A 60,948-nucleotide genomic window follows, 5' to 3' on the forward strand; every position below is an offset into this window, starting at 1 on the left:
TTTGTGGGTGGCAGGAAAGGGATTTTGTGACATATGTAACACCACTCAGGAAAAAGCCATTGGAGTCAGCTCACTGAGCTATTCATTGCTGAACATGAATTATTTGCAGGAAATTTTCCCCCCTCCCCTTAACTGATGCTGGCTGTAGTGGGGTTGGGAGGTTGGGGGTCGGAGGGGGGAGAGGTTGTGTCCACGCACTGAGGCCTCATCCAAGTAAACCATTCTTCACATGGCTTGACAGTGTGGTGTAGGGCTATTCAACCGTAGCAGGCGTCACAACTATAATGTACCTGTGAGGATGCGCAAAGGTTTGTAGAGCAGTTGCTCTGGAGTGTCCCCCAGATCGGGAGGCACTTGATCTAACGTTTATTTGTTCCCCCCAAAAAGGGTTGTAGAGCTGTTGCAATGTGAGTGGCTTAGCCAGTTACGGGTGTTCACAAGACTGAAGAAAACCCCAGTCAGTTGGGTCTGGATCATCCACGATGAGTTTACAAGGGACACAGGCAATCATACATTTAAAGATATATTTCCTAAAAATTGTCACATGGGACATATTTTTCCCTTCCCAGAAGTGAGTGAGACACAGTACAAGAATGATTTAGTTGAATAAAATTTTATATAAAACTTGTCATTTGTATGAAACTTTAACAATGTAATAAAATAACATAATTGTTGTGAATGAAATTTTTTTTACAAAAGAAAACGTTCTGAACAACAGCAACATCAACAATAGTATAAACAACACTCAAAACAGCCCCGCATCCTCCCACAATTCTACCTGTGGCCACCTTTCCCAACACCCCAATCCCCCCTGACCCTTGGCCCTGACCCCCTCCTCCTCCTCCCACTAACAGTACCTCTGGCCCTGCCCACGTTGGGATCAGTACGTCGTGCAGTAGAGCACCTCGAGCGTGACTGCTGAGGGGGGGCCGACAATGGCAGCGCTATGTGTGGGGGTTCTGGAGAAGATGGAGGTGCTGAGGATCCATCTTCAAAGTCGGAAGAAACTAGTTCCTCCCGACGGTCAGGTGCTGCCACCATTGCTGGTACTGCACCTTGGGGTGCAGTGCCATATCCCACGACCGTCGATTGCCGCTTTGCATTGGCGGTCTGGGTGTTTTCCGTCACCGCGGCAATCAGCTCCGGCATGTCCACCGATTGACGGGCTGCTAAAGCCGCGATGTTTTCAGACAACCTAGCAATGGCCTGGAGGAGTTCTCGAATCAAGTCGATACTCATCCTGGACAGTTCCACCATGTCCAGGCTCGCAACTGCCTGTCTCGCAGCGTTCCCACTTTGGTGGATCAGCCGCCGCGGATTCACCACGGGGGTCGGTGTCCGACGAGGAACAGGTGGCCGCTGGTAGAAAGGGCCCTTTAAGTCCTGCCACCCTTCCTTCCTCCTGCACTAGCACCTTTACAACGCTCTGAGGCGTGGTCCCCTCCAGCTCCTACAGCACCATCTCCTCCATCTCTTCCACCATCTCTTCATTTGTTCTTCCCTGTAATGACTCCTCTGTGGGAGGGGCAGGTGGCTCCACCTGTGCAACTGTAAAAACATAACTGCCCTGAAATTTCGGCCTCCCTGGGTCCGTACGGAGTTTCTACGGACCCGGGAAGACATCGCAAAAGCCGGTTTTCAGCGCACAATGCGCATGCGCTGAAAACCAGCTTTTCCTATCTGTCAAGCTGGAGCAAATGTCCTCAAAACTCTTGCGCCTGATAAAAACAGGCGCATAGCCTACATTTACAGGCATAAGAGTGTTAAAACACACAAAAATATTGTAAAATAAAATTTAAAAAACACATTTTATTGTTAAAAACCTTCCCCACTACAGTAAGTTTATTTTAAAACATAATAAAAAAAACTTTTTAAAAAATCAGAAAAAAAAATATTTTTTAAATACATAAATAACTTTAATTTAAATTAATAAAAATATGTTGTGCACTTTTTCTATCTTTTATTATTGGTTATGTGTGCTTTGGGAGCTGTTTCTCATTCATTATAATGGGAACTCCAACTTACGGAGTGCCCATTATTATGAATGAGAATATGCTTTACCTGATTGGTTGTCCAGAGCCATGTGACTCCAGCTCCAGGCCTGCACAAGTCCTGAGGTGCACGCGCTGCGACGCACGGTCAGGGGAGGCCTCAGGACCGGGAACTCGCGTGGACGCAGCAGCTTTAGGTAGGTGCGCTTCTTTTTTCTAGAATCCAGTCGAATGCCTGCAGGAAGGAGAAACCTGGATTTCTGGGCCAATATTAATGGTTGGTGACAGGGGAGGGGAGGGGTCAGAGGTAACATCAGAGCAATTCACTTTGCGCAGGCTTATGTGGCGAATCATTACAAGAAACTATCATAAGCAAAGTATAGAGAAAGTACATCACATAACAAAACTTAAGTCCCAAACAGTTTGCTTTCCAAGTGGCAGAGTGTGATCAATCAATAAATCATGTCACAACTAACAACATTTCTTGCTCCCAGCATTACATTTCATTCTACATTATATTACCATAACATTGAATTACATGACCGCAGTACAGTCCAGGTATTATGCAGACTTACCCTCCGGGAGAACTGGTTCGGCACCAACACATGTGGTGGTGCGATCATGTGCTCCCGTCAGGGCTGCAGAGCGTTCCTCGAGGTCAGTCAGAGGAACAGTCTTCGATGGACCACCTTCCGTTTTGCATAGCTCCACCCTATTACCGGTTAATTTTTTCTGCAAAGGTGACTAAAAATATGTGTGAACTAATTTGACAGCTATTAATACAGAACACTCACATACATACACATCCCCAATTAACTGTCCCCAGTCTTTTTGTCAACGAGTGCACCATGTAAGTTCTGTTAGCACGCAAGTGTTGCATGATGAACACGTGAAACTAGAGAGGACTAACACAATATCAGATCAATGATGGGTAATAACAAATGTCACCAAGCTTTACAACATAATAAAATGTGGCACTTAAGAGTAATTCGTCAAAGCATAATAAAAGTTAGTACTTACTCTCGCAGACCCAACGATGTCATTCCACCATTTGCGGCACTGGTTCGGCCCCTGCATCATGGGCACGACGGAGGACACCGCCTCAGCGATCTCTCGCCATAACCGCTGATACACGAACGGTGACGGTTTCCCTCGCCCACCCCGGGTTAACTGATTCCAACGGGCCTCCACTTTGCCCAATGACTCCTGAGCTTCTTCTGAGAAATGAGTGGCCCTCTTCCTCCCACCTACCTCCCTCTCCACTTCCATGGTTTGATGTTCCATGTTCTTGATATTTATTTATATATATATATTTGAATTTAAATAATTATTTATTATTTAAAAACAATATGTATTATTGTTATAATTATTATTAGTTATATTATATTATCAATTATATTATATTATCAAATAATAGTAACTGTACTCAATATACTGAATGTACTCCTCAAAATCCTCTCACAGCCGCTCTCTCACTGACATCCACCCATCTCTGCAGTTTGAAGCTGTCCAGTGCTGTCTCAGTCTTCTCTGCGCATGTGCAGGGTCAGCCTTGACCCCGAAATCGCAGAAGAATGGCCGCTCATGTGCAGAAAAGCTTTTTGTACAGTGGTTCTGCTTGCCTTTAGTAAGTTCGATCGCCGAGTTTTGGGCCGTCGCCCATTCCCACCCGCTATCGCAACGCTCCGCCACCGCCGAGATTGAAGAGCAGAAAACCGCGGGAGCATGCAGCAGTGGTATTCCGGCAGTTCAACATCGAAATATAGAAATATAGAAAATAGGTGCAGGAGTAGGCCATTTGGCCCTTCGAGCCTGCACCACCATTCAATAAGATCATGGCTGATCATTCCCTCAGTACCCCTTTCCTGCTTTCTCTCCATACCCCTTGATCCCTTTAGCCGTAAGAGCCATATCTAACTCCCTCTTGAATATATCCAATGAACTGGCATCAACAACTCTCTGCAGCAGGGAATTCCACAGGTTAACAACTCTCTGCATGAAGAAGTTTCTCCTCATCTCAGTCCTAAATGGCCTACCCCTTATCCTAAGACTGTGTCCCCTGGTTCAGGACTTCTCCAACATCGGGAACATTCTTCCCGCATCTAACCTGTCCCGTCCCGTTTCTATGAGATCCTCTCTCATCCTTCTAAACTCCAGTGTATAAAGGCCCAGTTGATCCAGTCTCTCCTCATATGTCAGTCCAGCCATCCCTGGAATCAGTCTGGTGAACCTTCGTTGCACTCCCTCTATAGCAAGAACGTCCTTCCTCAGATTAGGAGACCAAAACTGAACACAATATTCCAGGTGAGGCCTCACCAAGGCCCTGTACAATTGCAGTAAGACCTCCCTGCTCCTATACTCAAATCTCCTAGCTATGAAGGCCAACATGCCATTTGCCTTCTTCACCGCCTGCTGTACCTGCATGCCAACTTTCAATGACTGATGTACCATGACACCCAGGTCTCGTTGCACCTCCCCTTTTCTTAATCTGTCGCCATTCAGATAATATTCTGCCTTCGTGTTTTTGCCACCAAAGTGGATAACCTCACATTTATCCACCTTATACTGCATCTGCCATGCATTTGCCCACTCACCTAACCTGTCTAAATCACCCTGCAGCCTCCTAGCATCCTCCTCGCAGCTCACACCGCCACCCAGTTTAGTGTCATCTGCAAACTTGGAGATATTGCACTCAATTCCTTCATCCAAATCATTAATATATATTGTAAAGAGCTGGGGTCCCAGCACTGATCCCTGCAGCACTCCACTAGTCACTGCCTCCCATTCCAAAAAAGACCCGTTTATCCCGACTCTCTGCTTCCTGTCTGCTAACCAATTCTCTATCCACGCCAGTACATTACCCCTAATACCATGTGCTTTGATTTTGCACATCAATCTCTTATGTGGGACCTTGTCAAAGGCCTTTTGAAAGTCCAAATACAGCACATCCACTGGTTCTCCCTTGTCCACTCTACTAGTTACATCCTCAAAAAATTCCAGAAGATTTGTCAAGCATGATTTCCATTTTATAAATCCATGCTGACTTGGACCAATCCTGTCACTGCTCTGCAAATGCGCTGCTATTTCATTCTTAATAATTGATTCCAACATTTTCCCCACTACTAATGTCAGGCTAACCGGTCTATAGTTACCTGTTTTCTCTCTCCCTCCTTTTTTAAAAAGCGGTGTTACATTAGCTACTCTCCAGTCCATAGGAACTGCTCCAGAGTCGATAGTCTGTTGGAAAATGATCACCAATGATCACCAATGCATCCACTATTTCTAGGGCCACTTCCCTAAGTACTCTGGGATGCAGACAATCAGGCCTTGGGGATTTATCAGCCTTCAATCCCATCAATTTCCTCAACACAGTTTCCCGCCTAATAAGGATATCCTTCAGTTTCTCCTTCTCACTAGACCCTCGGTCCCCTAGTACCTCCGGAAAGTTATTTGTGTCTTCCTTCGTGAAGACAGAACCAAAGTATTTGTTCAATTGGTCTGCTATTTCTTTGTTCCCCATTATAATTTCACCTGAGTCTGACTGCAAGGGACCTACGTTTGTCTTCGCTAATCTTTTTCTCTTCACATATCTATAGAAGCTTTTGCAGTCAGTTTTTATGTTCCCGGCAAGCTTCCTCTCGTACTCTATTTTCCCCCTCCTAATTAAACCCCTTGTCCTCCTCTGCTGAATTCTAAATTACTCCCAGTCCTCAGGTTTGCTGCTGTTTCTGGCCAATTTATATGCCTCTTCCTTGGATCTAACACTATCCTTAATTTCCCTTGTTAGCCATGGTTGAGCCACCTTCCCCATTTTGTTTTTACTCCAGACAGTGATGTACACTTGTTGAAGTTCATCCATGTGATTTATAAATGTTTGCCATTGCCTATCCATCAACCCTTAAACATCCTTTGCCAGTCTATTTTAGCCAATTCACGCCTCATGCCGTCAAAGTTACCTTTCCTTAAGTTCAGGACCTTAGTTTCTGAATTAACTGTGTCACTCCCCATCTTAATAAAGAATTCTACCATATTATGGTCACTCTTCCCTAAGGGGCCTCGCACAACAAGATTGCTAATTAGTCCCTTCTCATTACACATCACCCAGTCTAGGATGGCCAGATCTCTGGTTGGTTCTTCGACATATTGATCAAGAAAACCATCCCTAATACACTCCAGGAAATCCTCCTCCACCGCATTGCTACCAGTTTGGTTAACCCAATCTATATATAAATTAAAGTCGCCCATGATAACTGCTGTACCTTTATTGCACACATCCCTTATTTCTTGTTTGATGCTGTCCCCAACCTCACTACTACTGTTTGGTGGTCTGTACACAACTCCCACCAGCATTTTCTGCCCTTTGCTATTCCGTAGCTCCACCCATCCTGATTCCACATCATCCAAGCCAATGTCCTTCCTTACTAATGCATTAATTTCTGCTTTAACCAGCATCGCCACCCCGCCTCCTTTTCCTTTCTGTCTATCTTTCCTAAATGTTGAATACCCCTGGATGTTGAGTTCCCAGCCTTGGTCACCCTGGAGCCATGTCTCTGTGATGCCAATTACATCATATCCATTAACTGCTATCTGCGCAGTTAATTCGTCCACTTTATTCCAAATACTCCTCGCATTGAGGCACAGAGCCTTCGAGCTTGTCTTTTAAACACACTTTGCCCCTTTAGAATTTATTGCAATGTGGCCCTTTTTGTTTTTGCCTTGGGTTTCTCTGCCCTCCACTTTTACTCTTCTCCTTTCTATCTTTTGCCTCTGTCTCCCTTTTATTTCCCTCTGCCTCCCTGCATAGGTTCCCATCCCCCTGCCATATTAGTTTAACTCCTTCCCAACAGCACTAGCAAACACTCCCCCTTGGACATTGGTTCCGGTCCTGCCCAGGTGCAGACCGTCCGGTTTGTACTGGTCCCATCTTCCCCAGAATCGGTTCCAATGCCCCAGGAATTTGAATCCCTCCCTTCTACACCACTCCTCAAGCTGAGCTATCCTGCGATTCCTTCTCTGACTAGCACATGGCACTGGTAGCAATCCCGAGATTACTACTTTTGAGGTCCTACTTTTTAATTTACCTCCTAGCTCCCTAAATTCGTCTTGTAGGACCTCATCCCGTTTTTTAACCTATATCGTTGGTACCTAGATGCACTACGACAACTGGCTATTCACCCTCCCTTTGCAGAATGTCCTGCACCCGCTCCGAGACATTCTTGACCCTTGCACCAGGGAGGCAACATACCATCCTGGAGTCTCGGTTGCGGCCGCAGAAACACCTATCTATTTCCCTTACAATTGAATCCCCTATCACTATCGCTCTCCCACTCTTTTTCCTGCCCTCCTGCCCGCCTGAATGCAGCTAAGGATCCGGTGCCAGTGACCTGAGGTAAATTTCTAGCCCGGTGTCTTCCATACTACCATCGTTTTGTCAAGAAATTCTCAACATCCACACAGTGACTGTACTCTTGAACGCCCCTATAACGGCCAGCAGCAACCCTTTAAGAGCTGCTGGCGTACCCAATTTTCCAACTGGCCTGCAGGCCTTCCTCACTGCGCATATTTTCCACATGCAAGAAGCCTATTCGTAAGAAAGAGCAGAACATATCCTGAGGCCAGTCCCCTTCCTCCCCAGTGTGGGTGTCCCAGCACCACAGAGGCATACAGTCCCAATTTTACTGGATTTGTAAAACGAAGGAAAATAATGTGTAAATAAAGGGAGTTGAAGTGATAAGAGCAGTGAAGTATTGGTTCATGAGAAAGGTCTTATAATCCACCAATCCAGAATATCTTTAGTGCAACAATTTTCATAACCTTGAAATTACTGCTGGTGATATTGTTGGATAAACATTGAGTATAGTTGTATTATCTTCCTTTATCCACTCTATATGTGGAGACACTAACCCATTTAAAATAAATAGGTTGAAGCGTGGGTTAAAATTATGGACAGAGGAATGACATTCTAAGGTATATATCCCACTGCCTCGATTTTAACTCCAGGTGGGGTATGGGCAGGTGAGTTGGAAATGAGACTTGGGCTATTTTAACTCCCGGGTCTCCCAGTAATGTGCCTCCGGTTCACTTCCCACCAGAGCAGGCAGGAACGCGCTGGAAAGGAGTGGAGAATTGTGCGGCCCGGGAAACTGCCCTCCATCACCAGGAATGCAATGGGGTCTGGCTCGGGGGGGGCCTCTGAAGGCTTGCATTCGGAAAGGGGGAGGGAGGAGACTGGGGCATAGGAGGCCTGAGCCTTGCTTGTGGGACAGGGAGAAGAACTCCTCCTCCTGGCCCCAAAAAGGAAAAAAAAACAGACCCTTTTCAGCCTCTTCGGGGGCCGATTCTCTTCTGTCCTGGTTTCAGCCGCAGTGGCAACCCCGCTTAGGCCTGAGTTAAAATTGCAGTTAGGATCCGATAGCGTCATCGGGACTCGACATGCAAAATGTAAAGAAGGGCCTTGGCGGCCTTGGCGTGTGATCTTGCCGCCCGCTCAGGAGAGCAGGTTAAAATCGCGGATGTCAGAATCCTAGCAGCCCCAGGGCAGGTAAGTAACCCGGGCGATTTTAACTTCCCACCTGCCTGTTTACTGCCCGGCGGGTAAGTTAAAATCGCCCTCTAGTGTCAGCTTGGCTCAGTTAGTAGCACTCTCTCACCTCTGAGTCAGATGGTTGTTGGAGCCCATTAAAGGTGAACAGGATAATAGAGTCAAAACAGAAATCACGAGAAAGGAACAGAACGTCTTCAAGGTGGGCAGTCCTTATCCTTCTTGTGTTTGATCATGTATTTGCCTTGGTCGCCGTTTTGGAGCGTGGGCAGGAACATCGGCAGGGCCCAGGTACAGAGGAGTGGGAAGGTCGGGGCGAGTGTTTGTGGCGAGGTGCGGTGAATGTTTATGGCGGAGGAGCGGCAAGAGATCGTGGTGGAGGTGCGACAGATGAGGGTACGGGGCCCAGAAGAGCCGAGGGCCCAGGGGCAGCCCACACTGCAATATATGTGCGCGCTAGGTCCTTGCAGCAGAGCAGGTCTCCAGCCATTCTGGTTAACCCTTGCCACTGGATAAAGGCCTAGCTCTGTCAAGCCCGTGTGGTGGCTGGTGTGCAACGGTCACCACACGTTAAAAAAATTCACGCACAGGCATCTTCCACTACCTCAATTGGAGTTCAGGACTGGAACATCGGGTCCTTCATTGAAACACCTGTGAACTTGTGGAAGCAAGTCATCCTTGTTCGAGGGACCACCTATGATGATGCTAAGACCAGCTGTCACAGCCACATCTCTTCTCTCAATGCCTGTCTCCAGCTCTGACTCATTGCGCATGGATCTCAGCTTAAATTGCACCCATCCTGTAGTAGATCCACCCATGATCACTATTATATCTGGGTCATTTAATGTTCCGCAGACCACTGCTTCTGCCTCTTCAAGAGATCCACCCTCTCTTCTATGTGCTGCCTTATACACGCTCTCAGCTATTTCACAGAGAGTGTACTGACAGCAAAAGCTGTTGGGGGCACCAGCATGTGGCAGCACTACTCCAACGGGGCAATTTAGCGTAAGGGGCAATTTCACAAGGGGGTCCCCGCCAGACGGTGAGGGGTCGGCACGTGCATGCTGCAGTGGGAAAACGGGAACCGCTCCGCTCCTGAGGAAGGGCAATTTCTAAAATGGCGGCCCCTTCACGGAGAGTCGGCGGCCATTCTGCACTGCCCCGTGGCCGCCGCTTTCCGGCAGTCGGAGGCCTTATCGAACGGGACAATTTCAGCCCCATGGAGTTCAGATCTAAAGTCAGAACTATAGACATGAGCACCTTGTGCTGTTATTCATACTATGGGTGTCAGCTGTGGCTCAGTGAGTATCACATTCACCTCTGGGTCAGAAAGTTGTGAGTTCAAATCCCACTCCAGGGACATGAGCCTGAAAAATCTAGGCTGACACTCCAGTGCAGTACTGAGGGAGCAGTGCATTGTTTTGGATGAGATGTTAAACCTAGGTCCCGTCTGCTCTCTCAAGAGGACATAAAAGATCCCGTGGCACTATTTCAAAGAAGAGCAGGGGAGTTATCCTCGGTGTCCTGGCCAATATTTATCCCTCAATCAACATAACAAAAAAAAAGATTATCTGGTCATTATCACATTGCTGTTTGTGGGAGCTTGCTTGTGCTCAAATTGACTGTTGCGATTCCTACATTACAATAGCGACTACACTTCAAAAGTACTTCATTAGCTGCAAAATGCTTTGAGACATCCGGTGGTTGTGAAAGGCGCTATATAAATCCAAGTCTTTCTTTCTTTAATATTAAAGCCAGTTCTTTGACGTCAACAAATACAACTAGGAATATGGGTCTGACATCTTGAGCGATGGAGTGTTACTCTCTTCGTCCAAGCATTTTCCTCAATGGTACACAATTAGAGAAACAGCATTTGTTTATTCCATTGTCTCTCAATCCATATATGCTAATACTTCAAATAATCCATTTATTTTTGATACTTAATAGTAATTGAAGGCAAACCTTTATCTGATAAATTACCCAATGCCCTGCAAATGACAAAAAATTTGAATAGCTTAGATCGAAGAGCTGTGGCCAGGAGACTTCACCTGCGCTGCTCAGTGTTGCATATCGGTAAGGGAAAGAAATTTCTATTTTAACTCTAGCAAGAATATCAGAAGTGCTTGGGTATATCTGGGAGTGTTGCAGTGAGGGGTGCGGAGTCTACCATAGTTTATCAGGGAGTGTTACAGTGAGGAGTTTATCAGATAGTATATCAGCTAGTATGGTGACAATTGCAGCTCATTGTAACAGCTGATTCAGGAATTTAAGGCTCTTGCTTTTGTAGAGCTCAACTTAGAGATCTGTAGTGCTTCTCATGTACAATGAGTTGTCTGAGAGCACTGTACAGGAGGGAGCAAGGAAAGAGCAATATTAGGAGTGGGTGAAACATGGTCAAAGAGAAGGGCATTTGAAAGCTTTTGAAAACAGGGAGGAGATGGCAAAGCAGAGGGGCTAAGGAAAGGAGTGGCAGAGGATGGGGCCTAGCAGCTGAAGGAGTTAACCAGTGTTAGGCGTGTGGAAGATGCATGAAGGAACATATAGCTGGAGGAGATTACAAGGGTGGGTGGAGTGGGGGGGCAAGCCTGTGCGGAATTTTGAAAGTGAGGATAAGAATCTTAAAGCCAAGTTCCTGGGCAGGGAGCTAGTGGAAGTCGGCAAGGACATGAGTGATGAGGGACCATAGTGCGGATAGGATCAGGGCAAGGTGATCGGGATGATTTATAGCTGATGTAGGATGAAAACCTGTGAGGAAAACATTGGAGGAATCCATCTTGAAGTTAATAACGGCATGGATTCGGGTCTATTCAGCAAAGGGAGAGTGGAGGTGGGTGATTTTTCAGAGATGTAAAATCTGGCCTTAGCAGTGAATCAAATGTGGGAATGCATTTTACATAGGATATATGGCACAGAAACAGGCCATTCGGCCCAACCAGTCCATGTCGCCATTTATGCTCCACTCGAGCCTCCTCCTGTCTTTCCCCATCTAAATATATCAGCATTACCCTTTATTCCTTTCTCCCTCATATGCTTGTCTGGCCTCCCCTTAAATGTATCTATACTATTCGCTTCAACCACTCCCTGTGGTAATGAGTTCCACATTCTAACCACTCTTTGGGTAAAGAAATTTCTTCTGAATTCTCTATATGGATTTCTTGGTGACGATCTTAATTGATGGCCTCTTGTTATGCTCTTCCCCACAAGTGGAAACATTCTCTTTGTATCCACCCCATCAAAACCTTTCATGATTTTAAAGACCTCTATTAAGTCACCCTTCAGCCTTCAAGAGAAAAAAGACCCAGCCTGTTCATCCTTTCCTGATATGGATACCCTCGCATTTCTAGTATCAGCCTTGTAAATCTTCTCTCCAGTCACTCTACATCTTTTTTTATAATATAGCAACCAGAACTGTACGCAGTATTCCAAGTGTGATCTAACCAAGGTTTGATACAAGTTTAGCATAACTTCCCTACTTTTCAATTCTATCCCTCTAGAAATAAACCTTGGTTTGCTTTTTTTTATAGCTTTGTTAACCTGTGTCGCAACTTTGAGTGATTTGTGTATTTGTACTCCGAGATCCCTATGTTCCTCTACCCCACCTAGACTCGCACACTCCAATAAGTGACCTCCCTATTCTTCCTACCAAAATGTAGTATCTCAGTTATTTGTGTTGAACTTCATTTGCCAATTATATGCCCATTCTGCAAGTTTATTAATGCCCTCCTGTAAGTTGGTGCAGTCCTCCTCAGTATTGACCATCACCCCCCCCCCCCCCCAATTTGGTATAATCCGTTGTGTCAAGCACAGTTTTTTTCTTTTGTGTCAATTCCTTTTCCTTAACAACTCTCAGCCCTCTATAAAGTCTATCCAAGATTTGAATACTACTCCCATATTTGGGGAACTCTTGACCCTTCAAGGCCTCAAATAAATGTTCTTCATCCTCATTTTGTTGAAATCAAAAATCAATCTTACACACAGAAGGAGGCCATTAGGCCCATCGTGTCTGTGCCGGCTGTATGAAAGAGCTATCCAATTAGTACCACTCCTTTGCTCTTTCCCCATAGTTCTACAATTTTTTCTTTTTCAATATTTATCTAATTTCCTTTGGCAATTATCTTAAATCTGTGTCCTTTGGTTATCGACCTCCTACCAGTGGTAACAGTTTCTTCCTATCTCCTCTATCAGAATTCTTCATAATTTTGAACACCTCTATTAGATGTCCTCTTAACCTTCTCTGCTCTAAGAACAATCCCAGCTTCTCTACTCTCCTCCACAGGATGGCAGTGCCTCATCCCTGGTACAATTCTAGTAAATCTCCACTGCACCCTTTCAAAGGCCTTGACATCCTTTCTAAAGTGTGGTGCCCAGAATTAGACAGACTACTCCAGCTGGGGCCTAACCAGTGATTTATAAAGATTTAGCATATCTTCTTTACTTTTGTACTCATTGTTTCTTAATCGGACTCACTTATCAACTCCCTTAACATTTCCCTTCTTCTACAATCTACAGGCTTTTAGAACCCAAGCTCGTGTTTTGTCTAATCACTACTCAGTAATCTTTTCTTTTCTCTTATTCTTTTCAACCTTAGTGATGTCCTGCACTATGGGCTTTGTCCTTTACCTGGGGTTCTCATTAAAATAACACCAGAATTGAGCAGGCCTGCACATAGGAACTGTATTATGGAAGGATTTCATCCATATTCATTGTAAGCAAGCAAAGAAGTGTGTTGTGACAACAGGCTGATCAGTGATCACTGTACCTTAGACAGATGTTGTAATGTCACACATTGGGATTTGATTTCATTCCATACGGCCTTTCTCGGAGAAAGGTTGACCATTATTGTTCCAGAAATAATAATTAATGTCCTGATAATTTGCATAAGATAACAACAATATTTTTGGCAGCTCTGAAAGAAGTCAGAATGAGTGAAGAGGGTGTTGTGTTAAAAACAAACGGTCGCTGGCTACTGGTGTGGGAATGTGCCTATTCATGCTGACTCTGCAGACATGTCTAGACTTGCTGAGCTGGCGTTGGGTGTCCATTGTCTGCACACATGTTGCTGCTGTTCAATCCTGAGGGTAAAACTTTGTCATAATGTTTATATTTCCACTGTAACCTGTTCAGTGACACACTAGAATAAAGAAGGAGAAACAAAGTAAAGTCCAACGACGTATCATTGTATTGCACTGCAGAGTGAGAAACTGATCATTCAATCTTAACCCTCGAGGTGGTGAGCAAGAATACCGAGAAAGGGCTCCTCAAAGAAATGTAAAGGCATGCACCTAGGTCCGCTGCACACCTCCAGGTAGTCAACTGCTAGTAGCATTTGTAGATGGTGAAGAGAAGGTTGCATTGTGAGTCCTCTCAGCTGGGGAATACTGTGCGACAGGGGTCGGGATACGGGGGTAGGGAGGCCAGTAATGTAGATATAAAAAACAGAATTCAAAAATTCTGCGACTAAGAAATTTGGTGCCCACTGCGATAGAAAAAGAGCTCCAACATGCCTCAAACAGCACAATTTCTGTATTATATGTATTTTAATTGGGTTCAGATAGAGGAAAGTTGGTTTAAAGCACAAACCACAGTCTGTTATGAATGTAGATTCAATCTGCCCTCAGAAGGTGACGAGGTCTCAGGACCGAACCCCACATACTCTAGCAAGGTGTAATACGGTGGCAAGGGTTCTCCATTCAACCCTTGGGTTGCACTAAACTTACGTAGATATTGGAACAGTAAAGACATACTCAGGTTCTTAGTTCCACTTACAGGAATGGCCATTGACGCTGAAGCCAAGTGAATATACAGTGTAAAAAGAGGCAGCTCGTGCAGAGCACGGAGTGCAGCAGCATAGAGTGGCATTTGTGAGTTTGGTAAGTGGGTGAGTTTGGGCAAGTGGGGGTGGCAGGTGCTGTTTTGTCCTGTTTTTCCTACCAGTGCTGACACTAGAGCAGCTGATAAGGAGTGCGAGAGTAGGAGACAGAGGCCCAGAGACCAGCGCAACCAGTTGCAGACAAAGATAGAGGGGTGCGAAATCAAGAGGTGATGTCACAGCCAAGCTGGTAAGTGGTTGGCTGTTCGACTGGTAAGTATAACTCTCTGTTAGACTGACTTTTAGATTGGTTTAATTGGCAGCGAACTACTAAGTAGCTGTTTGGTGTTAAATTAATTTACTTACTAAAATTTACTTAAAGGGTTAAGTCATGGCAGGAGAGCTCGGACCCATGTCATGCTCCTCCTGTGCTATGTGGGAAGTCAGGGACGCTTCCAGTGTCCCTGACTACTATGTGTGCGGGAAGTGTGTCCAGCTGCAGCTCCTGACAGACCGCATGACGGCACTGGAGCTGCGGATGGACTCACTCTGGAGCATGCGCGATGCTGAGAATGTTGTGGATAGCACATTTAGTGAGTTGGTCACACCGTAGGTAAGGGTTAGGACAGATAGTGAATGGGTGACCAAGAGACAAGGCAAGAGCAGGAAGGTAGTGCAGGAGTCCTCTGCGATCATCTCCCTCCAAAACAGATATACCATTTTGGATACTGTTGGGGGAGATGACTTACCAGGGGAAGGCACCAGCAGCCAGATTCATGGCACCGTGGGTGGCTCTGCTGCACAGAAGGGTGGGAAAAAGAGTGGGAGAGCTATAGTGATAGGGGACTCCATTGTAAGGGGAATAGATAGGAGTTTCTGCGGCCGCAACAGAGACTCCAGGATGGTATGTTGCCTCCCTGGTGCAAGAGTCAAGGATGTCTCGGAGCGACTGCAGAGCATTCTGGAGAGGGAGGGTGAACAGCCAGTTGTCGTGGTACATGTAGGTACCAACGATATAGGTAAGAAGCGGGAAGAGATCCTACAAGCTGAATTTAGGGAGCTAGGAGTTAAATTAAAAAGTAGGACCTCAAAAGGTAGTAATCTCTGGATTGCTACCAGTGCCATGTGCTAATCAGAGTAGAGGGAGCAGGATAGTTAGAATAAATACGTGGCTTGAGCAGTGGTGCAAGAGGGAGGGATTCAAATTCCTGGGACATTGGAACCAGTTCTGGGAGAAGTGGGACCTGTACAAAAGGGACGGTCTGCACTTGGGCAGGACTGGAACTGATGTCCTCGGGGTAACATTTGCTAATGTAGTTCGGGAGTGTTTAAACTAATATGGCAGGGGGATGGGAATCTAGGCAGCGAGATAGGGCGAAGTAATATGGAGTCAGAAACAGATGGTAGAAAGGTAAAAAGCAATAGTGGAAGGCCGAGTAAACAAAGGCAAGAAACAAAAAGGGCCACACTACATTATAATTCTAAAAGGACAAAGAGTGTTAAAAAAACAAGCCTGAAGGCTTTGTGTCTTAATGCAAGGAGTATCCGTAATAAGGTGGATGAATTAACTGTGCAAATAGATGTCAACAGATATGATGTGATTGGGATTACAGAGACGTGGCTCCAGGATGATCAGGGCTGGGAACTCAACATCCAAGGGTATTCAACATTCAGGAAGAATAGAATAAAAGAAAAAGGAGGTGGGGTAGCATTGCTGGTTAAATAGGAGATTAATGCAATAGTTAGGAAGGACATTAGCTTGGATGATGTGAAATCTACATGGGTAGATGCTGCAGAACACCAAAGGGCAAAAAATGTTAGTGGAAGTTGTGTACAGACCTCCAAACAGTAGTAGTGATGTTGGGGAGGGCATCAAACTGGAAATTAGGAGTGCATGCAATAAAGGTGCAGCAGTTATCATGGGTGACTTTAATATGCATATAGATTGGGCTAACCAAACTGGAAGCAATACGGTGGAGGAGGATTTCCTGGAGTGCATAAGGGATGGTTTTCTAGACCAATATGTCGAGGAACCAACTAGGGGGGAGGCCATCTTAGACTGGGTGCTGTGTAATGAGAGAGGATTAATTAGAAATCTCGTTGTGCGAGGCCCCTTGGGGAAGAGTGACCATAATATGGTGGAATTCTACATTAGGATGGAGAATGAAACAGTTAATTCAGAGACCATGGTCCAGAACTTAAAGAAGGGTAACTTTAAAGGTATGAGGCGTGAATTGGCTAGAATAGATTGGCGAATGATACTTAAGGGGTTGATTGTGGATGGGCAATGGCAGACATTTAGAGACCGCATGGATGAACTACAACAATTGTACATCCCTGTCTGGCATAAAAATAAAAAAGGGAAGGTGGCTCAACCGTGGCTATCAAGGGGAATCAGGAATAGTATTAAAGCCAAGGAAGTGGCATACAAATTGGCCAGAAATAGCAACGAACCCGGGGACTGGGAGAAATTTAGAACTCAGCAGAAGAGGACAAAGGATATGATTAGGGCAGGGAAAATAGAGTACGAGAGGAAGCTTGCAGGGAACATTAAGACGGACTGCAAACGTTTCTATAGATATGTAAAGAGAAAAAGGTTAGTAAAGACAAACGTAGGTCCCCTGCAGTCAGAATCAGGGGAAGTCATAACGGAGAACAAAGAAATGGCAGACCAATTGAACAAGTACTTTGGTTTGGTATTCACTAAGGAGGACACAAACAACCTTCCGGATATAAAAGGGGTCAGAGGGTCTAGTAAGAAGGAGGAACTGAGGGAAATCCTTATTAGTAGGGAAATTGTGTTGGGGAAATTGATGGGATTGAAGGCTGATAAATCCCTAGGGCCCGATGGACTGCATCCCAGAGTACTTAAGGAGGTGGCCTTGGAAATAGCAGATGCATTGACAGTCATTTTCCAACATTCCATAGACTCTGAATCAGTTCCTATGGAGTAGAGGGTAACCAATGTAACCCCACTTTTGAAAAAAGGAGAGAGAAAACAGGGAATTATAGACCGGTCAGCCTGACATCGGTAGTGGATAAAATGATGGAATCAATTATTAAGGGTGTCATAGCAGCGCATTTGGAAAGAGGTGACATGATAGGTCCAAGTCAGCATGGATTTGTGAAAGGGAAATCATGCTTGACAAATCTTCTGGAATTTTTTGAGGATGTTTCCAGTAGAGTGGACAAGGGGGAACCAGTTGATGTGGTGTATTTGGATTTTCAGAAGGCTTTCGACAAGGTCCCACACAAGAGATTAATGTGCAAAGTTAAAGCACATGGGATTGGGGGTAGTGTGCTGACATGGATTGAGAACTGGCTGGCAGGCAGAAAGCAAAGAGTAGGAGTAAATGGGTACTTTTCAGAATGGCAGGCAGTGACTAGTGGAGTACCGCAAGGTTCTGTACTGGGGCCCCAGCTGTTTACATTTTACATTAATGATTTAGACGAAGGGATTAAATGTAGTATCTCCAAATTTGCGGATGACACTAAGTTGGGTGGCAGTGTGAGCTGCGAGGAGAAGGCTGCAGAGTGACTTGGATAGGTTAGGTGAGTGGGCAAATGCATGGCAGATGAAGTATAATGTGGATAAATGTGAGGTTATCCACTTTGGTGGTAAAAACAGAGAGACAGACTATTATCTGAATGGTGACAGATTAGGAAAAGGGGAGGTGCAACGAGACCTGGGTGTCATGGTACATCAGTCATTGAAGGTTGGCATGCAGGTACAGCAGGCATTTAAGAAAGCAAATGGCATGTTGGCCTTCATAGCAAGAGGATTTGAGTACAGGGGCAGAGAAGTGTTACTACAGTTGTACAGGGCCTTGGTGAGGCCACACCTGGAGTATTGTGTACAGTTTTGGTCTCCTAACTTGAGGAAGGACATTCTTGCTCTTGAGGGAGTGCAGCGAAGGTTCACCAGACTGATTCCCGGGATGGCGGGACTGACATATCAAGAAAGACTGGATCAACTGGGCTTGTATTCACTGGACTTCAGAAGAATGAGAGGAGATCTCATAGAAACGTTTAAAATTCTGACGGGTTTAGACAGGTTAGATGCAGGAAGAATGTTCCCAATGTTGGGGAAGTCCAGAACCAGGGGCCACAGTCTAAGGATAAGGGGTAAGCCATTTAGGACCGAGATGAGGAGAATCTTCTTCACCCAGAGATTTGTGAACCTGTGGAATTCTCTACCACAGAAAGTTGTTGAGGCCAATTCATTAAATATATTCAAAAAGGAGTTAAATGTAGTCCTTACTACCAGGGGGATCAAGGTGTATGGCGAGAAAGCAGGAATGGGGTACTGAAGTTGCATGTTCGGCCATGAACACATTGAATGGTGGTGCAGGCCTGAAGGGCCGAATGGCCTACTCCTGCACCTATTTTCTATGTTTCTAAAAAACAGTACAGACATAGTCTGATTTTCAAACTGGACAAACAATGTTTTTATCTTTTTAATTGGAAATCAGATCCAGGGGGAAAAATTCTTACAACATCTATGATCAACATTCACCAAACCCTGTCACAGTACTATTAAACCGACAGGCCCCTACCCACCCTGTCCTCATGCGACTAAACAGATAGGCCCTACCCACCCTGTCTCTGTGCTATTAAACCGATAGGCCCCTACTCATCGTCTATCTGATATTAAATCGATAGATCCCTACTCACCCTGTCTATCTGCTATTAAACCATCAAATTTATTTGTTTTGTCTTAAAACTCCTGTGAAGCACCTTGAGACATTTTACTATGTTTAAGGTGCTATATAAATACAAGTAGTAGTTGTTGTTACTCACCCTGTCCCAGTGCTATTAAACCGATAGGCCTCTACACATCCTGTCCCCATCCTAAGATGGACTTACATTTATATAGCGCCTTTCACGACAGACTTCTCAAAGTGCTTTACAGCCAATGAAATACTTTTACAACATTGTCAATGTTGGGAAATGCGGCAGACAATTTGCGCACAGCAAACTCCCACACAGAGCATTGTGATAATGACCAGATAATCTCTTTTTGTTATGTTGATTGAGGGATAAATATTGGCTAGGACAGCAGGGAGAACTCCCCTGCTCTTCTTCAAAATAGTGCCATGGAATCTTTTACGTCTCCCTATGAGAGCAGACGCGATTTAACGTCTCATCCAAAAGATGGCACCTCCAACAGTGCAGCACTCCCTCAGAACTGTACTGGAGTGTCAGTTATAGATTTATGTATTTAATTAAACTGATAGGCCCCATCTCACCCTGTTCCTGTGCTATTAAACTGCGCACATTCTGAGGTTGAACTCCAGGATATAGTCGATGTATTCACTGAGGCATATGAAAGCATGGACCTTACACTTAACATCTGTAAGACAAAGGTCCTCCACCAGCCTGTCCTCGCCGCACAGCGCTGTCCCCCAGCCATCAAGATTCACAGCGCGGCCCTCGACAACACGAACCATTTCCCACACTTCGGGAGCCTCTTATCAACAAGAGCAGACATTGATGCAGAGATTCAACACCGTCTCCAGTGTGCCAGTGCTGCCTTCGGCTGCCTGAGGAAAAGAGTGTTCGAAGACTAGGCCCTCAAATCCCTATGCTATTAAACAGATAGGCTCCTTGTCACCCTGTCCCTGTGCTATTAAACTGATAGACCCCTACGCACCCTGTCCCTTTGCAATTAAACCGATAGGCCCTTAGTCACTCTGTCCCTGTGCCATTAAACCGATCGACCCCTACTCACTGTCAATCTGCCATTAAACCGATAGGACCCCTACTCACCCTAACTGTATGCACGGGTGTGTGTATGTGCAAAAGATCAACATTAGTTAGCAAACTTTAAGTAAAACCGACAGGGACTATAGTATGAATGCAATAATTTAGCAGAATTAAGAGAATTACAACATTTGTCATTTGCTGCACTGAGCAGTTTGTCGAGGCATTACTGCTTCAGCATCGATTTCTCAATGGAAATATTATTTAAAAACACAGGGATGCTGTCCCAACTCTGTTATCAAGAGATAGGTCAACATGCACATGAGCACTCAAACTGTCTATACAGAGTTAGTGCTCAGGCCTGTTGTGTCACTTTCAGAAAAAATATAACGCTGATATTTATCTGTTTTCAACTTAAGAATCAAACTTCATATTAGTTGAGTACAATCATGAGAGTTAAGGAAAGAATGTGGTATATTTTTTGTCTTTAAATCTCTCCATGGCCTTTCCCTGTCCTGTCTCTGCAAACTCCTCCAGTTTATGTCACCTCCAGACATTCTTTCTCTGACTCCAACACCTTTTGTCCACCCCCTCCTCCACCCTCTCCATTCACATCATCATTCCACTCTCTGGAACTCCATACGCAATTCTCTCCACCTCTTCTTTAAAAACCATCTGAAGACCCATCTCTTCAAGATTATGGGCTCAATTTCTGGGTCAATGCCAGCGTTTGTGAAGAGTACATTTTCGTTATATTAAAGGCTCTACATAAATGGAAGATGTCATTGGAGACATTGGTTATCAGAATTGATACAAATGAAAAAGACAATCAAGCTCATCTATGTTCATGGTGGAACCTCGTGCATCAGCATTCCCAGATTTTAGCAATGGTAACTCCTAGAGAAGCAAAAGAAGAAAGGAAAAGCCCCATGGCCAATTTCAGGAAGGACTCTCGGAAATTTCCCGACTCTGCAATCAGGCATTGTCCAGGACACTGGTTACCCGTTACGCTCCACTAGACATAACCTCGAATAGCCCATCATCTTTTTAAAATTTATATCTTCCATTTCGCTGCCTCTCTGGGTAGGAATTCTGTTTACCACCACCCTCTTTGTGAAGAAGTTATACCTTAACTGAGCGTTTGCCTTTTCTCATCTAAGTTTGAATCCATGTCCCTTTGCTCTAGAGCTCGTTTTTAAAAATTCATTCTCAGAATGTGGGCATCGCTGGCATCCCTAGTTGCCCCGAGAAGGTGGTGGTGGGCCCTCTTCAAGGTGGCTTGATACAACTGAGCAGCTTGCTAGGCCACTTAAAGAGTCAACCACGTTGGCGTCATGTACAAGGATAGCAGGTTTCTTTCCTGAAGGGCATTAGTGAACTCACTGGGTTTCCAACAGCTTCACAGATACCAGCTTTCTATTTCCAGATTTTAAAACTGAATTCAATTTATCAAACTGCCCTGTTGGGATTTGTACTCATGTTCTCTGGATTAATAATGCAAGCCTCTCCCATTCCTTTGTTAATATTCAACATCACTCCAGGTTCCAGTTTGACTGGTCTCCTGAATATCTTAAATACCTCAGTAAGCTCACCTCTAAGCCACCTTTTTCCAATGTAAGCTTTCTTCTTTCCTCATAGCACAGTTGCCCAATCCCATTTAGCAACTTAGATGCCCTTCATTGTCCCCCGGCCAAGGCCAGATATCCCTCTGTGGTGGGGTGCCCAGAACTGTATGCGTGCACAAGTGTCAATGCTAGCTATTTTGTTCAGGTATTTGCAAATGAAAATGTTATTGATGCCAACATGGATTTTGGTGCCAGTGCTTGGGGTGCATGATCCACAATGCACTGCAGAGGATTACGACTGAAGCAAAGCTGACTCCCAAATACCAATTTATAAATGGGAGATTTTATATTCCAGTACATAAACACATTCAGAATGAGTGACACATGTAATAATAAAATAGAAACTAAACATTTAAGAAAGCATCAGTGTAAAAGTTAAACAAACAAAAGCTCCCACACAGAACAATAACTGAGGCTCCAGTTGCATCCCATCTCGTTTCTTCTTGAGGAATTTACTCTGTACATGCCTCCATGGGTCATACACATTGAGAGAATATTAAGCTGGCCCCACCTGCTCCACCGATGCTCTCCTTCAAGCACGAGCTACACAACCGTGGTCTGATGGTGAATTTCCAATTTCCCTTCCCTTCCCAGGGAGATGCTGCCCAGAGGTCATGCTCCAATCTGCAACACCAGGCCTTACTGTTCAAGTATCATTTATTTTAAAATTTCCTTTGATGCAACATCATGATATTCTGCTCTAGTGGCAGCAACTATAGGCAGTGCTACTCACAGTGTCCTGTTCTATTGTCCATCTTCATTTACTTACCAATATAGTCAACTGGAAGTGGCTATTATTGATGCTCCACATGAATTATTTTGCCTTCAGGAAAGTGGGGAGGGCAATAGTCATGTCCAGCTGACTATGATTCTAAATTATCCAGACGCCCAACCCTCTAATACCTAATCTAAGTGGCTGTTTTATGTGAAGGATGGGACAGTGTGTGCTGGCTGACTGTGCACCACCAGAGCCAAGCCTGATCCTGGCCTTTCCAGAGGGCCACACACACACATATGCAGTTGAAGGGAATTATTTGGCATACAGTCTGTCAATCTTTGGAAATGGCCCGAACGCTTGCGTGACATAGGAGATACAAGCCGCAGAAAGTGGTGCTCAATAAGCTGTGCACACAACTTGCTGCAAGGCAAGTTCCCAATGGTGGCCGAGTCTTAAATGAAGGAACTGGGGATGAGGGCACTTCCCAAAGAAGCAGAGGGATTGTAGAATCATTCAGCACAGAAGGAGGCCATTCAGCCCATCGTGCCTGTGCCATCTCTTTGAAAGAGCTATCCAATTACACTCACCTCCCCTGCTCTTTCTCCATAGCCCTGGTAATGTATATATAAGTGGCTCAACGCTAGCTACATGTAATTACGACACAGAAACAGCCCATTCGGCCCAATCAGTTCATGCTGGATTATCAAAGATCAATTTCCAGCTCCCCTAAAGGCTTAATGGGTTAAAGCGCTCTGTGCTGCAGCATTAAATCATGCAGACCCGACAATCCTAGGTTCAATCTCCGGTCTGTGCTTAGTTCGCTCTCAGCTAAAGGTGTTACAGTTGCTCAAGCGCAAGGAAGGGAAGAAAGAAAATGAAAGTTTTGTTTGCTATCCAGTAACTTGTACTGGAAAGTGCATGCGTGTTCAAAATCATGAATGGTTTTGATAGCGTAAATAGAGAACTGTTTCCAGTGGCAGAAGAGTCAGTAACCAGAGGTCACGGATTTATGGCAATTCGCAAAAGAACAAAAGGCGACTTGAGGAAACATTTTTTTAATGCAGCGAGTTGTTGTAATCTGCAATGCACTGCCTGAAAGGGTGGTGGAAGAAGATTCAACTGTAACTTTCAAAAGCAAACTGGATAAATACTTGAAGGGAAAAACATTTACAGGGCTAGGAGGAACGAGCAGGGGAATGGAATTAATTGGATAGCTCTGCCAAAGAGCTGGCACATGCACGAAGGGCCGAATGGCCTCCTTTTGTGCTGTACCATTCCATGATTGTGTGTGAATATCAAGTAAGGATAGGATCAATCTAGTGCTCACTGTCAAACCCGATGTGTAGAACGGACTCTTGGAGGAGTTATGGGAGGACACTTGGTGACTCAGTGTGAGTCAGCACCATGAGAGACAATAACAAAAGCAAAATGCTGCGGCTGCTGGAAATCTGAAATAAAAATAGAAAATGCTGGAAATACTCAGCAGGCCAGGCAGCATCTAGGGAGACAGAACCAGAAGGTCATCGAGCAGAAACATTGGCTCAGAATTTGCGGTCGGAGGCTTCCCGTGGGGAAATGCCTCCGATCGGCAAATAAAATGCCCATGTACCTGGTGGTCCGGAGATTCGCGGTCCTGGGCCTCTGCGGGTGGCCGCGGATTGCAAGCGCCCCTGAGATCATGTGGGCCGGCCCAACCAATAAAAGGGAATCCCAATTCATGCTTATGGGGGTTCTGTATGTACGGAAACCCCATAAGCATGAATGGGGATACCCCCAAAAACACATCTACACATCAAATAAATATAAAAAGAACCATTACATATTTAAAATGCCATTTAATTAAATATTTAAAACAAAAATTTAATTTTTAGAAAAATAAATTTAAATGTTTTAAAGGGGCTAAAGATAAACTTACCTTATTACACAGGTTTTTTTAATGTATAAATGATTAAAAAAAACAAAAATAAATTATCAAACGCTTATGCTGGTAACAGCAGGCCTTACCAGGCATAAGAATTACACGGGCCTTCAGTGGGCGGAGGTTGGGCACATAGCCCAACTCTGCGCCCGCGGATGTCCTTTTCCAGTAAATGCTTTCGATCGGTCAAGAAAATTCTTGACAGATCGCAAGTTCCTGGTTTTCGGGCATGCGCTTTGTGTGCAAAAACCCGGAACTAGTGTAGCCCTTAGGGATGCGTACGCACCCTGTACTTACCCATCGGGCCGCAAATTATGGCCCATTAACTGTTTCTCTTGCCACAGAAGACTGAAAAAGATTGGTTTCTATACAAGCTGAATGTTTTCACTTAACCATTGCCTGGGGAGTGGGCAGGAAAGAAGGCTTGGGTGATCATTGTGGAAGTAAACATTTGTTACATTGACTTTGTTGAAAAACTTGATTAAAATAAATTCACAATCTGTAGAAAATAAACATTTCAAGAGCTTACTTAGTTTAGGGAACACGAGTTGTGATCAATTCTTTGCACACAGCGCTCTCTGTTGGATTACCGGACACATTAAATCCACAGAATAGGAGGGGACAATGCGGACAACCTTTTCACCTGATCAACCAAATTCAAGTCCTCTATTAGGGAACTGTGGTGTGGACTACATAGAATCATAGTATGTTCCATCAAACAGGCCCATCATGTCTGCTGGTGTTGGTCCCCACCAGTAAATCAAATCTCACTCCCCATTACCCTTTAATGTTCCTCTTTTTCAGGCCAACTGTCTAATTTTTTTTCCAAATTTGTGTAGCTCTTGTTGCCATTTTACTGACGTCCGGAAACAATCCATTACTATCAACCCTTCATAATCATGACCATCTCCATCAGGTCATTCCTTAGCTCTAGTGGAAAAAGCCCCAACTTCTTAAGTCTCTTTTCATAACTGTAACCCCTAATCCTTGATAATATCCTAGTGAGCCTGTGCTGTACCTTTTCCAGTGCTTCCGACACTCTGGTGCAGAAAACATTGCATTTGTTCTCAGAATGTGGGTGATGCTAGCAAGGCCATATTTATTTTTCACCCCTAGTTACCCAAAGGTGATGATGGTGGTGCTGCGCCTGTATCTTGAACCACTCCAGTTCTTGCGGTGAAGGTGCCCTTACAATATGGTCAAGTAAAGAATGCCAGGATTTTGAAGCAGTGATAGTGAAGGAACAGTGACTTATGTTCAAGTCAGGATGGTGCAGTACTTGAACGGGAAATGCGAAGTGATGCTGTTCCCGTTGCTTCTTTTGTCCTTCTAAGCGAGAGGGTATGGGGCTGGGAGCTAGTTGATAGAGGCTTGGGGAGTTGCTGCAGTGCATCCTGTAGATAGGAGAATTCAGGGGAGTGCTCCCAGACCTGGCCAGTATTTATCCCTCACTCACTAAAACAGATTATATCTTTTCATTATCACATTGCTGTTTGTGGGAAGCTTGCTATGTGCAAATTGACTGCCACATTTCCTACATCACAACAGTGACTACATTTCAAAAGCGCTTTGGGATGTCTTGAAGCCAAGAACGGCACTATATAAATGCAAGTTATTTCTTTAAATGTTGCAGCCACAGTATGCTGGTTTTGAATGAAGCAGATATGGAGTCCAGAGGAAGCAGTGCCAATCAAGCTAATTACTGTGATGATGATGTTAAGTTTCTGGAGTGTTGCAGTGGCACCTGTCCCGGTGAATGGTGAGCGCTCTATCACACTCCTCACTTGAGCCTTGTAGATGCTGGAAAGACTTTGAAAGGTCAGGATTCGAATCACTTATCGCAGAGTACCTAATCTCTGTCCTACTCTTCTAGCCGTGGGGTTGATATCATTGGTCCAGTTCAGCTTCTGGTGATCAAGTTTTTGATGGTGGGGAACTTGGTAATGGTTGTGCTTTTGAAGGCCAGGGGGAGATGGATGGTCTTCTCTCTTGCCTGGCACTTATGTAGCACAAATGTTACCCGCCACTTATCAGCCCAAGCCTGGATGTTGCCCAGCTCCTGTTGAAGGATGACACAGGCTGTTTCATTATTGGAGTTGTGAATGGAACTGAATGCTGTGGAATCATCAGCAAACAGACCCAATCCTGACCCTATGATGGAGGGAAGGTCATTGATGGAAGCAGCTGAAGATGGTTGGGGCCAAGGATGCTTCCCTGAGGAACTCCTGCAGTGATATCCTGTGACTGTGATGATTGTTGGAAGCCAATCACAACCATCATCCTTTGCATCAGGCATGACCCCAGCCACTGGAGGATTTTCCTGGTATGATGAGCGCTGCAACCATGTTAGCACTTGAAAACAGTCTCATCTCTTGCATTCAAGTGGTGGGCTCGGCCATGGTTGAGACTGCGGATGTTTATGGAACCTCTTCCTTCCGTTAATGTCTAATTCCTCAATACCATTCTGAACTGGATGTGGTATGGCTGCAGAGCTTTGGTCTAATCTACTGACTTGTCAGACTGCTTGATTATCTACATGCTCCTTTAGCTGTTTGTCATGTAGGGGTAGTCAGTCCCCTTTTATAGGGGGCACTTGTAAAATTTAGGATTTTAATGCCCCCCAAAAAATTAACACAAAAAAAAAAGGGGCAGTTGAAAAGTGTCTGGAGTGTCCCCAGATCGGGGGGCACTTGAACTAATGTTTATTCTGTGTCCCCAAAAGAGTTGTAGTCAGTGTTCATTAATTGACACCGCATTCTCTGGTCTGCCTGGTGTTGCTTCTGGCACGCCCCTTGGTTGGTCTCTGGCTTGATGGTGTTGGAGCAGTGAGGGATGTATCAAACCATGATGTTACAGATTATGGTGGAATACAATTCTGCTGATGCTGGTGGTCCACTGTGTTTCATGGATGCACAGTTTTGGGCTGTTAGTTCTATCCTTAGTATGTGCACAATACTCAAACTGAAGCCCAAGGTCTTGTTTTTTTTAAATTACTGTTGGGGATGTGGACGTTGCTGGCAAGATGAGATTTATTGCCTATCCCAAATTGCCCTTGAGAAGCTGATGATGGGCTTTATTCTTGAACCGCCACAGTCTGTGTGGGGAAGGTACTCCCACAATACTGTTAGGTGGGGAGTTCCAGGATTTTAACCTAGTGATAATAATGGCAACATATAATGGGATGGCGTGCAACTTCGAGGGGAACTTGGAGATGATGGTGTTCCCATGCACCTACTGCCCATGTACTTGTAGGTGGTGGTGGTCGCGGGTTTGAAGAAGCCGCGGTACACTGGTGCAGATCAAGCAGATTGCTTTGTCCCGGATGGTGTCGAATTTCTTGAGTGTTGTTGCAGTTGCACCCACCCAGGCAAGTGTTCCCCTACACTCCTGACTTTTGCCTTGTCGGTGGTGGAGGGGACTTGGGGAGTCAGAAGCAACGTTCCCTCTAAGCTGCTCGGCCAATGGCATTTCCAATGTTAAGTTTTGCACTGCGCGAAACTGAATTTTAAAGGAGCTGCGCACCTAAAAGAAAAATGAGGGGGAAAAACATTGCTCAAAAGGTGAGCCACTTGCTAAACAATATGCAGCCTCTGATTTTTTTCTGGTAGCCACGGTATTTATGTGGCTGGTCCAGTTGAGTTTCTGGTCAACGATGACTCCAGGAGGTTGCTGGTGGGGGATTCGTTGATGGTAATCCCATTGAATATCAAGGGGAGGTGGTTGGACTCTCTCTTGTTGGAGATGGACATTGCCTGGCACTTGTGTGGCCAATTAGCAGCCCAACATGGCTGTTGTTCAGATCCTGCTACATGAGGGCATGGACTGCTTTATTATCTGAGGAATTGCTAATCGAACAGAACACTGTGCAATCATCAGCAACCATCCCCACTTCTGACCTTATGATGGCGGGAAAGTCATTGAAGCAACTGAAAATGGTCAGGCCTAGGATGCTGCCCTGAGAAACTCCTGTAGCAATGTTTATTGGCCTCCAAAAGTCATAACCATCTTCCTTGGTGCCAGGTATGACCCTCGGCAGTGGAGAGTTTTCCCCCTGATTCCCAGTGACTTCAGTTTTACTAGGACTCCTTGATGCCACACTCGGTCAAATGTTGCCTTGATGTCGAGGGCAGTCACTCTCACCTCACCTCTGGAATTCATCTCTTGTATCCATGTTTGGGCCAAGGTTCTGATGAGGTCTGGAGCCGAGCGGTCACAGTGGAACCCAAACTAAGCATCAGGAACAGACTATTGTTGAGCAAGTGCTGCTTGATAGCATTGTTGACAGCTCATTCCAGCACTTTGATGATGATTGGGAGTAGGCTGATGGGATGGCAATTACTGGGCTGGATTTATTCTGCTTTCTGTGGATAGGACATACCTGGACAATTTTCCACATTGTAGGGTAGATGCCAATGTTGTAGCTGTACTGGAACAATTTAGTTAGTATTCCATGGTAACACATGATCAAATCAGTAAAAAATAGTCTCTATTTGCCGTAGTCCCCATTGCAAATTCTGTTTATAATACTAGAAATCACAAGGCATTAGAAACCTTCATATGATTTTTTAAAGCAGCCAGGTGCAATATTGTTCAAACATCCCAAAACAATTCTTTCAACATTTATACAAATTATATTTTTTTTAAATCTATGATTAAGATTAGCATTTTTACCTTTCATTTCCATGCTCATTAAAACAAAGTTATTTATACCGTGAGCCCAGCGAGTAATTTCCTGGGGTATAGGAAGGGTAACTTGCTTTGGTATCCATTGCTAGGACAGGTGTATCATAGTTATCCAGCAAATATACTACACACCATGTAACGACAGCTCATTCGCATACTGTATGGGAGCTAGATGTAGCTTGCACAGGAGATGTGTTCCATACAAATAGGACAGAAAGGACATAATAAATAACAATTTTTCGGTCACTAATGTTGCTTTTTTGGTGCAGATACCTGCTATGGTGGGCATCACTTACCCAGTTTACAGTACACATGTAGAGGAGTTATATACAAGCCAAACAGTACCAGGCCGAGGTGGTTTGTCAGCAGCAAGTGTTGCATATTTGCAGCGCTGTGTTACATCATCACCACGCCCCCTTCTGCAGCGACATTATTTCTGTTATTTACCCTGTTTTATTAACACCAATACTGCATGGAACCCAACAACAGATTGGCAGAACCGACTGATAGCGTTCTCAGTACATTGCTCCCTTAGCATAACACCACTGAGTAGAGGCTCCAATCAAGTAGGTTCTGTCACTATGTAACTGTACATAACATACTACATTTGCCAATAATGACGTCACAGAGGTAACTGAGTCAGCAGTGTGCAAAACGGCATTGCCTCATGGAATCGTAGAAGTTTGCAATATATTCGAACACATGAAATAGGAGCAGGAGTAGGCCATACAGCCCCTTGAACCTGCTCTGCCATTCAATAAGATCATGGCTGAATTTCTAAATCAACTCCATTTTCCCACCCTACCCTCGATTCTCTTAGAGTCCAAAAATCTATCGACCCCAGTCTTGAATATACTCAACGATTGAGCATCCACATCCCTCTGGGGCACAGAATACCAAAGATTCACAGTCCTCTGAGAGAAGAAATTTCTCCTCATCTCAGTCCCAGATATGTGACCCCTTATCCTGAGACTATGACCCTTAGTTCTAGACTTTCCAGCCAGGGGAATCAGCCTCACATCATCTACCCTGTCAAGCCCTCAAAGAATTTTATACAAAGAATTCAATGAGATCATCTCTCATTCTTCTAAAGCCCATAGAATATAGGCTCATTCTACTCAATCTCTCCTTATAGTACAGTCCTTTCATCCCAGGAATCAATTTAGTGAACCTTTGTTGCACCCCCTCCAAGGCAAGTATATTCATCCTTAAGTAAGGAGACCAAAACTGTGCACAGTACTCCAGTTGTTGTCTCTCACCAAAACCCTATGTAATTGCGGCAAGACTTCCTTACTCTTGTACGGCAACCCCCTTGCAAGAAAGGCTAACATACCATTTGCCTTCCTAATTGCTTGCTGTACCTGCATGTTAACCTTCTGGAAGTAAAGTTAAAAGGAAATAATTTGGCCTATTGTATCAGTCCTAGAGCAGCCCAAAGTTCATCCTGCTGTCCTTCTTTTCCCCCCATTGCCTCGTCGTATCTTCTGTTTCAAATCATCGGTTCAAAGATCCAATGGTCTCTGCCTCAACCACTTCCTGTGGCAAGTCATTCCGTGTTCCCAACAACCTTCTGGGCAAGAAATGTCTCCAAACTTCCCTCCCCACTCTCTTAGCCTCGGGCAGGGGTTATCTTGTTACACTACCACCCATGCTCACATCACCAAAACAAGCAGAACTACACCTGGCGAGAGATTCAGAGCACAAGAGTGGACACACGAGCCACTCGGGACCATCAGCAGCTATCTGTGCCAACGTGCAGTCCCTGGATGGGTTCCCGTGCAGCAACAAGAAGCTGGAACCTGGCTGATATTCCTAACCCAGGGCCTGCAGGCCAATTGCAGCAGTCCTACTCCTACCCCAGACTGGGGATGAAACATGGGCCCATTCTGATCTGTGTGGCTCAGTTATTCAATGACTAAATGGACTATCCATCAAGGGAATCGAGAACAATTCAATCCTGATATAATGAAGTGCAGTAAATTAATCTAAACCACTGTTCTAATTCTCATTCCTGAGGGTCAACACCACACACAGACATGATTTATAACAGGAAACTGCCTGAAAAACAGAGCTGCTGGCTCTTTCGCTCTTCGATTGCTTAATTTGTATCCTACTCTTGTGTGTCTGGTCTGGTCCTGCTGTGCAGTCTTCGTCAAGTGTTTTACTACCCTCTGTTCAGCTAGGGACCTGACACAAACGGTCCCCAGCTCTTCCGCTACGTCGTTGCATCTCCGACTTGCTCAGAACCTAGCCACCTCGCTCAGACTACTGCTGTTTGATTGGTTCACTCGGAGGTGGTGAATTCCCGTATTAAAGCTGCCACACAGCAGACTGGCACCATCACCGGAGGCCAACGATGTGAGGGGCCCCGCACCGTCCAGGCAAAGGGAACTCACACAGACTACAAGACAAAGAGAAAAATAATGTTTTGTTAATCTACGAGACAGCCTTTTGACTCCTCCCATCAGAATACCCAATATAAAGGGTCTGTATCTCGCAACAGAATTTTTTTAAAGAGTGAGGTTACCCTCTCCACCTTAAAGAAAAGTCACCTGGTCTTAATAACAACAATTTGCATTTATATATAGAGTGCTTTTAACGTAGCAAAATGTTCCAAGGTGCTTAAAAAGGGTGTAATCAATAAACATTTTAACGCTGAGCCACAGAAGGAGTTATCAGGACTGACGATCAAATGCTTGGTCAAAGAGGTAGGTTTGAAGGACCATCTTAAAGGAGGAGAGAGAGATAGAGAGGCGGAGAGGTTTAGGGAGGGAATTCCAGAGCTTTGGGCCCAGGCAGTTGAAAACACGGCCGCCAATGGTGGAGTGATTAAAATTGGGGATGCTCAAGAGACCAGAATTGGAGGAGTGCAGATATCTCAAAGGCTTGTAGGGCTGGAGGAAGTTACAGATATAGGGAGCTTATTTTCAGCTGGTTTGAGCTCTCCACAACTCTCCGCACAGTTATTAATCTTGCCTGTGCCACTAGGGGGAGCTGCTGAAAGAAATATAGAGGCTGAGCCATGCTCACTGGCTGAGGCAGGCTGGGAGGAGACACAGAAAATGGAACGTGGGATACAGATACAGGAATGGAAAATGCCAGTCAACAGGGCTGCTCCACACAGGGGGGAGTAAGGCAGGGTCCGTCCTGTGTGCTCCACAATATCTGGATTATATGTTTTTTCAAGTGTTTCTTGAAACAAACCAAGCTCAGTAAGAAAGATAAAGAAATAACTAGCATTTATATAGCACCTTTCACGACCTCAGGACGTCCCAAACGCAAATGGACAAAAATAGATAAATGTTCCAAAAATTGGAATTAAAAAAAAATTAAAATGTTTAGCACACAAACTAAGTTAGGGGCGTGCTATGGGCAAGTGCATTTAGATGATCGCACTTACCCAGAGTGTTTTCATCAGTGTTTATAGGAAGCAGCCTGGAGTGAGCACTCTAAACAAGAAATATTTATGCCAGATGAATAGCTCCTTTTTAATATCAATTGATATTTAGAATATTTACAGTCTTCTCCATGCAGTTGCTGACCATTCGATGACTGAAACCACAGCAAACACCTTTTGGGGAAACACTTTCAGGGAATATCCACTTTCTCTAATTAAGAACAGTGCATTCATTAGCATTTCCAGACAGATAGTGAGCAGTCCTTTTATCAACTTATCATCACCTTTTGTTTTGTGTTATCCAATAATCGTGTTTTACACCATGAAAGAAACATTTAAAGGCTGCAGGGCCCATTCACAGCCACTGGGTTCTATAGTTGAGAAACATCCTATTTAAACTGATGGCCGATGCCCTTCCTCTGTTTACACTGACATTCATTGATGTAACCTCCTACATATTCCACCACTCAGAAGGTTACGCGGATAGGTTTATGCTCCACACAAGCCTCCTCTAGTCCCTCTTAACCTAATTCTATCAGCAAAACCTTCTATTGCTATCTCCCTTATGTATTTATCTAGCTTCCCCTTAAATGCACCATGCTATTCGCCTCAACTGCTTCTTGTGGTAGTGAATTCCACATTCTAACCACTCTGTCTGGTTAGAATTCTCTATTGGGAATACATTACACTTATGGCACAGAGTTTTGGTCTACCCCACAAGTGGAAATATCTTCTCTAAACCTACCCTATCAAACCCTTTCATAATTTTAAAGACCTCTATCAGGTCACCCCTCAGCCTTCTCTTTTCTACAGATAGTAGCCTCAGCCTGTTCAATCTTTCCCCGAGAAAGATTGTAGATTGCAGTACAACCAAGATACCAGAGACCGATTGAAGCTAGTTTCACAAAACTGCAGCTGTAGCATCGAGCAGAAGGATGGTACCTGCTGTATCACGATTCCAGATCTTCACGGTGCAGTCATGTGCAGAGGTTGCGACCAAGGGGAGTGAGGAAGTCCCACTTGGGAGAAAGATGCAGGCTGCAGCAGTCTGTACGTGTCCCTTGTACTCGCATACCTTACATTTTGCCTGCCTCAAGTCCCACAGCTAGATGGAGAGAGGGAAGAGAAGGAAAAGAGTCAAACAAGTGAGTTTATGCGAGTCAGAATGTGTCTGTGTTGCCATGGAGAGCGGCTATGGATATTTCTTTTCCCCTGTTTACATGGACGTGCAGTCTGTGTAGGCAGCGATCACACTGTGGGAAGGAGGTTTTCCCAAGTGAAACCCGAGCCTGGTACGGTGGAAACCTGGAACGTTTTACTGTGGGAATCAGGGGCATGAATTCCATGGCACAGAAAGACAAAGACCAAAGTTGCAGGCTGGATAAAAGCTCATTTTGAGGGAATGGGAATTACAGTACAACCAAGGTACAAGAGACCGTTTGAAGCAAGTTTCACAACACTGAAGCTGTATGGACGTAAACTAGAAAACAAAATTGACAAAAAGATAGAACCGCAGTGGGAAATTATTAAAATGATCAACAGAATTCAGGAGAAATATATTCTTCTTAAAAACAAGAACAAACTAGCTAAAAATGAAAAACCACGGATGAATAAAGACTGAAGAGTAAAATTGAAACTAAAGAAAAAGGCAATAGATAACAAAGGAGACGATGACAGAAGGAATACGTAAAGGTTAGGAAATAAGTCAAAAAACAATTTGGAAAGCAGAGGAACTACGAAATAAAATTTTCAAGGAATATAAAAATAAATAGTAAAGTATTCTATAGATACATAAACAGCAATAAAATCAGGACAGGGATAGGGCCACTTAGGGATGTACAAGATAAACTCACGGGTAATGACAGAGAAATGGTAGAGATATTAAATAGGTACTTTCCTCACTATTTACCAGGGAGATAAACAAGCTGGGCATGACATTAGAAGAAGAGATCAAAATTATATTAAGACATTTAAGATAGAAAGGGGAGAGGGAGATAATTCATAAACTAATCAAACCTAGAGAGGATAAAACCCCTGGTCCAGATGGATTGCATCCGCGTATATTAAAAGAAGTTACGAAGAGATAACCGAGGCACAATTACATAAATAAAAGGGAATAGTGGCAGAGGACTGATGGACAGTTAACATGATGCCTTTATTTAAAAAGGCATCTATAGACCAGTTAGCTTAACGGCGGTGGTAGGAAAGATAATGGAATCTTTACTCAAAGATAGGACTGAAAAACATCTAGGAACCTAAAATATAATAAAGAGCAGTCAGCACGGATTTCAAAAGAGGTCATGCTTGACCAACCTTATTGAATTCTTTGAAGAAGTAATAGAAAGAGTAGACAAGGGTAATAAAGATGATGCAATATATTTGAATTTTCAAAAGGCCTCCAATAAAGTACTGAGTAGTAGACTCATGAGTACAGTCAGAGCATGTGGAGTCAGGGGACAGGTAGCAGAATGGATAGCAAGCTGGCTACAAAACAGAAAACAGTGTGTAGGGGTTAAGGGTAGCTACTCAGACCGGTAAAAGGTGCAAAGTGGTGTTCCACAGGGAACAGTGCTGGAACCACTGTTGTTCACAATTCACATTAACGATTTTGACTCAGGAAGCAGAAGTATAATTTCAAAATTTGCAAATAACACCAAATTTGGGGGTGGGAGGGGTGTAGATAACACAAAGGAAGAATGCAACAAAATATAAGACATTAATAAACTTGCAGAATGGGCATGTAATTGGCAAATTAATTTCAATATAGGCAAGTGTGAGGTGGTGCATTTTGGTAGGAAGAATAAAGAGGCCACAAACTGCTTCGATAATAAGAGTCATAGAAACATAGAAAATAGGTGCAGGAGCAGACCATTCAGCCCTTCTAGCCTGCACCGCCATTCAATGAGTTCATGGCTGAACATGAAACTTCAGTACCCCCTTCCTGCTTTCTCGCCATACCCCTTGATCCCCCGAGTAGTAAGGACTTCATCTAACTTCTTTTTGAATATATTTAGTGAATTGGCCTCAACAACTTTCTGTGGTAGAGAATTCCACAGGTTCACCACTCTCTGGGTGAAGAAGTTTCTCCTCATCTCGGTCCTAAATGGCTTACCCCTTATCCTCAGACTGTGACCCCTGGTTCTGGACTTCCCCAACATTGGGAACATTCTTCCTGCATCTAACCTGTCTAAACCCGTCAGAATTTTAAACGTTTCTATGAGGTCCCCTCTCATTCTTCTGAACTCCAGTGAATACAAGCCCAGTTGATCCAGTCTTTCTTGATAGGTCAGTCCCGCCATCCCGGGAATCAGTCTGGTGAACCTTCACTGCACTCCCTCAATAGCAAGAATGTCCTTCCTCAAGTTAGGAGACCAAAACTGTACACAATACTCCAGGTGTGGCCTCACCAAGGCCCTGTACAACTGTAGCAACACTTCCCTGCCCCTGTATTCAAATCCCCTCGCTATGAAGGCCAACATGCCATTTGCTTTCTTAACCGCCTGCTGTACCTGCATGCTAACCTTCAATGACTGATGTACCATGACACCCAGGTCTCGTTGCACCTTCCCTTTTCTTAATCTGTCACCATTCAGATAATAGTCTGTCTCTCTGTTTTTACCACCTCACATTTATCCACATTATACTTCATCTGCCATGCATTTGCCCACTCACCTAACCTATCCAAGTCACTCTGCAGCCTAATAGCATCCTCCTCGCAGCTCACACTGCCACCCAACTTAGTGTCATCCGCAAATTTGGAGATACTGCATTTAATCCCCTTGTCTAAATCATTAATGTACAATGTAAACAGCTGGGGCCCCAGCACAGAACCTTGCGGCACCCCACTAGTCACTGCCTGCCATTCTGAAAAGTACCCGTCTAAATGGAATAGATGAGCAAAGGGATCTAGGGGTGCACATTCACAAATCACTAAAAAGGAGTGCTGCAGGTTTAAAATGGGCATTAAAAAAAAAGCAAACCAAGCACTGGGGTTCATTGCTAGAGGGATAGAATAGAAAAGCAGAAAAGTTATGTTAAACTTGTATCGAACCTTGGTTAGACCACAATTGAAGTACTGCGCATAGTTCTGGTCTCCATATTACCAAAAAGACAGAGGAACTGGGGAAGGTGCAACAAAGATTCACAAGGATGATACCAGAACTGAGGGGAGACAACTGTCAGGAAAGACTGAGCAGGCTGGGGCACTTCCCTAGATAAGAGAAGGCCCCCCCCCCCCCAAGTGGTGATGTGACAGATGTCTTTAAAATAATAAAAGGGTTTGATGGGGTAGACAGAGAAAATGTTTCCACTTGTGGGGGAGTCCCAATATAGGGGCCATGTAGAAACATAGAAAATAGGTGCAGGAGTAGGCCATTCGGCCCTTCGAGCCTGCACCGCCATTCGATAAGATCATGGCTGATCATTCCCTCAGTACCCCTTTCCTGCTTTCTCTCCATACCTCTTGATCCCTTTAGCCGTAAGGGCCACATCTAACTTCCTCTTGAATATATCCAATGAACTGGCATCAACAACTCTCTGCGGCAGGGAATTCCACAGGCTAACAACTCTCTGAGTGAAGAAGTTTCTCCTCATCTCAGTCCTAAATAGCCTACCCATTATCCTAAGACTGTGTCCCCTGGTTCTGGACTTCCCCAACATCGGGAACAATCTACCCGCATCTAACCTGTCCAGTCCAGTCCTGTCAGAATCTTGTATGTTTCTATGCGATCCCCTCTCATTCTTCTAAACTCCAATATATAAAGGCCCCGTTGATCCAGTCTCTCCTCATATGTCATTATCAGATTATCACTGATAAATCCAATAGGGAATTCAAGAGAAGCTTCTTTACCCAGAGAGTGGTAAGAATGTTGAACGCGCTAGCACAAGGAGTTGTTGAGGAAAGTAGCATAGATCCATTTAACGGGAAGTAGATAAGTACGAGGGAGAAAAAAAATAGAAGAATATATCGATAGGGTTAGAAGAAGAAGAGGGCTGGGAGGAGGCTCATGAGGAACAGACACGCTGGCAAGAAGAAGAAGAGGGCTGGGAGGAGGCTCATGAGGAACAGACACGCTAGCATAGACTGGTTGGGCTGAATGGCCTGTTTCTATGCTGTAGACTCGATGCAACTCGATGTAAAGCACACGCGGTCGAAGTTACTGACCAAATCTGTGCTGCACAGTCAACGGCTCAGGAGATGCCATCTCCACCACAAACAGGTTTTTTTGTTTAAGATAAACTTTCTGCCTGACCATGTGAATTCCTATAATTGGGCTAAAATGGTAGTTACATACTGTGGCTTCACATCCCTCGCCGCTAAAACCGTTGCTGCAGGTGATGCAATATCGTCCGTCAGAACTGGCATCACAGTGTGTTTGGATGTACTGCTTTATGGGGAAGGTGTGGGTCACCTGGAGTTCACGACTATCCCAGATCCTGTCAACGGAACAAAAAACAAGAGCAAAGAAACCATCGGTTAACAGTTTTGGCATTTTTTTTTAAACCTTGTTCTTCTAGATTGTTTCAGCTCTCATATCTCAGATCACTTTCACGGGCAAGTCCCAAGTCCCCATTCTGTCAAGAGTGTCTATCCTTACCTTGAGATTTAGATGCCCTTCGGTAACACGAAATGAACAGCAAACCTTGCCTCCTAATTACTTTTAGCTACTGGATTTATTCTAATACTCCAGAAGATCTCATTCCAGTATTCAAAAATGATAGAGCATTACATCAGAGCTCATTTAAAGATCAAGCAAACTTATTTGATAAAAATGAGCAGGAAAATTACTAATAGTTATATATTTACAGTAGACATCCTTCCACCTAGCGGGAGTTCACAAAATAATACAAAGATCACAGTTCCTAAGCTAATACTTTTAAAACAAATTAAACAATATTGTTTCTTTTCTTACAACAGTGGGCGTCTAATTAATTTAAACTGTTTCTTGGAAATTCAAGCCAACTTTTTCTATTCTTTCAGGACTTTCAAACTGACCGGTGTCGTCTGAGATTTTCAATCCTGCATTCCAGACTTTTATATCCCAGAAAAGCATTACTAGAATTTCCTGGGTACACAAGTAAAATTTTAAAAAAACATATACAAACTGTGCAAGATTCTCCCCAACCTGTAACTAGCAAAACTTGCAACATATTGAAATGAGCTTGGAACACAGATCTGGCCTGTAGCTGTTCTTTTAAAAAAAAACTGCTTATGTACTGTGACTGAGTTTAAAGAATAGCCACAATATCAAAACTGAATAAAAGTACCTCATTTTTGCCAAACCAACCAGCTCCTGCATCTACTGCAACACAGGCAGGAGTGATTACAGACAAAGAGGTTCGTCAGAGTCATGTTTGCAAACCTTTTTGTATTTCCTTGCAACATGTACCATTCCTTGCTCAAGAGGGTGGAACTAAAACTGGCCAACCCCAAAAATGTGTCGCAAACGCACACAGCCATGGTTTACCCACCTGATCATCTTGTCCTCCGATGTCTGGATGACGAGTGATTCTGCAGGAACCCAGCAGATGTGTGTCACCTGGAGAAGAGTCAACCTACAATCAATCAATCAGGTAGCACTGCCATGTAACCAGACGACAACATAGCAATAGGCCAAGGAGGAGCAAAGCAGTTATATACAAGGTCACTGACTTAGTTTCCATGGAAAAGTAGACAGATACCCGCAACACCTGTAAAAGTCTCAGAATCCAGAACTGATTTAACATTGAACTCTTACGTCTGGGACCTGGGTTTAAATCTAGCTGAGAGCGATGGGATGAGTCTCTCTCTGCGGGCTGTAAAGATCCTATGTGAAATGAGTCTCAATCAAGTTTCTAGTGGGTATAAGCCTACAGCAGTCCTGTTCCTCCTGGCCCAAGGGAACCTCAATTTAAAAAAAAAAAAAATTTGCCTTTCTGACCGTGCTCTGGTCCTGGGTCCATCTCCCGACAGTTTTGGCCTGAGGATTCTCCACAGAGGCTTGGGGTTAAGATTGTAGTCAGTCAAGGTTGATGACGTCGTTGGAGTCTCATCTGCAGAGTTAGCAAGGACCCCGCTGGCTTTGGGTGGACGTCCTTGGTGCCTGCAATTTAAATTAGGTCGGGGCGGCAGGCCAGAGGGTAAGTCATCGGCTCTATTTTAACTGCCCCCTTGTCTGGTTTCTGGTTTAATATCCCACCCTGCTATTGTCTTAAACACTAACTGACAATGGGTGAACACACAGATTTTGCGGGCATGTTGAATTTTCAATGCAAAGTTTATCTTCAAGGAAGTATGGGTCAACTACTTGTGTCAAAGAGAAACAGAGACAGCGATACCCCTTGACAGTGTAGGAAGATGGGGTCAGTATAGATGGCATTGTGGTTACGACTTTTACATATTCTCATTATCTCATTAACAAGAGGAAAATGAGAATAATAAAGAATTTCACGAATTATATAAAAAGATTTGAGCAAGCTTTTGGTCATCTGTCCTAATATCTCCTTATGTGGCTGAGTTTCAAATTTTGTTTGATAATCGTTCCTGTGAAGTGCCTTGGGACATTTTACTATGTTATAGGTGCTATATAAATGCAAGTTGTTGATGAGTTATGTCTGTCCTTTCAGTAGGTCATTCTGCAATCAGTCACTTAGATGACATGCAAAATGTTCATCAGATCAACAAAACAGCAAACACCACAGTTATACACCTTTTGTAACTGACTGAATCCAGGAACTTGAGCACAAAAATCGAGGCGGACACTCTAGTACAGTACTGAGGGGGTGCTGCACTGTCGGAGGTGCCATCTTTTGGATAAGACATTAAAAACCGAGGCTCTGTCTGCTCTCTCGGGTGGACGTAAAAGATTCCATGGCACTATTTTAAAGAAGAGCAGGGGAGTTCTCCCCGGTGTCCTGGCCAATATTTTAACCTCTCATCCAAAATCAATGTTCTCTTGAATTTGTTTTGGTGTGCGGCTCCTTTAAATTTGCTGCGGTAGCAGCTGGTGAGCAGCCTGTGTGGGACATCCCGATTGTCCGAAATATGGCACCCGACAGTGCAGCACCCCCTCAGTATTGCACCAAAGTATCGGACAAATAAGCATCAGGAAAACCAGTGATCAGCTGCCAATCAGTCCTACCAGATTCCTGGAAATAGAGCAGTTTTGTAGACAGTCCCCAGTCTCCACATCCCAGATACACAAGGAATTATCCCGGGATCCAGTACACAGTTGCAAACCATCTGGAAAGGGCAATAAAACAATATTATGACATAAACACAACATTCAGGTTAATAATAAGATCATACACTTGCAGTAAGAAAGCTCGACACAGGCACAATGTCTTCTCACCCATGGCCCCAGAACAGAGTTGGGGAGGGAAAGAAACTGAACTGTCACCAGAGGCGCTTATACATTTGCAAATAAAATGATATGCAATATGACATTGCTCACAAGGAATAAAATGGCACCCTGCCACTTGTCACCCACTCTGTAACTGTTTGTCTCCTCTGTTTTCTGCTCCGTCTCCCTTTTTCTTTTATTTCTGCCTATATACAAGGTTCTTAAATACTTTATCCTGTTGCCATCTCTTTTCCTCTCCAACTCTCTAATTCTTTATCATCCTTTAGATGTTTCCACTGGTCTTCCCCTCTCTGTAAGCCTCTCACACACTTTCTGTTGTTAACTCTCAGCTTGCCTCCGACTCTTCCTTCCCCCTTCTTTCTGTAAGAAAATGGGAAAATGTTCCCTTTTCATTAAATGCACGACTTTGCTATGACCCAGTTAAATTTACTATGGCAAAAAACACATAAAAAAATAAATTCTAAAATACTATGGTCCTGTGTCCATACCTGGGCTCACAGCTAGGCCAGTCACAACCAGTTCGTGTCCAGTAAACTCCTGCAGTGGTCCGGCTTTACAGTCTATGTCCCACATCAGGGCTGTTTTATCACGCGAAGCACTGAAGATTCTGTTTGATTGAAAGATGCAGGTTACCTGCAATAAAATGACAGGTACAATTCAAAATACTGGGAATCCACCATTTTGTTCACATTCAGGTCACTTCATTGCAAGTTAGGGTTCCACCTCCCCCCTCTCCCAAACAGCTGGATATAGCACCTGAAAATCAGAGAACCTAGAGATCTCTGTGCGCATCATACGTGAGTGAGATAAACTCAAGGACATAGCACATGAATTAGATTGGACCCAGGCCACATTCACACAAATCAGTTCTATAACCGCACTTCAATACAAACTGTTGATAAAACTCTAGTCCCACAGGTGAGCATTGCAAGCTCCAAAAGTCTGGTGCCCGTGAAAATAGCAAATGGCACCTGATGAAGTGAAACAGCCAATGTTGTACATTGTCCTATCTCTTACTTCCATTTAGAAGCCTCCCATGTAACAGAACCAACCAGGGGGCAGGCTATCTTAGATCGGGTGCTGTGTAATGAGACAGGATTAATAAACAATCTCCTAGTAAAGGATCCCCTCGGAATGAATGATCAAAGCATGATTGAATTTCAAATTCAGATGGAGGGTGAGAAAGTTGGATCTCTAACCAGCGTACTAAGTTTAAATAAAAGGAGACTATGAAGGTATGAAGGCAGAGTTGGGCAAAGTGGACTAGGAAAATAGATTAAAGTGTAGGACGGTTGATGAACAGTGGTGTACATTTAAGGAGATATTTCACAACTTTTGTGGATATCTGAACGGAATATATGGAATTAAGGACAGTAAAGTAAACGGGATATATGAAAATGTATAAGCCATGGAAGAATAGCTGGGAGAATGTCAGATTGCAAATAGTGCAACATCAGCATAGCTAACAGTCTGTCTCAAGGTTTCAAGTCACTAATCCTGCCAATAATATATAATTGTAACATGAAATACATCTGCAGAATTGCAAGGTCTCAGTAAATAGTCACACCATTAGATTGAAACATTTAGAGGCAATACTTGAGCTTTCAAGAAGAACATCTCATATAGATTGACTAATGAGTGGCTGAGTTAGACTGTCAATCCATTTGTATTTTGTTATCTGATTTCAAAACTGTATAACTGTTAACGCTTTACGATGTAACTTCACCTATCCGTAGGGAGTGTGTGCGCTCTATCCAGAGAGTATATCTTCTGTCTGATAGGTCTTACTGGCCGGTAATAAAGACTGCTTTGTTCAAAGCACAAGAGGTATTCGACTCAGTAATTTTACTGAACCAGATTGAAGTAAAAGAATCCAGGAATTAACATTTGGTGTCAGAAGTGGGATCTCAACGGACGACTGCCGAAAACTTGCGAATTAAGAGCCAGACTAGCCTTGGACGAGACGAGGGGAAAATGGCCACTGGAGTGAGTATGATTTCAATACTGCTCCAGTTTCCCCCGGTTTCAAAAGTCTGAGGAAAGTTTAGCCACTCGCTGGTTCTCAGGTAGTGTCTGAACGAGATCCAGGACAATCTGGTGAATACCTTTCAAACTTAGAATAGGGATAGAGATAGGGAAATTGTGCGATGACGCAAACCAAGCGGCGACTTGGAAAGATAGTTAGAGCTAGATAGGGATAGATGATCAATCATGGAACCAAAAAAAAAATAAAAAATTAATAGGAAAGAAAAGAGACTCTTGTGAATGTCTGTTTAAATGAGAAATGCTTCTGTGACTTTTACTGTAAAAAAAAAAGCCGGGGAGTTGTGGTTTGTTTTATCTCAAACAGAATGAAAGTTTGTTTTAACCCTTCGTAGTGTTGTCCTGTATGTGGGAAGTTTAAGAGTGTGAACCTTATTGAATTACGTATATTCGGATGATAAGTTGCGGAGCCAGGAAATGCCCAAAGGATAGATTTGTTAAAAAAGAAAAAATTACATGGTCCCGGTGGTTAAAAAAAAAAGAAAAACTTGTTGAAAGCAAACATTCAGAGAAGGCACAGCAAAACAACTGAGATGGATTCAAAAGGATTTAAAAAAAAAATTATATTAAATAACACGACCTTGAGGCTGGAACAATTGAGATAACGAAAAGCAGTCCACAGCCTACGTGCCAGACTTCTCTCTAGTTATAAAAAAAAGTAACGTACTAAATAGGTGCTGAAAGAAAAAAATGTTCTGAGATTTTAAATTATGAAAAATTAATTGAGGCTCATAAGAAATCAAAATTAGAAAATTAGGCTCACAGGGAATAAAATGGGGATTTAAATAGAAGATAGGTGTTCAACTCAGGTACGACGTCGACCTTGTATATCACTTGGCCCGTCTAGGCTCTGATTGAATTAAAAAAAAAACCCCCGCAGCAACTCGGAAGGTAGGGCCGAAGCGAACGCGCAGTGACGTAAACGCGCAGTGAAGCGAACGCGCAGTGACGTCAACGCGCAGTGAAGCGAACGCGCAGTGACGTCAACGCGCAGTGACGCCGATGCGCAGTGACGCCGAGGCGCAGCAACGCGAATCGCGAAAGTCAGTGCTAATGGCAGTAAGTCTGTAAGTTTTAAAGTGTTTAGAGTTTTAAGTAAAGTTTTAAGTATTGAAATCGCGCAGCGACGCGGGTAAGTGTTAGAAGTCTTTGTCTATTTTGTAAATCGCACGGCGACGTGAACCGCGCGGCGACGCGGGTAAGTGTTAGAAGTCCTTGTTTATCTTTTAAAGTTTAAAGTATCTTAACTCGCGCTGCGACGCGAGCCACGGGTCGACGCGGATTGCGCGGCGACGTGAACTGCGAGGCAACGCGGATTGCGCGGCGACGTGAACTGCGAGGCGACGTGGTAGTTTAGTATTGAAATCGCGCGGCGACGCGGGTAAGTGTTAGCATTAGTAAAGTTTGGTTATTTGGAGTTAGTTAAAGTCAGTGTTAGTTCTGTAAAGTCTATGTCTATTTTTAAGTTTGTTTCAATTGCATGACGACACGAACGCGTAGCGACACAGTTATACGAGGGGCAGTGTGAAAATGGGTAATCAGTTGGATAAAACCAAGGATGCGGATAATCCGCTACAAAAGCTATGTGAGGAATTCCCTGAAAGAGCTGAAGACTTTAGAAAATTATCAGGAGCCCTGAACAAATTATTAGGGGATGACCAGTGGCCTCTAGGTGACACTAGAAGCGTAGAGGTAAAAAAAAAGCACAGGGATTAATTTGGAGAAGGGGACGAGGAAAAGGGGATAAAAAAATTTAATTGCAACCTGGCGACATTATTGTCAGAAATTAAAAGATGCATCACTTCTATCGAGTTGGCAAACAAATGCTATTAAATTAGGACTTGCATTGACAGAGAGAACACATGTTAAAACTGTAGACGTCTTAAAAAAAAAGAATGAATGTGCGCACGAGAAACTTGCTAAGAGATCCTCTGGGACCTCTGAGAAAGGTATTGATCAACTACAAGTTAAAATGACTGGCTTTGTGTTAACCGAGGCTGATGATGAAATTGATGAGTGGCCACTGACTCAGCGCCCAACGGCGCCTCCCGCACCCCCTGGCCTCTTGCTCCAGTCCTCTTCCCAACACCCTCCACCTAACACTCCGGTAAAAAGAGTTAGGAACAACCACATATCACCAAAGCAACAAACCCAAACTGACTCCTCATCCTCTGATAGCGATTCGGATCCCCAGTTTACAAGCAATATAGCCGAAAGGACCAGATCTCACACTCGAAAGGGCAGAACTATATCTCGACATCACAAACAGTCCCGTAAATCTTCTAGTCAACCTACCAGTCCAAGTTGTGAAAGACATAGCAAACACCCCCGCCGATCGAGACGCAGAACTGTCAAGCAGTCAGACAGCTCAAACATCCTCCGGCCTAGAAATGATTTCCAAGATCCCAAAGTCCCGACACCAATTCCCTGTCAGACCAATGCCAAACCCTGATGCACAACAAGCTGCAGACCACCTCTCTATAGATGTCTGTGATCTTCAAACAACTATTTGATTGCTCACGCTATCCGGACAGATGGAAAGGGCAGTTAGATATTATTGGCAGAAAAAGAAAGGGGAGGGGGGAGGTGCGCCCCCAACCCGGGTCAAGACTAAATACGTGACTAGAAAGGAAGAGCCATCTCGGGAGGAAGGATCAATAGAACCGTAGTGTGGCATACAGGATTGGATGGATAAGCAAGGATACGGTTATACTAAACAACCAAACGGCCCGAGCCCTGCTAATAAACCTCCCTATTGACCCCGGCATGGTATGGGAAGAGGCCGGGACTGGGTAAGAGGAATTGACTGTTTTAATTGTGGGCAGGAAGGACATTGGAATAAAAATTGCCCCTACCGTCAGCATGGAAAAGGAAGAGGAGGAAGAGGAGGGGGGCAAGGGGGGAGAGGAGGATCTTACACTAACTTCTCCCAGAACAACCCCTTTGGTCAATTGTCCCCCGATTGACTACGCAGCTTGATTGTGCAGGGATCCTCCCCGGACGACGAACCCATTCTGAATGAGTGGCAACCCTTTTTGATAGATACGGGAGCCTTCATGTCTTCTGTACAATCAAAGCTTAAACTCCCTGCTTCTACTGAAACACAGGAACTTTCAGGATTCCTGGGACAAATCTCGACATTCCCAGTGTCAGAACCGGTTAAAATGGGTTACCAGGAAGAATCGGTGGAACATCGAGTTGTTATCACAACCAATCTGGACTGTAACTTGATGGCTAGAGACCTCCTTTGCAAATTCCAGTTGCATTTGGAGTGTGGAGATAATGGGATTATTGTAAAACAGGAAACCCTTAAGCGGCAGTATTATACCACTAGAACCCCTCAGTGGTGGTCTCTGGACCTGCCGCAGGCACCCTATCACGTGACCCTAGCATACGATCCCAGTGGAAAGAATCAGGACCTGCAGAACTTTTATCAGGATCGCGAAGGGGAAGTGAAGGGAATTCTATTAAGGGCTAGAGTGACTGGACTGGAAAGAGAGGCAGATTTTGTGGAAGTGGATAAGAATCTGTGGAAACAGCCCCTAACAATGGCACCGTATATTGCTCGTGAAGTATTAGCCCCTCACCATGCTAAAGATTTGGGAGTTATGGTACGCAAGGCCATAGATGAGGCTGACCCTACCAGCCGGGATGTGCAAATTGTGAAACATGGCCAAACAGTCCAATTTAATGGGGACCCCGAGAAAGTATTAACAACTCTACGGCATCATACTGGCTCGGACATACCTGACTATGTGGATCCTCATGTGTGGGCAGAGGACCCCTTTCCAAGTGGGTTATACTCCCATTAATTGAGATCCCAGTGCAGGGCAATGTGGACTGGCCCTCTATCCGACAGAACCCACTGAAATCACAGGCAATCCTAAACTGACTTTTCGGCACTGTACTGCAATTAATCCGGCCTGTTTTCTTATTGAGCCACCCCAAGATGAGGAAGAACCCAGTCATGATTGCTTATCTTTAATTTAAGAGGCCACATCAGTCAGGGAAGATTTAGTTGATGGAAGATCCAGACTGTATTCTTACTGAGCCACCCCAAGATGAGGAAGAACCCAGTCATGATTGTTTATGTTTGTTGACGGAAGTACTTCTATTAATCCAGAAGATACACGAATCTCAGGATACGCCATAGTAAACCAGGAGAATCAGGTCTTGGAATCTGCTGCTTTGAAACCGCCTATTCTGCTCAACAAGCTGAACTATTCGCCCTCACCCAAGCCTGTATCTTGGCCAAAGATCTCAAAGTCAATATCTATACCGACTCTAGGTATGCCTTTGGGGTGGCGCATGATTTCGGACAATTATGGAAAAATAGGGGATTCCTAACCTCACAGGGGAATGAGATATCTCATAAACAGCTAGTATTTGATTTGTTGCAAGCCCTCATGTTCCCCAAACGCATTGCCATTGTACCAAGAGGCCAAACAGGCCTCTCGTGACCAACAGATGGTAGTGCCCAAAATTATGAGTCAGACTAAAAATCCTGCGAAGGATAAGTTAGCCTCGGAAAAACCAATGCCAACCATCCAAGATGTTATAAAAGCACAGGAGGACGCTCCTGAAAAAGATAAACTGTTGTGGAAATATTATGCATGTACTTATGACAATGTTTCTAAACTCTGGACCACTCCCGCGGAACAGACTTGCATGTCTGACGAGTTGGCCTCATGGGTTATAGAATGTCTGCATTTTGCTACTCATTGTGGAGCAAGGGCAACAAGTGATACGCTTTTGGCTACTTGGTGGCACCCTAAACTCCAGGCGCTCACCCAGAACATCAGTAGTCGTTGCTTGGTTGGCCAGCAACATATTCCAGGGAAGGGAGTCCCCTGTGATTGGGGTAAAACGCCCCTACCTGAAGGTCCCTTTGAGACATTTCAGTTGAACTACATTGAGTTGCAAAAAGTTCAGTGTTACAGATATGTGTTAGTAATAGTAGATGTGTTTAGTAGATGGATTGAAGCCTACCCTAACCTGGACAATAAGACTCAGACTGTTGTTAAGGTGTTAATGAGGGAAATTGTTCCTAGATATGAGATCTCAGCTAGACTGATGACCACCTATGTTCTTTCTCTGACTCAGGCTCTGCGACTAGTTCACAACCAGGTTCAGGATGCTCACCTCGACCTCCCAGTTTTACCCGAATTGTCCCTCGTGGCACCAGGGAAGTATGGATTCGGAAGGGATTAGAGCCACAATAGGAGGGGCCTTTTTAGGTGTCACTCACTACCCCCACTGCAGCCAAGGTTGAGGGGAAAAGTGCCTGGGTTCACCTGCACCACTGCAAGCTCATCACCATTTAAACAAATTTTGCTGGTTAGTCTAATTCCTGTTTCTGTTCCAGATCTCCTCCTCCCTATAGCTGAACAAGGCAGTTGAAGGAGGATCAGTTTGAACTCTTACCTGTCAGACAGCCAAATACACTGACGGAGACCTGAAGGGAAACGTGAAAACAGAACTCTTTTTATCAGCTAAATAATTGGACTATTTATAAGATGAGACTGTGTCTGTATGCTACTGTCTGCATAATAGTGTTGATATATGACAGTTTTGGTGCACGGGAAGGAAGACAAAGGCGAGAGCTCCATGTAAACACCTTTTTGTATATGTCTTACGTTTATGCGGAAAAAGGGCACTTCACTAGATGCTGGGTGTGTTCACATATCCCTATACATTCTAAATGGGGAATTCCTTTGCGCACCGTTCCCCTGACCCTAACTGAGACTGTTAGATGGATTCAAAGAAACGATATTGGAACAGGTAGCTAACCGCACTGCTGAGGCTCTGGAGGGCATCACAGCTGAAATGGTAGCGATAAGGACCGTAGCATTACAAAACCGAATGGCCCTCGATTACCTGTTAGCTGAGAAAGGGGGAACGTGTGCCCTGATAGGATCTGAATGTTGCACTTACATTCCTGATAGTTCAGAAAACATAGCCCACCTTGCCGATCACATAAGGAGGGAGGTGAAGAAGTTATCCACACCAGCAAAAGAACTTAGCAGGTTTGATTGGTTTCTGGGTGGATCTTGGAGATCCTATCTAATACATGGGGCAATTGTTCTCATCATAATAATTACCTGCTGTTTGATTGTTGGTTGCCTTAACCTCTGCTGTAAAGCAATGACAAGGTTAGCAGACCCTCTTGTGGTCAAGGGTTCCCGGGTTATGATCCAACAAACTAGAGAACTACTCAACAATGCAATACTCATAGAATGATCCTAAATGTTATCATAGAATGATAAAAGGGGGGATGTGGATATCTGAACGGAATATATGGAATTAAGGACAGTAAAGTAAACGGGATATATGAAAATGTATAAGCCATGGAAGAATAGCTGGGAGAATGTCAGATTGCAAATAGTGCAACATCAGCATAGCTAACAGTCTGTCTCAAGGTTTCAAGTCACTAATCCTGCCAATAATATATAATTGTAACATGAAATACATCTGCAGAATTGCAAGGTCTCAGTAAATAGTCACACCATTAGATTGAAACATTTAGAGGCAATACTTGAGCTTGCAAGAAGAACATCTCATATAGATTGACTAATGAGTGGCTGAGTTAGACTGTCAATCCATTTGTATTTTGTTATCTGATTTCAAAACTGTATAACTGTTAACGCTTTACGATGTAACTTCACCTATCCGTAGGGAGTGTGTACGCTCTATCCACAGAGTATATCTTCTGTCTGATAGGTCTTACTGGCCGGTAATAAAGACTGCTTTGTTCAAAGCACAAGAGGTATTCGACTCAGTAATTTTACTGAACCAGATTGAAGTAAAAGAATCCAGGAATTAACATTTTCAAGAAAAATATATTCCAGTCAGGAGGAAAGGGTGTAAGAGAAAAGATAGCCATCCGTGGCTAACTAAAGAAATAAAGGACAGTATCCAATGAAAAACAAGGGCATACAAAGTGGCCAAAACTAGTGGGAGGACAGACGACTGGGAAGCTTTTAAAAGCCAAAGAACGACTAAAAAAAATGATTAAGAAAGGGAACATAGACTATGAAAGTAAACTAGCACAAAATATAAAAACAGATAGCAAGAGTTTCTATAGGTATATAAAAAGGAAAAGAGAGGCTAAAGTAAATGTTGGTCCCTTAGAGGACGAGACCAGGGAATTAATAATGGGGAACATGGAGATGGTAGAAACTCTGAACAAATATTTTGTATCAGTCTTTACGGTAGAGGACATTAACAATATTCCAACAGTGGATAGTCAAGGGGCTATAGGGGTGAGGAACTTAACACAACCACAAGGAGGTGGTACTCAGTAAGATAATGGGACTAAAGGCAGATAAATCCCCTGGACCTGATGGCTTGCATCCTAGGGTCTTGAGAAGTAGCGGCAGGGATTGTGGATGCATTGGTTGTAATTTACCAAAATTCCCTGGATTCTGGAGAAGTCCCAGCAGATTGGAAAACTGCAAATGTAACGCCCCTATTTTAAAAAGCAGGAAACTATAGACCAGTTGCCTAACATCTGTGGTTGGGAAAATGTTGGAATCCATTATTAAACAAGCAGTAGCAGGACATTTGGAAAAGCAAAATTCGGTCAGGCAGAGTCAGCATGGGGAAGTCATGTTTGACAAATTTGCTGGAGTTCTTTGAGGATGTAACGAACAGGGTAGATAAAGGGGAACCAGTGGATGTGGTGTATTTGGACTTCCAAATGGCATTTGACAAGGTGCCACATAAAAGGTTACTGCACGATAAAGGTTCACGGGGTTGGGGGTAATATATTAGCATGTATAAGAGGATTGGCTATTTAAATTATAATTTGCTTTTCTATTTTTTCTGCCAAAGTGGATAATCTCACATTTTTCCCACATTATACTCCATCTGCCAAATTTTTGCCCACTCACTTAGCCTGTCTATATCACTTTGCAGATTTTTTGTGTCCTCCTCACAATTTGCTTTCCCACCCATCTTTGTATCATCAGCAAACGTGGCTACATTACCCTCAGTCCCTTCATCCAAGTCATTAATATAGATTGTAAATTGTTGAGGGCCCAGCACCGATCCCTGCGGCACCCCACTAGTTACTGTTTGCCAACCGAAAAATGACCCATTTATCCCGACTCTCTGTTTTCTGTTAGTTAGCCAATCCTCTATATATTACCCCAACCCCGTGAACTTTTATCTTGTGCAATAACCTTTTATGTGGCACCTTATCGAATGTCTTCTAGAAATCCAAATACACCACATCCACTGGTTCCCCCTTTTCCACCCTGCTCGTTACATCCTCAAAGAACTCCAGCAAATTTGTCAAATATGATTTTCCTTTCATAAAACTATGCTGGGCAACGTTGGAAGAATAGTTATGCTACTCATGAAGTTAACTACCATGCCATGGGGAGAGGGAGTATTTATCCAATAAATACTTCAGCTGAATACTCTGGGCTTATCCTAGAATATTGGTTCAAACAAATTCTCAGAATCCCATCAAAAACAATCAGGAGTCTGCACCGTATAGGTTTTTAAAGCAGATTAGGATCTTTATGAGAAGGTTTTTGGCATCTGTCTATTGAAATCTCTGGATTCTAGTGCTTTGAGTCTAAGCTTGTTGTTTTGTATTTAGCCCCTTGTAATCTGTATGACACCTGACCACCAAAGGGCCCACCTGTTGGAGTCCCAAGGGATCCCAGCATCCCTTGGGAGCACGGTATATAAGCAGGCCACCCATGAGGTACCTGCACTCTGGAGTCTTATTAAAGGAGCTAAGCTCACACTTGCTCATTGTACACAGTACTCAGTTTCATCCTTTATTATGAGTGTACCACTTAGGACACTTCATCTCGGATCCATGACCTCAAAAATGAAAGACATCATTATAAAGCACTGTATCAATCTATTACAGAGGGGTAACCTTCATCCCTTGCATCTGACTGGACTTTAAAACCAGGCTCCAGATAATAAAGGTTGGGCCCTTTCCACTTCCACAGTCAATAGCATAGTTCTCCCTGCCTGTATTGCAATTAGTAAATATACTGCCAAGTGGTTTATAAAATTGCTCTTACCTTGGTCACATCACGTTCATGACCCATGAATTTCTGCTGCACACCACCAGATTTCCAGTTATATATGACCACTGTCTGAAGAGCAGTAAAGTGGGTACATCTCAGTACAGGCAGCAGACATCACTACTGAATTAAATCAGAAACCAAATATCTGCACAAGCATGCACATACAGACACACACATAAAAACGTAGCTATCACACCAATGATCCATATTTAGTCATGGATTGTGTCAAGAGTGCATCAGCTGGAATTTACAGTACAAACTTAGTGTTACTTCACAGGGCACTGCTGTCAGCACAGTCACAAGTCTGTACCAGCCTTCCAGGGTGAAGAAGAAAGCTAGCGTGAGACAGCAAAACAAGCAGCTATGGTGTGTGTGGGTGCGTATGTCACAGTAAATGTCACAAAACAATTGTATACATTATTATAAAGTTCTGCTCAAACACACACCCTCCAGTTCTGCCCTTCCAAAAGGTGAAAATCTCACCTTGTCCTTTCCCCCAGACACGCAGTGTTCCGACGTCAGAGAAGCCAATGATGTCACAGCATCATTATGCGCAGGACTGTATTGCTGCACCATTTGAGTGATGGAACTGTGGCCTGCATCCCCATCAATCCTGGAAAGAATACGACACAGTTCAAGCACACTGCAATCTGACAATGCCAGTGTAAGCCACATTGTTCAGAATTTGTCCTGTGCCTCCTTGACAGATTGTGGATATGTAATTATGAGTGGATCCTGCAGAATTTACACCAAGGTACAAAGAGCATAAGCTGAGCAGGACTGGCTAGTGCGGTGGATTAATCCATTGCCCTTTATTCTCTGGGACCTGTGTTAGACTGAAGATAAATGGAATAAAAATCTGCTGCCCAATTGAAATAAATAATTTGCACTTTTAGAATATGTCCATTGCAATTCATGAGTAAGGAATTACTTTTGAAGCGTAATCACTATTGTTTTGTTCGTAAGACAGCCAACGTATTCACTACAAGATCTCACAAACAGCATTGTGATAAATGACCACATAATCTGTTTTAGTGATGTTGGTTGAGCAATAAATATTGGCCAGGTCACCGGGGAGAACTCCCCCGCTCTTTTTGAACAGGCGGACAGAGCCTTGGGTTAACATCTCATCCTGAAGGCAGTGTCTCCAACAGTGCAGCACTTCCTCAGTACCACACTGAAGTGTCACCCTAGGTTATGTGCTCAAATCCCTGGAATTAGGGCTTGAACTCAGGACCTTCTGCCTCAGGAGGAGAGAATGTTACCAATGAGCCAAGCTGACATTTGACTCTAAGCTGTGACAATCCAGCTTCTAAGCCCATATTGACAAAAACTCCCTACAGATTGTAACAAATAGTGCCTGTGTAATACACAGTGAATTGGGTTACAGTGGCAATGTAACATATGTTGCATGTTATCTATACATATATATATATAAAAAAAAGAGAATTCTGCTTCCTGGGTTATTTAGATTTAATTAAACGTAAAACACTATACATATATCTTGTACTACAGAGCTCCTCTGAAGTTATTTGATTTGATTCCCAGTCTTTTCGCTGATGTTAGCCAGGGTAACAATTGGGCTACTAAAATGGGTCTCAGTTTCAATGGACGCGTGAGAGAGAAAAAAATTAGGGTTCCTGCTCCTGACTATCATCTCGTGACCAGTGTAGGAAAGTTACACAAGGACGGGATCAGGCACGGTTGTGACACCCCCACCCCCGCCATGGTGGAATAACGTGCTGACACTTACTGTTCACACATGAAGAATGGTCACTTGGGTGAAGTAATGGAGGTCTGCTGGCAAGAGTAGAGCTAAACCCCAGCAATGAGTTAGGGGCTACTGTGGTTAACGCCCAACTGCACTGTTTAATCTAATTATACAGCTCATAAATGGTGAAAAGTGAGTCACTGGGAGAGGAGCTGGATCTACGAAATAATCATATTTTATTGTCCCATTGCTAGTAAGTGAAGCCTGGTTACTGATGTAAATCAGGGTTCAGTTTCTGACCACTGTATGGCAATGTTGGGTCAGTACAGCCTGCGCTCTGCTGTAGACTTTTATCACTTGAATTTCTTGGCTTTGTTTTATTTTGTATGTAGTCATAGTGTTTAATGGAGCTTTGTTTTTCACAAAATGATATTGTTTGCTTAGATTTTGGTGTCAAATCATAAAAACATAAGAAATAGGAGCAGGAGTAGGCCATACGGCCCCTCGAGCCTGCTCCGCCATTTAATAAGATCATGGCTGATCTGATCATGGACTCAGCTTCACTCCCCCAACTGCTCCCCATAATTGATAAATAAGATGGAGAGAGAGAGAGAGAGAGAGAGAAAGGTCAGGTTGGCAACAAAATGAAAATAATGCTGCCAACTAGTGTGTTCAAGATTGACAAAGGTTGCAGCAACAGAAGAGATGCTGGGGCCTGCCGAACAGACAGACATCATCACTGCAGATAAGCACTGAAGTTTACTCAGAATTAAGCAAGGGATTACCATACAGGGTGATTTGCAGTAAAAAGGACCAATCAAGGGAGAGAAGGGAAAAATTGAAGTTTGTGAAGGAAAAAATAGTGTACAAGAAGAAAGCTCTTTCTTTCCTTAGGTTAGTACAAAGATAAATGCATGCCTACGTTCAATTGTGCTCTATCTGCTGGCAAATACTCCGCTTGTAAACTGCATTGTATACGGAAGAAATAATGCCCTTCTTTTAGATTGTTTATATGCTGAAGTAAAAGAATGAAATGATTGTAACCCCTTGAAGGGCCGCCGCACTGCCGGACCGCACACACTCAGGAGACGATGCACCATCAGAGAAAGCTGTCGGGGGCACGGCGTGGTGGGGAAACTATTTTTTCACTAAAATTTGCGTTGGGGTATTCCAGAGGTGCGGGAGAGTGGTGGTGCGTGTTTTGATGATGCGCTTGCGGCGGTCAGCAGCAGTGTGGTGGAAGTGGGGACAGGCCAAAAAATTCCCCAAGCTGAACTTGGATCGGGGCGGTCAATGGACTGGAACGTGGCGGCCACTCGATTCCAGCGCATGGCCGCCGGGCAGTAATGGGCCTTATAGGAACCCTGAATTTTGGCCTCGCCAACTCTAAAGCATTTGAAATGAAGGAGGGGAGGGGAGCAGGGGGACCTTTCAAAGGTAGAGAAGAACATAAAAAAAGCAATGGAATCCTTGCTTTTGTATCTAAATACAAAAGGAGATAATATTCAACTTGTTCAAGACCTTAGTTATGTTGCAATGGAGTATTGTGTGCAGTGGTAGGCACTCCACTGTAGTAAGAATGTAAAGGCAGTCGGAAAAGTGCGGCATAGATTCACTAGGATGCTGCAAGTTACAAGAGGTTCCAGTTATGGAGACAACCTTGAGAAGTTACGGCTTTTTCCACTGCAACTAAGGTTAAGGGGAGATCTGACAGAGATCTACAAGATCATGAAGGATGATGATAAGGTAAACAACAATAGGCAGTAATGAGAGGGCACAAATTTGCAATCAGAAGAACAATCAAAGGGGGATGAGGTTGGAAAAATGTTCTTTGCACAGAGGGTTATTAGACAAGAATGTGTCTGTCTTAAAGTGCTATACAAGCAGAGTCCATACATTTGTTTTAAAGGGAATTAGTTGTGGCTTGAAAAAGAAGATTTGATAGAGCACCAAAGCAGGCCATTTGGCCTAACATGCCACGATTCTAAGAATGCTAGAAAAGAAACAACTCGGATTAGGTCAGACACTGCAGTATAAAATTTAACACTTCAATATGGGAGCAGGAGAGTACTTGAAGATAAAGCTAGAAACATAGAAAATAGGTGCAGGAGTAGGTCATTCGGCCCTTCGAGCCTGCACCGCCATTCAATGAGTTTGTGGCTGAACATGCAACTTCAGTACCCCATTCCTGCTTTCTCACCATACCCCTTGATCCCCCGAGTAGTAAGGACTTCATCTAACTCCTTTTTGAATACACTTAGTCAACTGGCCTCAACAACTCTCAGTGGCAGAGAATTTCACAGGCTCACCACTCCTTGGGTGAAGAAGCCCCTCCCCATCTCGGCCCCAAATGGCCCACCCCCCATCCCCAGACTGTGACCCCTGGCTCTGGACTTCCCCAACCTTAATAAGAACATAAGAACTAGGAACAGGAGTAGGCCATCTAGCCCCCCGAGCCCGCTCTGCCCCCCAACAAGATCACGGCTGATCTGGCCGTGGACTCAGCTCCACCTACCCGCCCGCTCCCCACAACCCCCAACTCCCCCAATCGGTCAAAAACCCATCTATCTGTGATTTGAATATATTCAATGAGCCAGCCTCAACCGCTTCCCTGGGCAGAGAATTCCACAGATTCACAACCCTCCGGGAGAAGAAATTCCCTCTCAACCCGGCCCCAAATTGGCTCCCTTGTATTTTGAGGCTGTGCTCCCCAGTTCCAGTCTCCCCAACCAGAGCAACCTCTCTGCCTCTATCCCGTCTATCCCTTTCATTATTCTAAATGTTTCTATAAGATCACCCCTCATCCTTCTGAACTCCAACGAGTAAAGACCCAGTCTACTCAATCTATCATCATAAGGTAACCCCCTCATCTCCGGAATCAGCCTAGTGAGTCGTCTCTGTACCCCTTCCAAAGCTAGTATATCCTTCCTTAAGTAAGGTGACCAAAACTGCACGCAGTACTCCAGGTGCGGCCTCACCAATACCCTGTACAGTAAAGAAAGGACCTTAACTCAGATAACTCCTTTAACTTACAGATTCATTGTATGAAATTGAAATGGCAACATTCGCAGCTTAGTGATTAAAATACTGGACTAGCAGGCCAAAATGTTACCAGCTCAAATACCACCATGGCAAGTGGTGAAACTGAATTCACAAACTGTGGATCGACGCAAGAAAAACAATGACCATGAAAGCTTCCAGAAAACTGCCAGATTGTGATAGATCTGCCACCCTTACCATGTGAGGCTGATGTGTGATTCCACTCCCACACCTTGTGGTTGACTCCTAATGCCCTCAGGGGAACTTGGGATAGGCATAAATAGTGTGTCACCCACATCTCAAGAACAAATATTAAACAATTCTAAATTAGCACATGCATATTAATAGAGTGCAACCTGCAGAATGATGATAGATTTATTAATTGCAGTCTATCAATACCACCTTCGATCATGCGCTCCAAGACTCACCATACCTGTATCGAGATATGTTGCGTTTCTGTTTACTCTGCAGTTTACCCATGGCAGCAAAGCGTTAACTGGGATTGTCTAATAGTCAGGTGAAGAGCTTACTGGCTGGCATGGCGTCAGCTGCAATTAACAGCACTTTTAAACCAGATGCATAGTGGAGCCCAGAGCCTGTGAGAAAACAAATGCGAATAGAGCAAGAATAATATTGAAGAAGAAGTTATAAAGCACTAATTAAATGCACATTTTAAAGCTCTACTTGAAGCAGGCTCGGGTGCAATCAGCTTCCAAAAATTTTTGATAAATATTTTGCAGAAACAGCAAGTTTGTATAAAGGACGCCAGAAAATATCAAAGAGAAAGGGCATGCCTTTGAACTAACTGTCCCATAATCTATACAATTACATAGTTCCATAGGAAGTGTTAAAGAGTTTGACATTACTCTACAATACTCTGACTAAGACCTTATGGGATATGTTAATCCTGCTTATCAGTGAACATGGTTTATCCAAATTATCTAGAAAAATAAATTCCAGTCACGTATGTTTGCAAACTTGAGATCACAACAGGTGCCAACATCCTTACAATGCTTAGTATCCCTGTGTACTTTCAGCCCCACAAATGGGAGGGTGGGGTGGGGTTCTGAGGCAAGGAAGACAAAATGATTTAAAATTACATTTTGCAATAGTATTAAATTAATTATGAAATACTTGACTGTGGACTCCGTCTCTGATTGCCAGGACTCGGGAGAATGCCGACCACAACACGTCTTCTGTTTTCTACTGACAGGCTGTCAATGCAAATCCTATTTGTGCAGATTGATCAGATCAGCAACACATGGGTGCCCATCTGTTGAGGCGTTGGGATCTCTGAATGGATGGACAAGTCAAAATGGTCTTCCTCATTCATAATTATCTCGTAATCTGTGCTCAGTTGCTCCTATATCAGCTCCTGTAGGGTGACACTGAGCTCTTACCTTAGCAGAGCTATGGCCAAGGCTGATTACTCTGCTCATGGACTGTTTCGAATTTGTGTTTCTCCCTGCTCTCGGACAGAGCTGTTTCATTCCTATCCCTCTTATCTCTCCATATTCTCTGCTCTACTGATTTCCAGGTGTCCTTATCTTTGCTCCTCTCTGATTTACTGTCCCTGCCCCCTGCCTCCTGCCTCCTCCCTCTGGGTTTCACCTGGCAACGCCTCGCCGGTATCCAAGGGGGGTCCCTCCCTCTAACCTGTCCCACGCCGCGACTTCCGGTCCGTCACTTTCACCCCTCCCACTGTCTCGAGGGTGTGGAGCGGGGGACTCGCGGGACCGAGGCGCTTCCTGCTCAGTGCTCCAGGTGGTGGGAGGATGATGTTGTGTGTCTCAATTCACAATAGCCAAAAGAATAAATTAATGACTTCACTTATATATGTGGGAATCATGAGATCATTTTACAGAGATAGACATTATGAAAGGTTTTAGAAACATAGAAAATAGGTGCAGGAGTAGGCCATTCGGCCCTTCTAGCCTGCACTGCCACTCAATGAGTTCATGGCTGAACATGCAACTTCAGTACCCCATTCCTGCTTTCTCACCATACCCCTTGATCCCCCTAGAAGTAAGGACTTCATCTAACTCCTTTTTGAATATAGTTAGTGAATTGGCCTCAACAACTTTCTGTGGTAGAGAATTCCACAGGTTCACCACTCTCTGGGTGAAAGAAGTTTCTCCTCATCTCGGTCCTAAATGGCTTACCCCTTATCCTTAGACTGTGACCCCTGGCTCTGGACTTCCCCAACATTGGGAACATTCTTCCTGCATCTAACCTGTCTAAACCCGTCAGAATTTTAAACGTTTCTATGAGGTCCCCTCTCATTCTTCTGAACTCCAGTGAATACAAGCCCAGTTGATCCAGTCTTTCTTGATAGGTCAGTCCTGCCATCCCGGGAATCAGTCTGGTGAACCTTCGCTGCACTCCCTCAATAGCAAGAATGTCCTTCCTCAGGTTAGGAGACCAAAACTGTACACAATACTCCAGGTGTGGCCTCACCAAGGCCCTGTACAACTGTAGCAACACCTCCCTGCCCCTGTACTCAAATCCCCTTGCTATGAAGGCCAACATGCCATTTGCTTTCTTAACCGCCTGCTGTACCTGCATGCCAACCTTCAATGACTGATGTACCATGACATCCTCGTTGCACCTCCTCTTTTCCTAATCTGTCACCATTCAGATAATAGTCTGTCTCTCTGTTTTTACCACCAAAGTGGATAACCTCACATTTATCCACATTATACTTCATCTGCCATGCATTTTCCCACTCACCTAACCTATCCAAGTCACTCTGCAGCCTCATAGCATCCTCCTCACAGCTCACACTGCCACCTAACAACCTAACGGGTAAGTGGAGCTGAGTCCACGGCCAGATCAGCCATGATCTTGTTGAATGGCGGAGCAGGCTCGAGGGGCTTGTCTTGGCAACAAGCAAATAATTACATAGTTACAGCTAAATGTGTGAATAATTTAAAATATCACATTGGCTCATGCTGTGGAGTGAAGAAATTTCTCCTCATCTCAGTCCTAAATGGCCAACCCCTTATTCTGAGACTGTGACCCCTGGTTCTAGACTCCCCAGCCAGGGGAAACATCCTCCCTGCATCTACCCTGTCAAGCCCTGTAAGAATTTTGTATATTTCAATGAGATTGCCTCTCATTCTTCTAAACTCTAGAGAATATAGGCCTAGTCTACTCAATCTCTTCTGCATAAGAACATAAGAATTAGGAACAGGAGTAGGTCATCTAGCCCCTCGAGCCTGCTCCGCCATTCAACAAGATCATGGCTGATCTGGCCGTGGACTCAGCTTCACTTACCCGCTCGCTCCCCGTAACTCTTAATTCCCTTATTGGTTAAAAATCTATCTATCTGTGACTTGAATACATTCAATGAGCTAGCCTCAACTGCTTCCTTGGGCAGAGAATTCCACAGATTCACAACCCTCTGGGAGAAGAAATTCCTTCTCAATTTCTCATAGGACAATCCCCCCATTCGAGGAATCAGTCTGGTGAACCTTCGTTGCACTCCCTCAATGGCAAGTGTATCCTTCCTTAGGTAATAAGACCAAAACTGTGCACAATACTCCAGGTGTGGTCTCACCAGGGCCCTATATAATTGCTGTAAGACAGCTCTACTCTTATACTCGAATCTTATATACAAAAGAACTCACTTCATCCTTGGGACCCTGTTTGCTCTCAGCTGGTATGCACCAAGCTCTCCGCTTTGTCCTTTCTGCTCTGACCTCTGTTTTAGAGTGCCTGTCATCCTTGCCCTAGTCAGAGGGATCTAGAACCTCTTACCGCCCCCTTGTACTTATCACAGTGCCTCAGTGCCTTAAATCCTGATATATTGTACGTAGTGACAAGATGGAGGTCGACTGTTTGTGTTCTACACGATTACTATTTAGGACTTGCCATTTTGGTGGTTACTTGCTGCTATCTATGAACTTACTTCAGGATCTTTGGTCCTCACTTACGATACATCAGAAAAACCTTCTGCTTCAGGTCTGCATCCCCAACTTGTGATGCCCATCAGTGCCAACTGCCTTCCCTTAATTCTTGTGGCCCTTGTTGGTGGTTTAGCTTTTTAGTCTTCTATGAAGTTTAAATACCTGTTCTCCACACACAATACCACTTTTTGATGTTTGAAATGTTGAGGATACTATATGGGTCCTGGTTTGGGAAAGAATTTTTATGGATGGAACACATGGACTAACAAATGAGTGATACTCATGTCCAGGCTGTTCTACCCATTATACCAATCCTAGGTCACATTCGGTTATCCGAGTTGCTAAGATTATTGTTTATAAATTACCAAAAATGAATTGGGCATCTTCTTTAAATTTATACACGGAGCCACAGTAGAATGCTGTAGCTGCTTGTGGTAGTTGAGATTAGCATCTCATGGTGTATAGAA

General features: G+C 44.1%; 1 protein-coding gene across 4 annotated transcripts; it reads right to left on the reverse strand.

The window, feature by feature from the left end:
* Positions 1 to 21,967: 21,967 nt before the first annotated feature.
* On the reverse strand, positions 21,968 to 58,234 carry wdr31 (WD repeat domain 31). 4 transcript variants are annotated; one of them, XM_070862893.1, is made up of 10 exons: positions 58,185 to 58,234; positions 57,007 to 57,169; positions 52,307 to 52,436; positions 51,818 to 51,892; positions 41,216 to 41,360; positions 40,506 to 40,606; positions 38,857 to 38,924; positions 37,680 to 37,821; positions 33,328 to 33,490; positions 21,968 to 31,389 (listed from the first exon to the last, which is right to left on the reverse strand). In XM_070862893.1, exons 2-10 carry the CDS (start codon positions 57,051 to 57,053, stop codon positions 31,229 to 31,231), a joined length of 1,032 nt encoding a protein of 343 aa, XP_070718994.1. In that variant the 5' UTR covers positions 57,054 to 57,169; positions 58,185 to 58,234; the 3' UTR covers positions 21,968 to 31,228. The 4 variants fall into 4 exon arrangements, with proteins under 4 accessions (XP_070718994.1, XP_070718992.1, XP_070718993.1 ...); XM_070862891.1 differs by having other exon boundaries at positions 57,974 to 58,217; XM_070862892.1 differs by lacking the exon at positions 58,185 to 58,234 and adding an exon at positions 57,713 to 57,746.
* Between the last annotated feature and the right edge of the window lie 2,714 nt (positions 58,235 to 60,948).

The sequence above is a fragment of the Pristiophorus japonicus genome, chromosome 20 (assembly GCF_044704955.1).
Source record: "Pristiophorus japonicus isolate sPriJap1 chromosome 20, sPriJap1.hap1, whole genome shotgun sequence".
Lineage (NCBI taxonomy): Eukaryota > Metazoa > Chordata > Chondrichthyes > Pristiophoridae > Pristiophorus > Pristiophorus japonicus.

Bases quoted from the DNA above. Each gene is read 5' to 3' on its own strand.
- wdr31 (XM_070862893.1), bottom strand. From the start codon at position 57,053: ATGGGTAAACTGCAGAGTAAACAGAAACGCAACATATCTCGATACAG. The intron at 37,822-38,856 runs GTGGGTAAACCA...TTCCGTTGACAG, and splicing joins TCGGAGGACAAGATGATCAG to GATCTGGGATAGTCGTGAAC. The intron at 31,390-33,327 runs GTACCATCCTTC...TTTGTCTTGTAG, and splicing joins CTGGAATCGTGATACAGCAG to TCTGTGTGAGTTCCCTTTGC.